The 60948-nt window shown below is 40.8% G+C and overlaps 2 protein-coding genes across 9 annotated transcripts; one reads left to right on the top strand and one right to left on the bottom strand.

Moving 5' to 3' along the window:
- The first annotated feature begins 944 nt into the window (after positions 1–944).
- Positions 945–15146, top strand: ZNF599 (zinc finger protein 599). Its single transcript, XM_042231965.2, has 4 exons — positions 945–1333; positions 3482–3608; positions 4990–5085; positions 11898–15146. Exons 1-4 carry the CDS (start codon positions 1316–1318, stop codon positions 13421–13423), a joined length of 1767 nt encoding a protein of 588 aa, XP_042087899.1. The 5' UTR covers positions 945–1315; the 3' UTR covers positions 13424–15146.
- A 15938-nt stretch (positions 15147–31084) lies between these two features.
- Positions 31085–41405, bottom strand: LOC101114378 (zinc finger protein 181). 8 transcript variants are annotated; one of them, XM_042231966.2, is made up of 7 exons: positions 41180–41405; positions 40183–40258; positions 35306–35329; positions 34667–34787; positions 34309–34407; positions 33252–33325; positions 31085–33032 (listed from the first exon to the last, which is right to left on the bottom strand). In XM_042231966.2, the coding sequence occupies exons 2-7, from the start codon at positions 40189–40191 to the stop codon at positions 31839–31841; spliced, it is 1521 nt and encodes a 506-aa protein (XP_042087900.1). In that variant the 5' UTR covers positions 40192–40258; positions 41180–41405; the 3' UTR covers positions 31085–31838. The 8 variants fall into 8 exon arrangements, with proteins under 8 accessions (XP_042087900.1, XP_060254472.1, XP_027834020.1 ...); XM_060398489.1 differs by having other exon boundaries at positions 34309–34404; XM_027978219.3 differs by having other exon boundaries at positions 31085–33325.
- Between the last annotated feature and the right edge of the window lie 19543 nt (positions 41406–60948).

The following is a 60948-nucleotide window of genomic DNA, read 5'->3' as shown; positions in this document are numbered from 1 at the left end:
AAGAGTCGGACATGACTGAGCGACTTCACTTCACTTAGAGCCCTTTAAGGGCGGGGCATTGCCTGAAGGGCCAAGGAAATCAATGTGCCTTGCCTTCAAGAGGAAGTGAGGCTGTGCCCTCCTTTGGAACCTTGTTCAGTGGCTCAGTCATGTCTGACTCTTTGTGACTCCACGGATTGCAGCATGCCAGGCTTCCCTGTCCTTCAACATCTCCCAGAGTTTGCTCAAACTCATGTCCATTGAGTTGGTGATGCCATCCCACCATTTTGTCCTCTGTCATCCCCTTCTCCTCCTGCTTTCAATCTTTCCTAGCATCAAGGTCTTTTCCAATGAGTTGGGTCTTCCCATCAGTGGCCAAAGTACTGAAGTTTCAGCTTCAGCATCTGTCCTTCCAATGAATATTCAGGGTTGATTTGATCTCCTTGCAGTCCAAAGGACTCTCAAGAGTCTTCTGCAACACCACAGTTTGAAAGCATCAATTTTTTGGTGCTCGCCCTTCTTTATGGTCCAACTCTCACATCCCATACATGACTGCTGGAAAAACCATAGCTTTGACTATAGGGGCCTTTGTTGGCAAAATGATATCTCTACTTTTTATATACACTGTCTAGGTTTGTCTTAATTTTTCTTTCAAGGAGCAAGTGTCTTTTAATTTCATGGCTGCAGTCACCATCTGCAGTGATTTTGCAGCGCAAGAAAATAAAGTCTGTCACTGTTTCCATTGTTTTCCCATCTATTTGCCATGAAGTGATGGATCAGATGCCATGGAACCTTAAGACACAGTTTCCAGAGAAAACCAGAAGTGAGCTCCTTGGTTCACCAGGATGAAGTCAGAAACTACATTACCCAGAAGGCAGTGTCTCCAATGACGGCCTTGGGCGCTGAGCCAGTGACGTAAAGCGGAGGCGGGCAGTGGTGGCAGCTTGGGCGGGGCTTCTTGGTCTAATATTGGGATGTCGTTTACAAGCGGTCTGTCTAGCTTTACGGGCTTCCTCTCCTGGAGCGTTGGACATTGACCGCTCCACGGAAAAAGGTCTTCTATACCGAGCAAAAAGCCGTGAGGAGACTAGAACCCACCGTCACACTTTTGTGTGAACAGTGACCCCGCTTGGAACGGGTTGTCAGCCGAGCATTCGAGCTCCCAGCCCTCCGTCCCCACAGCTCCCAGAGGCGGCTCCGCGGGCCTTATGCGCATTCCACACCGTGGACACTCAGGTCCCAGATACTTCCGTGCAGGGCTGGCCTCGGGTCGGCTAAGCCCGCTCTACCTGCTTTTGTCACCGCCTCCCGCCGTCCCGCTCTGCCCACGGGCCCCATGGCGGCGCCGGCGCTGGTGAGTGGAGGGCGCCCAAGTGCGCTGGGGTCGCGGTCCGCATAGTGCCACTCTGTGATATAGGGAATTCCGGGCCTCTCCACCTTTCAGTCTTAATACGCTTGGATCTGGAGGTTCGGTGAAAATGGGGTGTGGGGACGACAGTGCTCATCAGTTCCAACCCAGGGTTCTGAATCCAGGCCAAGCGTTGTAAAGAGAGGCACCCATAATTGGCTCTAAGCTTATGGATTCACGGCCCTTGGCCTCTATTCCCTCGGGTCTAAAATTGAAGTATTAACAACTTTTGTCTCTTGGTCGGAGGAACTGGAGAGGATATGCTTGTGGCGTGTGTCCTTGAGTGCTCAGCACAACCCAGAGAGCATCACTCTGGATGTTGTTTCTGGAGAAGGGCTCTCCTGGTCCTGCTGTTGTCTCAGGCTCACCCCAGGTGGAGTTTGACCCTCAGCCATCCCTGCCTCTGGCCTCAGTGCAGCTGAGAACTGGGAGACAGATGAGACAGCCTGGAGAGCAGAAGTGGGGTGGGAGCAGTGTTTCTGGAATTGGCTGCTCCTCTAACAGGAGTAGAAGTTCCCTGGACAGAGCAGAAGACAAGCCTGTCACTGGATTTCTCTTTGAGGGTACCATCTGGGTACAAGTCCATTGGCTTGCCACTGACGGTTTCCATTTCCCCAACACATTTACTTATATTTCAAAAGTGAATCCATTACAGTTTTCATTAATGACAGTGCATAGGAATGTTGTGTCTCAAGGGATGTAAACACATGGACAGGCCCTAAGTTATTCTTCAGCACACCACTTTGTTTGCTGTCAACATAGCTCTGATGACCTTCAGAACTTTGCTTGTTTATCCATTTTTCCTGGCTTGCTCCCTAATTCATTCCAGCCTTGTTCCACATCTGCTCAGAGAGGTCTTCCTGATTGACCCATCTAAAGTCTCCTGTAATCTCTGTAGTCATCTTATTTTTCTTTATTTCGGAGCCCGTAAGGCCATATGACTTTATTTTGCTTATTTATTTAGTTCCTTGTCAGGGATATGGGAGCTCCTGTCCCCAGCCTTAGAAAAATGCAGGACCTACCAAGTGTTCAGTAAGTGGTTGATGAATGAAAGATTCTACCTTCTGGAGCTGCCATGATACCTAGATCAAATCTAAATCCCCTGTTGTGGCTGGACCACAGGGACCTGGGTTCAAATCTTGTCCCTTCTCATTAGGCATGTTACTCTGGGCAGCTTGACTTTGAGCCCCCATTTGCTGATTGTGAAATGGAGACAGTGATGGTGTTAACCTTATGGGCTGTGAGAGAATTAAAGAAATTCACAAATACACATTGAGCACTGACAAGTGCTGGGCACTGCACTTGTTTGCTTTATGAATATTTTCACTTTAATCTCTGCAAGAACCTGGTGAAGTTGGAACTATTGTATTGATGTGGAAATTGAGGCTCAAAGAAATTAGCGTGTTTTGATTCAAAAGGTTGAATTTAAATCCCAAGAAGTTTAGGTGCAGACCTAGATACTTTCAATTGCTTTAACACAGCATCTGAATGGCACCCTACTCCAGTATTTTTGTCTGGAAAATCCCATGGATGGAGGAGCCTGGAAGGTTGCAGTCCATGTGGTCGCTGAGGGTTGGACACGACTGAGTGACTTCACTTTCACTTTTCACTTTCATGCATTGGAGAAGGAAATAGCAACTCACTCCAGTGTTCTTGCCTGGAGAATCCCGGGGCGGGGGAGCCTGGTAGGCTGCTGTCTATGGGGTCGCACAGAGTCGGACACGACTGAAGCAACTTAGCAGCAGCAGCAAAGCCCTGAGGTGCAGGCATAGAGGGCAGACCAGTGAGGCTCAGCTGCCACTGCTCTTATCCTTGCTTGAATTACAGTAACGGACTCACAGTCCACACAAGATTACTTTTGTTTTGCATCACTCTCCAGTGGATTCCCATATAGGTGGCTTTTCTCTCTCACACTATTTGTAGTCCATCTAAAGCACCATCTACCTCCTTCTTGAACTCAGCACAGAGCTGGGTTCTCAGGAGATACTCAGGGATTCAGGCCTTGGGTCTCTCTGAGTTTCTGTCACTAACCAAGCAGTAGGCTCTAATTTAATAGCCATACAGTCACCGCACCCTCTCTGTTTGACTTTGCAGGCATTGATATCATTTGAAGATGTGGCCATAACCTTCACTGGGGAGGAATGGAGACATCTAGACCTGGCCCAGAGGACCTTGTACCAGGAGGTGATGTTGGAGACTTGTGGCCTCCTGGTCTCACTGGGTAAGGCCTCACCTCACATGTGGTACCCAGAACCTCTTTTGTTCCACCCTCTCTCTGAGCACGGTCAGTTAAGAAGACCTGAGGAACCTGCCTTTGCTTCTCCCTCCAGCCTCAGCCTGTTCTGGTCTGACCGCTTCATGATTATTTTTATTTTATTATTTTAGTAGTAACCCTTTCACTTAGCCCCAGCGAACTAATATCTTTAAAGTGTGTAGAGTAGAACTGGGAACTTAGAAAGTGCCATATAGGTATTTGTTATGTATAATAAATTATACATAATAATACACAAAATTATACAAATTACATACAAATATAATCATATACAAATTGCACAATAAAATTGTACAAAATAATAAATCCCAAATGTTCTTCCATATAGTCTCCCCCAGGAGGTCAGTCTTCAGTGAAGTAACTATAGTGTTATGTGACAATTGTGAATAGTTATTGAAAGGAGGCATCTGGGGAATAGTATTCCAAGTGGAGGAACAAACACAAGCCAGTTCCCTGAATGGGCAGGGAGCTCAGGTCCAGCAGAGACAAAGGAAGATCTGGTTCACCTTTCCCCCTGCCTCCTTACTGACCTCGGTGCCAGATATAGAGCAGACCTCAGTGAACATTTGCTAAGTGACAGCTGGCTGCACTCTGGCTTGCAGTACAGGATTTTCTAATCAAGAGTTTCTGTGGTCCTGCTGCCTAAGTCATTGACTTCTCTTCAGAATCCTCCTATCTTTAAACCTTCACATTTGGCAAAATATATTTGGCTGCATGTGCCAGAAAACCACATCATACAAATTTTACCCTGAAGAAAGTTTATTACTTCACCTAATGAGAAGCCCTGTGGTGGTGCTGGTTCCTGGGTTGGTACCTCCCAACCTAGTTCTCTGTTTGTTTGCTTTCTCTCTTTGGTCCAGGTCATTGGGCCAGCATCCCTGAAGTGGCCACAGGATGGTGTAGCAACAAATAGGGTAGCAAGTCCCCACATTCAGCCCCATCTTCCCAAACTGGATTTTTCTTCAGAATGGGTAGCAGTTTTAGGTCATGGCCTTCCTCAGACAACTGATTATCAGTTGATTTAGTCTAGTGTTTTCAGCCATCCTTGGACACCAGAATCACCTGGTGAGGTTTGAAAACAACCAGTACTGTCTTTATGCCCAGAGATTTGGTTTAATTTGTTCTGTGTTTAGAACCAGATGTGTCTAAGTAGTTCTGAAGCATGGGATGGTTGAATCTTGCTAATTTAATTAGGGAAAGACTTCTGGAAGGAGGTGTCCCCTTTGGGGTTGCATAGTGGTATGTTCAAGGTGTTCACTCCTGTGTATGTGAGATTTTCCTTTTTGTCTTTACCTATATACCCATGCCCCATTTATTTCTCCATGTACAGGGCATCCTGTTCCTGAGGCAGAGCTGATTCAGCTACTGGAGTATGGGCCAGAACTGTGGACAGTAAAGAGAGGCCTCTCTGGAAACACCTGTATAGGTGAGTGGCATGGCAGCTGGCAGACTGCCAGTCAGCCCCATTGAGTGGGCAGTGCCCCTTTCCATGGGCAGTTTCTTTCTGTAGCTTTCTGGGGGTCTTGGGTGATCATGGAGTCCTTTTAACTGTGTTTCCTCTGTCTTCCCAATCCTATCACACTCTTTGCCTTTACTGGGGTTGAAATTTGCTATCCTGAGTAAGAGACAGACTCTATACTTGGCCATTCAGAAGCATCAGGACCCTGGGGAAGTTGTATGATCTTCCTGTGCCTTTGACATACAAGTTAAGCTAAGTGGATGCTGTCTGCTGTAAGAAATAAGCTCCAAAATCTTGGTGGCTCAGCAAGGCTTGTTTTTCTCATTTGTGCCACAGTATAACGTGGTCAGGATTCCCAAGTGGCGCAGTTGTAAAGAATCTGCGTGCCAATGCAGAAGACATGTGAGACGCTGGTTTGATCCCTGGGTTGGGAAGATCCCCTGGAGTAGGAAACGACAACCTGTTCCAGTATTCTTGCGTGGAAAATTCCATAGGTAGAAGAGCCTGGCGGACTATAGTTCATAGGGTTGCAAAGAGTCAGACATGATTGAGCAACTGAGCACATACACACATAATGTGGGTCTGCAGGCAAATTCTGTGCCACATATCTATTTAGGGACCAGGTATATTCTATTGTCAGCATGTGGCTGTAAGATTGCCCTGACATCATCCAACTGGCCAAAAGGAATAGGAGAGAAGGGGAGTAGTCATACCCACTTGCTCACATAGTCACTTCCATTCACCTTCCATTGCCTGACCCAAAGTAAGTGACTTAACAATATTCATGTATTATTACTCATAATGAATAGTGACTAATGGTATCTCAAACTACCTTCTGGATTCAGAAAAGAGTCATTTATTTTTCTGCAGATTACTGCCTCCAACTCTACTTTGCATCTCACTCTTTTCCACCTCTAGCCAATCATTTATCTGTACCGTACAGCCCTTCAGGCATCCATGCTTCCATTTGTAAATGAGATATTCAGAAGCAATCCCTAGCCTTGTCATTCTCTTGCTTTCCTGTCTTGTAAAATCTTAAGAGGATGTTTGCCTCTGTCAGCCCCGCATCAAATGTGTGGCTAGCATCAATGTAGATTTGTGATCGCTCCCCTCTTGGGTTCCCTCAGGTTGCTCAGCCAGCCAGTGAGTATCTCTGGCCAGCCCCTCCTCAGTCCACTGAGTCTGTCTCAAATCTTCACCGCTTTCTACAGTTCTACATCTTCACTTGGAGGTTTCAAAGGCACTTCATACCCATCATGCCTAAGAAGGATCTCAAGATCTTGCCCACTCCTCTCATCTCCCCATTTCAGTCAATGGTCTTGCTGTTCAAGAAGTTGAGAAAACCAAAAACAAACTTGAACAACACCTCCATTTTCATCATGCCCATGATGCAGCCATTCCTGAATCTTGATCATATTTCATCACGTTTCTCCTGAATCTGTCACCTCCACCAGTTCCATGAGTTCCATCATTATCACCCTAGCCTAGGCTGTAATCATCTTTTGCCTGCATGATGCTAACATCGTCCCCTCATCATCAGCTCTATGTCTCACATCCACTCCCCTGTCCACTTTTACCTTATTCCAAACATCACCGCCTCCCCAGTCATTGAGATCTCAACATATGACCCAGTTCATTCAGAAAATAAAGGCTGTTCCCTTGTTTTTCTTGCTTTTTAACCCTTACTGACTTATCCCTGCAGCTTCTTTCTCACCTCTACAGAAGAGTTCTCATCCCTGGCCATGGCTGATCCCCCTAGCAGAGTCTAGGTCATACCTTCACCTACCTTCTCAGATGTCTTAGTTATCTATTGCCAGATTGCAATGAGTGAATAAAAATCACTCATTTAATATTAAAATATCACTCATTTATTATCTCATCTGTGGATCAGAAATCTAGGCACAGCTTAGCTTGATCCCCTGCAAAGCTGTAGTTGTAGGCAGTTTACAACACATCAGCTTACTTCTTTAGATCAAGTAATGGTGTAAGAGATTCTAGCAAGAGAGGTTCCACACATATACTTTATCTGTTACATCTTACATTCTACTGCCTTTGTTATATTCTATTCTTTAGAAGTAAATTTTGCTAGGATTCAGCATGCGTGCATGCTAAGTCACTTCAGTTGTGTCCAGCTCTTTGTGACCCCATGGATTACAGCCCACCAGGCCCCTCTGTCCATGGGATTTTCCAGGCAAGAATATTGGAGCAGGTTGCCATTTCCTTCTCCATGGGATCTTCCTGACTCAGGATTGAATCCATGTTTCTTATGTCTCCTGCATTGGTAGGCAGGTTCATTACCACTAGTGCCACCTGGGAAGCCCAGGATTCAGGCAGAGGGTATCAAAACTGTGGGAACACCATGAGGAAGGGATTATGGGAAACCATACAGGAGTCTGTCCACTGCGTCAGAGAACATGCTTCTTCATTTATTTCCTCCCTCTTCTATATCTCCATCTTCTCTCTGCTCAACAGAAAAAACATGCTGAAGTTTCTTGCAATTGTGGGAAACATTAAAAAAAAAAAGTGCTCTTGGCTCTCCAACAACATCCAAAAGTTGTTGACTCTGTTTCAGCTGAACAACCAAGCTTTCTAGAGGACTTTTCTCATTCTCAGAAGAGACATCTACACAGACCTCTCCTTTACTAGTCAATATTTCCTTGAATTTTTGTACTGAGGTGTAATTTATACATAGTAAATGTATAAATCTTAAAGGTCCATCATTATGAAATTTTACATATATATAAACCAGCGTATCCACTGCAAGTGTCAAGACATGCAGTATTTCCAGCACCTCTGAGGCTTCTTGTGCTTCCCTCCTGTTAATATCCCCTTCTACAAAATTAACCAGTATTTAGACTCTGTCACTATAGATTTGGGGTGGTTTTTTTTTTTAATATTCATTTATTGATTTATTTGGCTGCATCAGGTCTTAGTTGCAGCACGTGGAATCTTTTAGTTATGGCATGCGAACTCTTAGTGGCAGCATACGGGGTCTAGTCCCCTGACCAGGTGTTGAACCCAGGCCTCCTGCATTGCAAGCTTGGAGTCAGCTACGGACCACCAAGGAAGTCCCATAGATTAGTTTTGAAGGTTTATAAATGGAACCCCACAGTGCACAATATGGCCCTGCTGGTCTTGTTTTGATAATCATTATGGCTCTGGAATTTTTCCATGTGGTTGCATTTATTTGGAGTTAGTTTCTCACTGTGCAATAGCTCAGTGAATTAATAGATCACACATACCTGTGTTCCTGTCAATGGACATTTGACTTTTCAGAATATTATGGAGAATGCTGCTATGAATATTCTTAACCATATTTTTTGTTGCCTATAAGCACACATTTCTGTTGGGAGTATACATATGAGTGGACTGGTTGGATCATGGTGTAGTTATATGATTAGCTTTAATAGGAACTACCAGTCAGTTTCAGAGTGACTGCACCATGTCACATTCCCACCAGCTATATGTAAGATCCCTCATTGCTTCACATACTTGTGAGCAGATGGTGTCTGCCCCTTTCACTCTTTGAGGCCCAGTAGTGGTATTTCTCAGCACTGCAGTACTAAAAAAATGTTCTCACAGGTTATTGCTGACATTCTGATTAACCAATGTAACAACTATAATAATGATAAGAGATAGTGGTCTACAATTTACAGAACATTTGCCATGTACTTTTTCTCATGTCACCTTGTTATGAACTGAACGCCTGTGTCCTCCCAAAATCTGTATGTTGAATCCCTAATGCCCCAGTGTGATGATTCTGGCCCTTTGGGTGGTGATTGGGTTGAGATGAGGTCATGAGAATGGAGCACCCATGATGGGATTAGTGTTCTTATACGAAGACAGGGACCACAGCCTTTCCTATGTGGTGTGTGGTGGTGGGGAAGAGAGGGAGAAGTCTTTGGTGTCTCTTATTATAAGGATGTGATCTCTCAGGTCTGCTTTTATGACCTCACTTAACCTTAATTATTTCTGTAAAGGCCAGGCCCTACCTCCAAATACATTGGCAGTTAGGGCTTCAGTACATGAATTTTGGGGAACACAAACATTCAGTCCATCACAGAATTTGTCTTTTGAATAAATAAAGGGCTATTCAGATAGTCTGTTTTTTCTTGTGTCAGTTTTGGTAATTTGAGTCTTTTAAGGAATTCATCTACTTTATCTAATTATTTTATCCATTACTTTTTAAGATTGTTTCATCTCAAAATGGTACATTGTATGTTATGTTTATTTTACCATAAGTAAAAATTGCTAAAAAATAAGTTTAAGATATCATTTTTATAATGTCATGAAAAACTGACATTCTCAAAAAAAATTGTTTCATTGTACTCCTGTGTATATTTTGCTTTTTTATTTGAACATTATAAAAAGTATCTGTTTATGTTGTCTTATAGGATTTGTACTTTTCATTCAATAGTATGTTACTGAGATTCATGATGCATATAACTATAATTCAGTTTCCCTGATGGCTCAGCAGTAAAGAACCCGCCTGCCAATGCAGGAGACATGGGTTCGGAAGATCCCTTGCCTGGGTCAGGAAGATCCCCTGGAGAAGGAAACGGCAACCCACTCCAGTATTCTTAGCTGGGAAATCCCATGGTCAGAGGAGCCGGGCAGGCTACGGTCCATGGGGTTGCAGAGAGGCAAGACACAGCTTAGTGACTGAACATGCACACAGCTATAGTTCACTCATTTTTTTTCTCCAGTAGTCGTTTATATAACACCATGTATTCATCCATTTTCATGGAAATTTTCTTGTTTCCAATTTTTTGTACCCATACACAGTGGAGCCATGAAAATTCACATGTGTGTATTCTCATAAAAAAGTGTAGGAATTTCTCTTAGAATATGCCTAGGACTGGAATTTGGGAATTATAAATTAAGCAAAAGGAGAACTTTACTAGATGATGCCCTGTTGTGTTCTAACATGATTATTTATACCCACTTACACTTCACTTCCCCTGTATGAACAATTCCATGGATCTCTAACACTTGAAAGGTGTTTTCAATCAGGTGAATATAAAATAGTCTCTCATTGTGGTCTTAATTTGCCCTTCCCTCATATTTAAGAAATTTGAGTACCTCTTCATATGTTGATTAGTCAGTACATATCTTCTGTGAAATGTCAGTTCATAGCATGGTTCCGTTTTCATTTTGGGTGTGAAGTGTTGAAGTCTCCAGCTGTAATTGTGATTTTGGGTATTTCTCCTTTCAGCTCAGTTTTTAGTTTGTATGTTTTGAGGCTCTGATATTTGGTACATACAGATTTAGGGTTATTATGTCTTCCTGGTGGCTTGATCTTTTTGTCATTATATAATGTCCCTTTTGGTCCCATTTTCTTTGCTCTGTCATCAGTGTTATCTGGTGTTAATGAAGGTCTGATGTTAACATGGCCATTTTTCTTGGATTGCCTTTTAAAACGTTAGTCATGTTGATTAGTCTTTTATAGTGAGTGTTTCTGTATCTTGTTTTTAAATTCTTCCTTTTCCCCAAGAACTAAAAGATAGTCATTTTCACTATTTATTAAAACTTTTTAATCTTTAGCTTCTGACAAGTCTTAATCAATCTGGAATTAATTTTTTGCTTTGTGCAAGGTAGAAATACAACTTCATTTTCCTTCATTGTGGCAAATGATTTTTCTACAGCCATTTATTAAATAGTCTTTTCTTATTCCCACTGGCCTCTCTGCTACTTCTGTCATATATCAAAATTGTGTGAATCCTCATGTGTTGAGCAAATTCCATATACACATTTCAGAGCTCCTAACTCTGTTTTTACCTTTGACACTTTGACAGCTTATATTATATCTAGGCTGCATCACACTACTCTGTTATATATGATTTCATCATCATCCTAATTCCTCAAAGAGCAAGTCCTTTTGCTTTATTCTTCTTCAGAGATATCCTGGTCTCTGTTCTTTTATATATTTTCCACAATCAGGTTGCCCTTAACTGTGAAAAACCCTATTGAGATTTACCCCAAGTTGTATTAAATTTATAATGAATTTGAGGGAAATTGGCAATTTTATATTATTAATCTCTTTTCAAATAAATCTTTATTAGTGTGATATGTTTTCTAGTTATCTAAATGTTATCTATTTCAGTCTGTTCACCGAGTCTTTACTCAGGTATAGTAGACTGAATATATCCACCCAGTTACTTATCTCTGACTCCCCACAACTTTCGCACAGTCCAGAATCCTAAGATTTTATTTCTCCTCTGTCTCTGCCTCCCTCTCCACCATCCTGTCATTCTTTTCTTTTTGCCTGGCATTCAGTATTCTTTTAAGACCCTGACCCTTTGAAGTTTCAGTTGTCTAATACAGTTTTTCTCCTAATTCCTCTGTCAGGGAATTCCTACGCACCTTTGGAGATAAGCTAATGTAGCACCTTGTCCTTGTAGCCTCCACTGACCTCTTTCTGTCTGCCATCTGGGCCAAGTTAGGTTCACCTTCTCTGTGCTGTCATAGTAGCATGAGATATTGGAACACAGTCATTATTACTCTGCCCACCCTTCCCCACTCTGGAGAGTGAGGTGGAGTCTCCACTACAGATTTTCTGTTCCCTGCTACAGCTTTTCTCCTTGGGTTACCTTTTAAAGATGTCAAGAACCCAAGGATTAGTAAAGAAAGATATTTTAAACCAGGGTTTAAGAGATGTAAAAATGCCGTAGATGGTAGAGGCTTTATTTTCATCTTCATTCTTCCACTAAAGTGGTCATTTATTTTGTTCTGTGTTGACATCACTAATAGGCTCTTTTGTTATATTGGATCTCCTTCAGGTGAAAAATCAAACCCCAAGACCACAGAGCTTACTGCTTCTCAGCTGGCCCTCACTGAGGAAGCCCCTTTTGAGGAACAGGTGACACATGGCACCTCAAGGGATTCCTGGCTGGGGCAAGCAAGGTATCAGGAAAAACTGTCAGAAGTGCAAGAAGGGAACTGGAGGCCAGGAGCAGACCCCCACAAGGAGACATGCCTGAGGAAGTTGAGCCATAAACATGATGACTTTGAGACAGATGATAGTCTTTGTTTAGGGATTTTACAGGAGCAAGTCACTACACAAGATGCTCCGCATGAATGTGATTCCCAAGAACCAGGAAAAGACCTGGTTGTTGATGCAAGGAATAACCTCTATCAGTGCAAGGAATGTGGCAAAGATTTCAGCAAGAATTGGGCCCTTATTCGGCATCAACAGATTCATGCTGGAGTGAAGCCTTATGAATGCAGTGAATGTGGGAAAGCCTCTCGTTATATGGCAGACTTCATTCGACATATGAGGTTTCATACTGGGGAAAAGCCATACAAGTGTATCGAGTGTGGGAAGGCCTTCAAACGCAGGTCTCACCTCACAGAGCACCAGCGTATTCACAGTGGAGATAAACCCTATGAGTGCAAAGAATGTGGTAAAGCTTTCACCCATCGCTCCTCTTTCATCCAGCATAATGTGACTCACACTAGAGAAAAGCCCTTTTTGTGCAAGGAATGTGGGAAAGCCTTTTACTACAGCTCCTCCTTTGCTCAACACATGAGGATTCACACTGGAAAGAAACTCTATGAGTGCAGCAAATGTGGAAAGGCCTTCACTCACCGGTCCACTTTTATCCAGCATAATATGACCTACACGGGAGAAAAACCCTTTTTGTGCAAAGAATGTGGAAAAGCTTTCTGCCTCAACTCATCCTTCACTCAACATATGAGGATTCACACTGGAGAGAAACCCTATGAGTGCAGTGAGTGTGGAAAAGCCTTTACTCATAGATCTACTTTCATCCGGCATAAGAGGGCACATACTGGAGAGAAGCCCTTTGAGTGCAAAGAATGTGGGAAAGCATTTTGTGACAGCTCTTCCTTAATTCAACACATGAGGATTCACACTGGTGAGAGACCCTATGAATGCAGTGAATGTGGAAAGGCCTTTACACACCATTCTGTTTTTATCAGACACAATAGGACTCATAGTGGGAAAAAACCTTTGGAGTGTAAAGAATGTGCAAAAGCCTTTTACTATAGCTCTTCCTTTACTCGACACATGAGGATTCACACTGGGGAAAAGCCTTATGTATGCAGAGAATGTGGAAAGGCCTTTACCCAACCTGCAAATTTTGTTCGGCATAATAGGATCCACACTGGAGAAAAGCCCTATGAGTGCAAAGAATGCGAGAAGGCCTTTTGTGACAATTTTGCCTTAACTCAACATGTGAGAACTCACACTGGAGAGAAACCCTTTGAATGTGGTGAATGTGGGAAGGCCTTCAGCCACAGTTCATCCTTCACTCACCATCAAAAGATTCACACCAGAGTTTAGAAGACGGAGGAAGGCCTTGTGCAAGTTTGCTCACTTTAGGCAATTTAGGTGAACTCATACAGGTAAAGTACCTTTCCTTTTGAATATAACTATTCAGGGAAGTCTTTTGGCCAGAGAAATATCTTACTCAGTGTCAGAAGAGAAACACTAATTATCATCTCTTTGAAAGCTTTCTGTGGCAGGTCATCTGAAGGGTCATACTAGAAATTGACACTGGCTACAGCTTTACACTACATCTGAGAATCCATAAGGGAAACTCAGTGGTTGTCATGCATTTGGGGAAAATGTCAGCAACAGTTCTTCCTATGTTTATTACAAATCCATCTCAAGAGCATTTAGAGAGATGTAGAAGAGAAAGGAAAGAGAAATACACTTGTGTCTTTTTCCCAATCTCCCTGCCAAGCTTATGACAATTTGTCATTTGTGTGCGGGCAGGGGAGGAGCTGAAAGGGGAGAGATCTAAGGCCTCATCCCCTTTATGTATTTTTTTATATCCATAGTCAGGAGAGTTGGACCATTGGGATGTTAGCTCTGCTAACATTTATTGAAAGTTATTTGTTACAAAACATTGACATATAACATGTCATTATCATGTCTACCATTGAACATAAGGCCTGAGTCTTAAAATACATATACATACATCATATGCAATCAGTTCTTGTTAATCATGGTAGTTATAGTCTACAGTTCAGTTCAGTTCAGTTCAGTTCAGTGGCTCAGTCGTGTCCGACTCTCTGCGACCCCATGAATCACAGCACACCAGGCCTCCCTGTCCATCATCAACTCCTGGAGTTCACTTAAATTCATGTCCATCGAGTCAGTGATACCATCCAGCCATCTCATCCTCTGTCGTCTCCTTTTCCTCCTGCCCCCAATCCCTCCCAGCATCAGAGTCTTTTCCAATGAGTCAACTCTTCGCATGAGGTGGCCAAAGTACTGGAGTTTCAGCTTCAGCATCATTCCCTCCAAAGAAATTCCAGGGCTGATCTCCTTCAGGATGGACTGGTTGGATCTCCTTGCAGTCCAAGGGACTCTCAAGAGTCTTCTCCAACACCACAGTTCAAACGCATCAATTCTTCAGCACTCAGCTTTCTTCACAGTCCAACTCTCCCATCCATACATGACCACTGGAAAACCAATAGCCTAGACTAGACGGACCTTTGTTGACAAAGTAATGTCTCTGCTTTTGAATATGCTATCTAGGTTGGTCATAACTTTTCTTCCAAGGAGTAAGCGTCTTATAATTTCATGGCTGCAATCACCATCTGCAGTGATTTTGGAGCCCCCCAAAATAAATTCTGACACTGTCTTCACTGTTTCCCCATCTATTTCCCACGAAGTGATGGGACCAGATGCCATGATCTTTGTTTTCTGAATGTTGAGCTTTAAGCCAACTTTTTCACTCTCCTCTTTCACTTTCATCAAGAGGCTTTTTAGTTCCTCTTCACTTTCTGCCATAAGGGTGGTGTCATCTGCATATCTGAGGTTATTGATATTTCTCCTCTATAAGTTCACCATAAACACTGAATTAGTGAATACTGAACCATTGCTTCTAGCGGCAATACAGATTTAGGTACCTGTGAGCATCTGTTCACATTTTCATCAACCAATCAATACGTAATCCTCTATGGAATTTTTTTGGTTTGTTTTAGAACACCTTATTTAATAAATGTTTCTGAGAAGTTACAGCCAATATTTCATTGTATTAAAAATACTTCAGTGACATCATTTTTGTATATTCTGTTGTTACTGTACTGCTTTTACTCTTTTCACTCCAACATACACAAACAATACATATATGCAGCACTGTTATACAGTAAACACATAAACAGTGTATAGTACACTATGTTGTACAGTAGATCGTGCGAAGAAAGTTCTAGAAAAAAGATTAAATATTAACTAACTAAGACTCTAATTTTGGTAGAACAGCAGGATGTGTGATAGGGGAGTGCACTGAAGTGGGTAAATCTCTTGACCTTGGCTTGACCCAGGAAAACCAAAGGAGAGGACGATGCTTTGTTTTGCCTTCTCTTCCAGGTCTTAGTTGGTGGTTTCTACTTACTTCTCTGCCTAAGTTTCTTCCACATCTTCCATCATATCATTTGAAGTCTTTTTTACTTATATGTTTTGTGATATGCATTATGTGTTTGACACTGTCCTTTATATTTTCTGTAACACCTTTAAGTCAGAAAATTTTCAGGCAGTCTAGCCAAGCATTTCCCCAACAGTTAATGATAGTAGTCTGCTTATTAATTATCTGCTTATTAATTATTAACTGTGCCAACACAGTTACAGTGCATATACTAACAGACACCCAGTAGTCCATCCTGGTGATTTCTTTGTTGGTGTTGAGACTTTTGCTAAAAAGCTCCCTTGTGTTGTACTTTTATTATGCTCTGATTGAGTGGTTGGATAACATAGAATTTAGGGGCATGAAAAGAACATCTAGGTTGGAGTGGGCATTTTCAACTTCTTCATGGCAATGGATTGGGGCATTATCCAAAATTAATTAAACCTTGGAGGCAAGGTTTTTGCACTGGAAATAGCATTTAGTTTCTTGGATGAGCAGTTGTGGAACAAGTCCCAGAATGTTTCTGCTATCACTCAAACTTTTTATTCCACCTACAGTGGACTGTCATATGGTTCAGATTTTTCTTTTCAAGTCTGGACATGGGCTCTTTACAACACTAGGGGTTTGTACTTAGTTGCCCTTGGCATTCACACAATAGCACAGTTGTGTGTAGTACTTGAATAATTCAAAGTCAGGCTTTGAAAGCCATTTGCATTATATAGGTTCATTTGCCAACAGCCTTGTAAGCAAGCCTGTCTCATTAGCATTTAAATCTGTTCTTCTATGTAGCATTTATTTTTTGTTGACATTTTAGTGATAGCCACTGTGACAGGTGTGAGGTGTTACCACATTGTGTTTTTTATTTGCATTTCTCTGTGGTGTTGGAGAAGACTCTTGAGAGTCCCTTGGACTGCAAGGAGATCCAACCAGTCCATCCTGAAGGAGATCAGCCCTGGGATTTCTTTGGAAGGCATGATGCTAAAGCTGAAACTCCAGTACTTTGGCCACCTCATGCAAAGAGTTGACTCATTGGAAAAGACTCTGATGCTGGGAGGGATTGGGGGCAGGAGGAGAAGGGGATGACCGAGGATGAGATGGCTGGATGGCATCACTGTCTCGATGCACATGAGTCTGAGTGAACTCCGGGAGTTGGTAATGGCCAGGGAGGCCTGGCGTGCTGTGATTCATGGGGTCACAAAGAGTTGGACACGACTGAGCGACTGAACTGAACTGAACTGAACTGAATAATTAGCAGTGAAGTGAAGTGAAAGTTGCTTAGTCGTGTCCGACTCTTTGCTACCCCATGGACTATACAGTCCATGGAATTCTCTAGGTCAGAATACTGGAGTGGGTAGCCTTTCCCTTTTCCAGTGGATCTTCCCAACCCAGGGATCAAACCCGGGTCTCCCACATTGCAGATGGATTCTTTACCAGCTGAGCCACAAGGGAAGCCCAATAATTAGCAGTGATGAGTATCTTTTTGTGTTTTGTGCCTGTTTTAAAAAAATTTTTTTATTGGGGTATAATTGCTTCATCTGTGCCTTGTTTTAAGTGATTGATTTTTCTTCTTATTTTAGGTTATATTTTCCTGCTTCTGTGTGTCACTGTTTATTTTTAACGGGATGTCAGACATTGTGATTTGGAAATATTTTTGTGTTTCTGTAAGTATTTTAGTAGGGACACTGACATTCTTACCGAAAAAGTTACGTAAATTGACAACTCTGGTAATGCCTATGAAAGGTGAAATCCTCAGAAGGGCCATCAAGATCTCTCTTATTTCTCTGCATTTTGGCGCCTGTGGGTCTGTCGTCGTACATGTCTCCTAGGTGCTCAAGTGATCACTCTGATCGGCTTTTATGTTTTAATAAAATGAAACTTTATCAAGGCTACCTTATCTGTACAATTACAAATAATAATCTCTATCCTTCCTTCTATTTGTGTTGGTCTGATATGTGGAAGTATAATTGGATTGCCTGTAGCACCAAGCCCTCAGTTCTGTCTTTAACCAGGTACTACCTGGGAGTTTACATCTGGCCTAGAGGTGTGGGTTAAAGCTCCCCAAAGGGTTTTTTATGTTTGTTTGTTTGTTTAAATATGAATCAGTTTCCACCATGGGAAATCTGTGCAGTTTTACACAGATTCTGAAATCTCTGGTTCTGGACTCCTGTGGAGAAACTGGAAGACCTTGCAGTACAAGCTGGATGCCTGCAACACTAACTCCTGGAGGTGGGATGCACTCTTCAGTGTACCATAGCCATGCCCAGCATTTGTTCCCTTTTTAATGACCCGTCTGTTCCTGGGGCATTGGGAGGGTGCCTGTTTGTTCTTAGGAAATCCAAACCCCTATTATATCCAGAAAGATATCTTAGGCTCTATTTCCTCCCCTCTCTGTTGTGAATGCTCTCCCAGCCATCCCAAACTAGCTCTACCCAACAGACCTTCTTTCCCTCCCTAGAGCCCGGTCTGTCCAGTTACCAGGACTTTGTTCAGATATTCCTCTCTGCCAGGTACAATCTCCTGAGAATTTTTTTTCTCATAGATTTCCAGGTGATGCTGAAGTTGCTGGTCAAGGGACCACATATTGTAAACTACTGATTCATTCATTTATTTAAAAATTCAGATATTTTTGAACATTTCTAGTGTGTATATCTTGAGTCTTATTTTATTGCCTCAATTCCCATAATATTTACAACCAGGAAATGGGTTGTAATTTTCCATATCAATTACAAAATTTAAACGATTACATAATATAACAAACTAAGGTCAACAAATGATTGTGGACTTGATTATTTTCTCATATAAATACCAATTACTGAGTAATCTCTGTATGAGACTATTATTCTTACAAAGACAACTTTAAAGGAGAAATAAAATTGTAAACAATGAAGCAATTCTTTACATATTGGAACCTGCCACCCTTCCAGAAAGTCAGATTTTTCTCAATGTAATCCGTGAGCACTTAGAAACTTTGTGTAATTTCCATTAACTTGTCTACTAGTGGGTCCTAATAGAGATAGGTTAGCTCAGTTCCAAAACTATCTCTTTTGGAGATAAAAGCTAGCAGGTATGGTTTGTGGCAGTCTGAAAATCACCCTGAAATATACATGATCTTACATGGGATTAGATAATTTGTTTAGGATTCTCCTTGTTGCCATACTTCTGTTAGAATCAAAGACGTAGCATCTAATTTCACAAGAATAAGGAAGGCTAAGTGGAAAAGGTCAGTTTTCATTCCAATTCCAAAGAAAGGCAATGCAAAAGAATGCTCAAACTACCGCACAATTGCACTCATTTCACACGTTAGTAAAGTAATGCTCAAAATTCTCCAAGCTAGGCTTCAGCAATACGTGAACCATGAACTCCCTGATGTTCAAGCTGGTTTTAGAAAAGGCAGAGGAACCAGAGATCAAATTGCCAACATCTGCTGGATCATGGAAAAAGCAAGAGAGTTCCAGAAAAACTCTGTTTCTGCTTTATTGACTATGCCAAAGCCTTTGACTGTGTGGATCACAATAAACTGTGGAAAATTCTGAAAGAGATGGGAATACCAGACCACCTGACCTGCCTCTTGAGAAATCTGTATGCAGGTCAGGAAGCAACAGTTAGAACTGGACATGGAACAAGAGACTGGTTCCAAATAGGAAAAGGAGTCCGACAAGGCTGTATATTGTCACTCTGCTTATTTAACTTCTATGCAGAGTACATCATGAGAAACGCTGGGCTGGAAGAAGCACAAGCTGGAATCAAGATTGCCGGGAGAAATATCAGTAACCTCAGATATGCAGATGACACCACCTTTATGGGAGAAAGTGAAGAGGAACTAAAAAGCCTCTTGATGAAAATGAAAGAGGAGAGCGAAAAAGTTGGCTTAAAGCTCAACATTCAAAAAATGAAGGTCATGGCATCTGGTCCCATCACTTCATGGGAAATAGATGGGGAAACAGTGGAAACAGTGTCAGACTGTTTGGGCTCCAAAATCACTGCAGATGGTGATTGCAGCCATGAAATTAAAAGACACTTACTCCTTGGAAGAAAAGTTATGACCAACCTAGAGAGCATATTGAAAAGCAGAGACATTACTTTGCCAACAAAGGTCAGTCTAGTCAAGGCTATGGTTTTTTCAGTGGTCATGTATGGGTGTGAGAGTTGGACTGTGAAGAAAGCTGAGTGCTGAAGAATTGATGCGTTTGAACTGTGGTGTTGGAGAAGACTCTTGAGAGTCCCTTGGACTGCAAGGAGATCCAACCAGTCCATCCTGAAGGAGATCAGCCCTGGGATTTCTTTGGAAGGCATGATGCTAAAGCTGAAACTCCAGTACTTTGGCCACCTCATGCGAAGAGTTGATTCATTGGAAAAGACTCTGATGCTGGGAGGGATTGGGGGCAGGAGGAGAAGGGGATGACCGAGGATGAGATGGCTGGATGGCATCACTGTCTTGATGCACATGAGTCTGAGTGAACTCCGGGAGTTGGTAATGGCCAGGGAGGCCTGGCGTGCTGAGATTCATGGGGTTGCAAAGAGTCGGACATGACTGAGTGACTGAACTGAACTGAACTGAACTGAACTGAACTGATTAATGAAAATTTGGGTTGTTTTCTGCCTTTATGGCTATTGCGAATAATACTGGTAGAAACATCTGTGAACAATTATCTGAATCCTAAGCAATTGTGTCCCTGCTTTCAAGTATTTTGAATATATATTTGGAATTGACAGAAAATATTCTATATATAACTTTTTGAGGAACCACCATACTTTTTCCCACAATGGTTATACCATTTTACATTCCCATAAGCAATGCAATGGCTTTCAATTTCTCTACAACCTCACCAACACTTGTTTGCCTCCCACGCCCTTTTTTTCTGCTATAGCCATCTTGGTAGTGGCTTTGCATTCAATCTTAGCCAAAAAGCCAAGAAGCAATTCATTATGGGTTTGATTTGCACTTCCTTAATGACTAATTCAGAGAAGGCAATGGCAACTCACTCCAGTGCTCTTGCCTGGCAGATCCCATGGATGGAGGAGCCTGGTAGGCTGCAGTCCATGGGGTTGCTAGGAGTAAAAGGACATGACTGAGCGACTTCACTTGGACTTTTCACTTTCATGCCCTGGAGAAGGAAATGGCAACCCACTCCAGTGTTCTTGCCTGGAGAATCCCAGGGACAGGGGAGCCTGGTGAGCCGCTGTCTATGGGGTTGCACAGTGTCGGACACAACTGAAGCGACTTAGCAGCAGCAGCAGCAGCAGCAGCAGCAGCAGCAGCAATGACTAATTATGCCAACCATTTTTCCATGGTTAGTCATTTATATATATATTTTGGAGAAGTGTCTTTCGCTAGTATTCTCAGTATGTCTGCATCCATATTCACAAGGGATATTGGTCTATAGTATTTTGTTTCTGTTTTTTTCCTTGTAGTGTCTTTGTCTGATTTTGGTGTCAGTGCAATTCTGGCATCATAGAATGAGGTAGTATTTCCTCTTCTGCAGTTTATTCAAAGATTGTCTTTCCCCCTTGAATGGTCTTATCATCCATGTTGAAAATTGACTGTATATATGAGGGTTTATTTCCGGGCTGTCTCTTCTATTTCTTTAATCTGTATGTCTGTCCTTATGTTAGTGCCATAGTGTTATGTTTTTTTCATGTGTACTGAGTTATCACTTCTTTTTATTTATTTATTTTTGGTTGCTCTGGGTCTTCACTGCTGTGCATGGGCTTTCTCTAGTTGTGGTGAGTGGGGGCTACCCTTCATTGCTCTGCACAGGCTTCTCATTGTGGTGATTTCTCTTGTTGTGAAGCACAGGCTCTAGGGCACGCAGGCCTCCATAGTTGTGGTGCACATGAGTTCAGTAGTTGCAACTTGTGGCCTCTGGATTGTGGGCTCAGTAGTTGTGGTTGCAGGGGCTTAGTTTCTCTGTGTCATGTGGAATCTTCCCAGACTAGGGATCCAAGCAGTGTCCCCTGCATTGACAGGCGGATTTCCTATCCACTGTACCACCAGGGAATTCTGTTAAGTTTTGAAGTTTTAATTTTTTAATATAAATTTATTTATTTTAATTGGAGGCTAATTACTTTACATTATTGTATTGGTTTTGCTGTACATCAACATGAATTTGCCATGGTATACATGTTTTTAAAGGGTTATTTTTAGTTATTTGGGGCCCTTTGAAATTCCATATGAATTTGGGAATTCTTTCCCATTTCTGCAAAAATGGGCTTTTGATAAAAATTGCATTAAATCTGTGTTATCTCTTGGGTAATATTGATATCTTAACAATGTTAAGACTTCCTATTTTACTTTGAACATGAGACATCTTTCCATTTATTTAGGTCTTTATTTTCATTCAACTTTTTTTTTTTTTTTCCAGCATTCAGATCTTTCACCTTCTTGGTTAGATTTATTACTAAGTATCTTATTCTTGTAGGTATGGTTGTAAAATACAAGGAGCTTCCTAATTTTCTTTTGGGGTTGTTCATTGCTCTTCTATAGGTACAGTAATGATTCTGGGGTGTTAGTTTTCCCTGCAACTTTGCTGAATTCATTTATTAGCTTTATTAGTCATTGTGAATTCTTTGGGATTTTTAATGTATAGGATTCATGTCATCTGCAAAAATAATAATAATAATAAAGAGAGAGAGAGAGATCATTTTACAACTTCCTTTCCACTTTAGATGACCTTTTTTTCCCCCTTGTCTTATAGCTCTGGGTAGAACTTCAAGTACAATGCTTAATAGCAACTGTGAAAGCAGGTCTCCTCCCTTGTGTTTTTCTGGTCTTAGGGGGAAAACTTTCAGTCTTTCACCTTTGAGTATGACTTTAGCTGTAGGTTTTTCACAAATAACTTTATCATGTTGAAGAAATTTTCCTCTATTTTGAGTTTTCTGAGCATTTTCATCATGAAAGGTTATTGGATTTTCCAGATGTCTTCTCTACATAAATCATGATGAGTAAGTGGGGTTTTTTCCATTCATTTTATTAATGGGAAGGATTACATTGATTAATTTTCTTATGTTGAACCACCCTTGCATTGCTGAGGTAAATTCCATTTGCTCATGGTGAGTAAACCTTTTAATATGCTGTTGGATTTAATTTGCTAATATTTTGTTGAGGATTTTTGCATCTGTATTCATAAAGGATATTCATCTGTAATTATCTTTCCCTGTGAAGTCTTTATCTGTCTTTGGTATCAGAACAATACTGGCCTCATAGAACAAGTTAAGGAGTGTTTTCCCTCTTCAGGTGTTTTTGTTTCTTTTTTTTTAAGTTTGAGAAAGATTGGTGTTAATTCTTCATTAAAAGCTTGGTAGAATTCTGGTTCAAAGCTTTCTTTGTCAGGATGTTTTTGATTATGATTCAATCTCTTCTTATAGGTCTGTGGAAATCTTGAGTCAGTTTAATTTATTTTTCAAGGAATTTTTCTATTTTTTCTTATTTATCTAATATGTTGGTATATAATTGTTCATATTTTGTCCTATAGTTCTTTTTATCTCTGTAAGGTTGGTGGTAATATCTCCATTTTCATTTCAGATTTTAGTTATTTGTATTTTCTCTTTGTCAGTTTGGGTAAAGGTTTATTAATTTCATTGAACTTTTCAAAGAGCCAACGTTTGGTTTTGTTGATTTTCTCTATTGTCTTTCTACTATCTATTTGGTTTGTCTCCACCCTATTTTTTGTTATTTTCTTCCTTCTGTAGCCTTTGGTTTCAGTTCAGTTCAGTTCAGTCGCTCAGTCGTGTCCGACTCTTTGTGACCCCATGAATTGCAGCGCGCCAGGCCTCCCTGTCCATCGCCAACTCCCAGAGTTCACTCAAACTCACATCCATTGAGTTGGTGATGCCATCTAGCCATCTCATCCTCTGTTGTCCCCTTCTCCTCCTGCCCCCAATCCCTCCCAGCATCAGTCTTTTCCAATGAGTCAACTCTTTGCATGAGGTGGCCAAAGTTTGTCTTTTTTATAGTCTCTGAAGGCAGAAGTTAGGCTATTGATTTTTGATTGCTTTTTTATGTAGGCGATTACTGCTACAAATTTCCCTCCTAGCACTGTTTTTGCTCTGTACCTTAAATGTTGGTATGTTGTGTTTTCATTTTCATTAGTCTTTAAGTATTTTCTGATTTAATTTCTGTTTTCTTCTTTGACCCATGGATTGTTGTCTTAGTCCATTTAAACTGCTGTACAAAATACAAAAGATTGGATAGCTTATAAGCAAATTTATTTTTCACAGTTCTTGGGCTGAAAGCCTGAGATCAGGGTGCCAGGACTGTCAGCCTCTCCTTCTGGTTGCAGACTTCTTAATGTGTCCTTTAATAGCAAAACAGGGCTAGAGAGTTGTTGTTCAGTCACTGCATTGTTGCAGCACGCCAGGCTTCCCTATCCTTCACTAACACCCAGAGTTTGCTCAGATTCATGTCCATTGAGTTGATGATGCCATCCCATCATCTCATCTTCTGCTGCCCCCTTCTCCTCCTGGCCTGGTCTTTTCCAGTAAGTCAGCTCTATGCATCAGCTGGCCAAAGAATTGGAACTTCAGCTTCAGCATCAGTCCTTCCAATGAATATTCAAGGTTGATTTCCTTTAGAATGACTGATTTGACATCCTTGCTGTCCAAGGGACTCTCAAGAGTCTTTTCCAGCACCTCAGTTTGAAAGTATCAATTCTTTAGTGCTCAGCCTTCTTTATGGTCCAACTCTCACATCCATACATGACTACTGGAAAAACCACAGCTTTGATTTTACAGACCTTTGTTGCCAAAGTAACATCTTTGCTTTTTAATACACTATGTTTGTCATAGTTTTCTTCCAAGGAGCAAGCATTTTTTAATTTCATGGCTGCAGTCACCATCCGCAGTGATTTTGGAGTCTAAGAAAATAAAGTCTGTCACTGTTTCCATTGTTTCCCCATCTATTTGCCATGGAGTGATGGCACCGGATGCCATGATCTTAGTTTTTTGAATGTTGAGTTTTAAGCCAGCTTTTTCTCTCTTCTCTTTCATTTTCATCAGGCTTCACTGGTAGCTCAGACAGTAGAGAATTTGTCTGTAATGCAGGAGGCCCAGGTTCGATCCCTAGGTTGGGAAGATCCCCTGGAGAAGGAAATGGCAACCCACTCCAGTATTCTTGCCTGGAAAATTCCAAGGACAGAGGATTCTGGTGGAGTACAGTCCATGGGGTTGCAAAGAGTTGGACACAACTGGGCGACTAACACACTTCAGTTTCATCAAGAGGCTCTTTAGTTCCTCTTCACTTTCTGCCATTGGGGTGGTATCATCTGCATATCTGAGGTTATTGATATTTCTCCCAGGAATCTTGATTCTAGCTTGTGCTTCATCCAGCCCAGCATTTCGCGTGATGTACTCTGTAGATAAGTTAAATAAGTAGAGTGACAATATGCAGCCTTGACATACACCTTTCCCAATTTTGAATGAGTTTATTGTTCCATGTCTGCTTCTAATTGTTGCTTTTTGGCCTGCACACAGATTTCTCAGGAAGCAGGTAAGGTGGTCTGGTATTCCTCTTAAAGAATTTTCTTCAATCTGTTGTGATCTACACAGTCACAACAAACTGAATGAAGCAGAAGTAGATGTTTTTCTGGAATTCTCTTGCTTTTTCTATGATGCAACAGATGTTGGCAATTTGATCTCTGGTTCCTCTGCCTTTTCTAAATCCAGCTTGTACATCTGGAAGTTCTTGGTTCACATACCGTTGAAGCGTAGCTTGAAGGATTTTGAGCATTGCCTTGCTAACATGTGAAATGAGTGCAATTGTGTGGTAAGTTTGAACATTCTTTGGCATTGCTCTTCTTTGGATTGGAATGAAAAAATCTTTTCCAGTCCTGTGGCCACTGATGATTTTTCCAAATTTGCTGGCATATTGAGTGCAGCACTTTCACAGCATCATCTTTTAGGATTTGAAATAGCTCAGCTGGAATTCCATCACCTCCACTAGCTTTGTTCTTAGTGATGCTTCCTAAGGTGGCCCACTTGACGTCACACTCCAGGATGTCTGGCTGTAGGTGAGTGATCACACCATCATGGTTATCTGGGTCATTAAGACATTTTTTTGTACAGTTCGTCTGTGTATTCTTGCCACTTCTTCTTAATATCTTCTGTGAGATCTCATTTATAAGAGAACTAATCTGATTCATGAGGGTTCCACCCTTCTGACCTAAGCACCTCCCCAAAGCCCCACCTCCTAATACCATCCAATTGGCTAGTAGGATTTCATCGTATGAATTTTTAGGACATTGCAGCTGTTTAAGAGTGTGTACTTTAATTTCCATGTATTTGTGATTTTTCCAGTTTTCCTTATTCATTTATAATTTCATCCTGTTGCAGTCACTTAAGTTACTTTGTGTGATGATATCAATAATTTAGGGAGAATGTTTCATGTTCACTTGAGAAGAATATATATTTTGCAGTTTTCAGGTAGGTTGTTATTTCTCTGTTAGATTTTTTTTTAAGGCTTTTATAAGTGTGTTTTTATTTTTTAAATAACAGAAAGAGTAATAAACTATCATCATTATAGCAAGCTGATCTGAATTGTGTTAAATATTAAATTTGGACTAATGTTCATAGTCAAAAATAATTATTTTAAAATTTATGAAACACATTTTTTATTTTTGTAGGAAATATAGTCAGGTCCTACCTAGCATAAAACCCTTGGCAACTGTCTTGGCAAAAAGTCTTGGCAACTGTCATAATGCAAAAATACTCAATTTGAGATATTGGAGGAAAAAGATTTCATAAAACTTTACACTTATTCCTAAATACAACTGTAACGGGTAAAGACACGGCAACTCAAAGAAACATCACTTAAATTTCAATGTGCAAATATGAAACAAGTTCATTAAATTTATTGTTCTCCATTACGTATATTAATTCAATTGTGCCTTCAGTTTGAATAATTTCTATATGACTATGTTTGTCAACTGTATTTCACCTGTGTTTATAACAAATACACATGTATAAGCATTCCACCTTTGTTTTAAGTTGTGTTTCTATTTCCTTGTTTGGTTAAAGAGAATTAAATATAGGGTCTCCCTATTTTAGGGGGAAATTCTTGGTGTTCACGTTGTTCTAAAATGAGAGTAATGTAAAATACTAAACAAAAACAACAACAAATAGGTTTTAATTGACTTGTTCAAGTCTTCTCTTTCTTTACTTATCTTCTGTGTGGTTGATCTATCCATTACTGAAAGTAGGGTATTGGAATCTCCCACTGTCTGTCTTTTGACTGGTGAGTTTAATCCATTTACATTTAACTACTGGAAAGGAGGAACTTCTGCCAATTTACTCATCATTTTCCAAATGCCTTATAACTTCTTTACCCCTCATTTTCTTCATTATTGTCTGAGGAATTGTTGTCAGACACTAAAGTGAACTTTGTAAGGTAGACATTAGTCTCTCTGGCTGGAATATATTGGAGACATTCTAGGCTAACTGAATCAAAGAGAATACTTGGTTAAGGGAATATTTTTTGTTCAAGGAGGCATGAGAAGATCTGTGTGATTGCCAAAAGAATTTTGATCTTCTGAGACACAATACTGCCAAGGAGGCAACTGCATGCCTTTCACTAGATCTTCAAATTCAGCCTATGTTCCTGAGATGTATGACTCTGGGATATTTGCTAGTACTGCCTGAGTCTCAGGTTGCTGACTGTGTCATAAAAATGATTATAACATTTACATAATAGTCTGTGGGAGGATTAATAAAAGTAAGAAAAACACACTGAATGACTTACATGTGCCAGGTACTCCATTGTTTGCTTTATGTGTAAATTCTCAAAACCATCTGATAAAATGGAAACTATTTCTGTTTTGGTGCAGAAGTCAAAACTTGAGAAGTAAATTTCCTTAGATTAATGGAAAGCAAGTGCCAGTATCAATAGGCTGATCCAAACCTGGAAATTTGGGTCCAGAACTGGGAGATTTAATTGTTTGAATGCTGCAAAGTCCTTAGCATCCAGTGCAGCTATACAGTGTGCTATACATAGCCATGAAACTAACTGCTGCTAATAACAATGTTGTTTGTTTCCATTATATTTTTTCCCGGTTAATCTCTAATGCCAGAGCTTACTTTCTGTGTATCTCAAGCCACACAACTTTGTCATTGTCTTTTTATCAGTGAAATCATAGACATTTCTTTTCTCTAACATAATTGCATCCTGTTTAAAAGACAGTGTGTGACTCTCCTTTGGTGTCAAACACAAAGCTAGCCTCCCACAAAGTGCTGTGATGTGTGCCTTAGTTCTTTCAGGATCTTTATGAATGACTGCACAAGCATCTCTAGCAACATCTGACAAGCCCAAGGTTATTGAAGCTACTCTCACTTTCCAGGCATCAATGATCTTCAATAACATGGAAGGTCCATCTAGTCAAAGCTATGGTTTTTCCAGTAGTCGTGTATGAATGCAACAGGTGGACCATAAAGCTGAGCACCAAAGAATTGATGCTTTTGAACTGTGGTGTTGGAGAAGACTCTTGAGAGTCCCTTGGACTACAAGGTCAAACCTGTCCATCCTAAAGGAAATCAGTCCAAAATATCCATTGGAAGGACTGATGCTGAAGCTGAAGCTCCAATACTTTGGCCACCTGATGCAAAGAATTGACTCATTGGAAAAGACCCTGGTGCTGGGAAAGACTGAAGGCAGGAGAAGGGGACGACAGAGAATGAGATGGTTGGATGGCATCACTGACTCGATGGACATGAGTTTGAGCAAGCTCTGGGAGTTGGTGATGGACAAGAAAGCCTAGTGTGCTACAGTCCATGGGGTCACAGTCAGACATGACTGAGCTGAACTGAACTGAACCTCCATTCAGGAACAGTGAGGGCAGTTGCACTCAACCCAGAGGACCCTGTATTGAGAGGTTATGCTCAAGTCTTTTAGGGTTCTGATACTGGGTAAAGCCTTACTCTCCTCCATACAGGGATCTGAAGCCTCTTTCATTCTGCTCTTTCTCCAAAAGACATGTGTAGTATACTCTCCCACCTACCAGTAGCCATGCTGTGTTCTTGTCTCCTCAGAGTATTTTGGATAGTAAATATATTTTCCTGCAAGACCGTTCAGTTACCAAAGGAGGATTTGTTGGAAGGAAATGGGAGTGTCTTGTAAAAGCCACCAAAAGGTGAATCAATAAGTAAGTTAAGTGACAACTGATTATGAAAACTCACTAGAAGATGTGACATTTGAGACCAGAATGATGCAGTCATGTGAAGAAAATGATGAACTCAATAGCTAATATTTATTTAAATGCTTTTGAGGTACCAAGCATTTTATACCAATTAACCTACTTAATCTTCATCATAATCGAGAGATATCATTTTACAGAGAAAATAATTTTACAGATGGTAAAGCAAGGTAAATTGTCCAAGGTTGTACAAAGTCAGTATACACACAATTTGGATTTATACCCAGGTAACATGACTCCAGAGCCTATGCTCTTCATACACACACACTTTTGAGCTCTTAAATTGTATGGAACACATCTTATTTACCTTGACTGCAGTAGATGCTCAACCAATTCAGGATGGGGGACATGTGTATACCTGTGGCAGATTCATGTTGATGTATGGCAAAACCAATACAATATTGTAAAGTAATTAACCTTCAATTAAAATAAATAAATTTATATCTTAAAAAAAGAAATGGTTGAGTAAGACTGAGCATGATTCTCCACTAGTGATATTATAACAACAGTACAATCTCAGCTCAATCTTATTGTAAGAAGGTATATACTCATTGCTTTCTTTATTTAAGTCTCTGGCTTTCTTTTCGTTGTTCAGTATCACTGTGAAGGCACTTTAAGAATTGCAAAACATTATGATATGTATGCTCATGCTTTTTAAGTGAAAAAGTATGAGTATCTGGATGAATCTTATAACAAAGTAACAAGATGGCATGAACCTGTTATGTAGTAAAAGCAAATAAAATCTGGGCGATTAAAGGACTGGTTCATCTCTTTGGCATCAGTGCTTGGGAGAGTAGAAGGCAGAGCATGGGAGAAACAAAAAGCTACCACCACTATCTCACAACTAAATATACATGTAGGGGCCAATCCATCCATAATTATAAATGTTCTTATCCTTGTTTGATACCATCCTGTGCTCCTTTAATTATAAACCTCTCAAAGATTCTTCAACATTCCATAGAATGTCAAATAAAAATAAATCTTATTAACTAAATCAGAGGAAATATAATTCTCTTCTTAATATTAAAAATCCCATTCCAAACCCAGTCTATCTGCTGAGAATTGATATGGAATGTGCCTTCACCTATTGGCTTTCCATTAAAGTAGCACATACCAGAGTAGGAGAGTATTTTATTTAACGTTGGAAACCCTATCATTCATCCCACACCAGACTTGTATCAATGATATAATATCCTTTCTTAAAATAATTTGTTACTTACAACTATCAAATGCCATAGAGTAAAACCTGAAACATAAACTGCATTTAACTGCCTTTTACTTGCAATATTGTCCGTAAAATCCCAGTCACTGATCTGTATAACCTCTCCAGTCACACGATAAGAAATTGTGGAGCCAGTAAGGCTATTCCGTTTAGAATATTTGAAGCCATCCCGCTTATAGAAACTATATTTATCTGTCAAGCTTCAGTGTAAAAAACAAAAGTGTTCTTAAATATCTCAAGCTGATACAGGATACTAGTGCTATCAAAATTGGTGAGCAGGCTGCAGAAGTTGTGGGAATGGCTCTGGATTATTCAATTCCAACCCTCCATAACAATGATCAAGGGATGGGGAAATGACTGATGCCAACAGTAATAATACCTAAGCCACAAAACTAGAAACTAGATACTACATAATGGATTTCAGCTGCATCAAACATGATAAAACTTGCTGGTCTGCTTTGCCTAGAATAATCCTTGAGAACACATGTGCCTTACCTACAGTTGTCCTTTATCTGCAAGGGACTGGCTCCAGGACCAACATACTGCCTCACCTCCACAGATACCAAAACCTGCAGGTGCTCCAGGTCCCTTAAATAAAATGGCATAGTTGCTATAACCTAGGCATATCCTCCTGTATACTTTAAAATCATCACCTAATATGATGTATTCCCTGAGCCACTACAAAAGCCAGTACAATGTAAATAGTTGTAAACACAATGTAAATGATATGTAAATAATTGCCTACAGCTGGTAAGTCTAAGTTTTCTTTTTAGAACTTTTTGGATGAAAACTTTTCAAAAAACACTTCCAACTGTGAGTGGCTGAATCTACAGACGCAGAATCTACAGTTATGGATGGTCACTGTAATTAGGACTCATCCCTTAGGATTTGGGCTAAAAAGCACATCCACTCTGCTCTAATCCCTCACTGTATGTAATTTCTTGGTTGGATTCTCACAGCACTTATAAAAATTAAAATGCATCATTTAAGTCAACAGGAAATGGACTGTATATTAACCTCACCAAAATAGTCACATTCTTAGTACAGAGATCAGGCCACTTTTTTCTAGGTTTGCTGGTCTTCCACTGAAGGCTATACAGGAAAGCTGATCCTCATTCGTCAAGAGGAAGATAGTGGAAAACTCTAAGAAATATCAGTGTGTCAAAGGAGTTCAACATATACAAAACCACTTTATTAGAAATGAAAAATTTTATTCATACCACTTTTTACTTCTATTGCAATGTTCATTTATTACATTTACTGGATTCACTGAGTGACTATATATCTTCACATGCCCATTAGCTAATTTTTATGTAGGACCTGGAGTAAAATGCATGCTTCTACTTTATGATATGCATGTTGATTTATGCTTGTTTGCTCTCCTGTAGAACTGTTTACAAATTAGCATCAATGCAAAGAAAGACTTACACATATTTCCTACATCCTTCAGGTGGTTCTAGCATTAATCTTCTGATGCCTGTAAGCTTAGTAAACGAACACTTTGCTACATTCCTTACATAAACTTTCTCTTCAGTGTGAGTTCTCTGATGTAGAGAATGAAGGATGTATTTTAACTGAAGGACTTCCCACAATCTCTATATTCGTATTGCTTCTCTCCTGTATGTGTGTTATGTTTCTTAAGAGATTCATGTTTGCCTAATGTCTTTCCCAACTTGTTACATATAAAGGATTTTTCTCCAGTGTGGATTTACTTATGTCAACTAAGGGATTAATGCTGGCTAAAGTCTTTCCCACACTTATTGCCATCATAATCTCTCTACAGTGTGAATTGTGATAAACAATAAGGCTTATATCATTGCTAGACTTTCCCATATTCATTACATTCTTAAGAATTTTCTCCTGAAATAGAAAATCAGAAATAGATTTTCTGATTTTGAATCTGGGAAGATCTACAGCTACAGTATAGCATGATGAACACTGCCTTTATGCAGTTTCTCTATTATATGATCTTTCATACACACAGTGACTCATATGGCCTAAAGACTTTCCCACACTTATTGTACTACTGGGTTTCTCTCCATTATGTACTCGCTGATGGGCAGTAAGATTTGAGCCTTTGCTAAATGCCTTCCCACATTCATTACATTTATATGGCTTTTCTCCAGTATGAATTCTCTGATGTACAGTAAGGTTTGAGCTACAGCTGAAGGTCTTCCCACATTTAATGCATTCATAGGGTTTCTCTCCAGTATGAATTCTGTGATGTTGAAACAGAGATGACCTGTGACTGAAGGCTTTCCCACATATACTGCATTCATAAGGTTTCAATCTAGTGTGGTTTCTCAAATGCATATTCAGTGATTCAGGTTGGTTGAAAGATTTCCCACATTTTTGACATTCAAAGGGCTTTTCTTCAGTATGAATACTCTGATGCTGAATAAGAAATGAGAGGCTGCTAAAGACTTTCAGACATTTGTTACATTCAAATTGTTTCTCAATAGCATGAATTCTTTGATGTCGAGTAAGGTGTGAGCTACAGCAAAAGGCTTTTCCACATTCTCTACATTCATAAGGTTTCTCTCCAGTATGAATTTTCTGATGGTGAATGAGAGATGACCTGTGAATGAATGCCTTCCCGCATATTCGACATTCATAGAGTTTTTCTTGAGTATGAATTCTCAGATGTTCAATGAGATGTGAAACACGACTAAACGCCTTTCCACAGTTCATACATTCGTATGGTTTCTCTCCAGTGTGAGTGCTTTGATGATTAGTAAGTGATGAGACATGGCTAAAGGCTTTTCCACATTCAATACATTTGTAAGGTTTCTCTCCACTGTGGCTTATTTGATGTCGAGTAAGGGATGAGCCATGGCTAAAAGTCTTCCCACATTCATGACATTCATAGGGTTTCTCTCCTGTATGAATTCTCCAATGCCGATTAAGGATTGATTGTTTGCCAAAGGCTTTCCCACATTCACTGCAGGTATAGATTTTCTCTCTATTCAAAGTCTGGTGAAGGGTAAGAGATTTGCTTTGGCTGAAGGCTGCTACACTTTCATTAGAATTCAGAAGTTTCTTTCCATCATTGATATTCTCATTTTTTATAACTGAATTTGTTGGTAAGCTCTTCTTAAGTATATCACATTTATGTGACTTCCCTTCAGCAGAAATTCTCTGTGGTTCAGAAAAAATAGACTTTAAATGGAAGATGCTTTTAAACACATTACATTTGTAAACACTTTCCCCAATGGGACTTTCTCTAAAGGTGAGGGTCACTGGTCTGAAATGCTCTACTTGATTTTCATACTTCCCCTCCAACTTTTTGATATAATACAAGTCCTTGTTAAAATTTGAAAATTTATTATTTTGTTGTGTAGTTTTTTCCTTTATTACCATTTGGGGTAAATCTTCATCATAAATATCCTCCTTCACTGATAATTCTTTGTTTTCCCATCTTGATTTACAATCTGTAATATATAAGATAAAGAGCAAAACACTGCTTTATCTGAACTTCTTGAAAGGAAACTTCTATGTCAGAAACAGGAGAATTGGATAAAAAATAAAGTCATTCCCCCCAGTGCCAAGAAAACACATAGCTCTGACAACTCTCATATATTCAATGATTTCTGAACAAAGTTAAAATGGAGCACAGAGAATACAAACAGCTCACAGAGGCAGGAACAGAGTGTAATAAGGGAAATGAATTAATACATAGACAGTCTATGGGGAAAAAAATGAAACTATCAGAAAGAAAATGCAAAAGGCATTCTGGATCCCAAGCCAACATTTTGTGTCTATACTTATATGAACGACTACATTTTATCTCAGCCTTGGTTCTCCAAACTTTGATTAATCTCAATTTGCTGTCAGATTATTATGCTTAATATGGAGAATGTACAGCACTGCACTAAATAGCTACAATGACAACAAAATAATGTAAATACTCTTTATGGCTCAGAAAGATTTAAGCTCTGTGAGTTTAGGTAGGATCTATGTGAACTCATAATATTTACTGACAGAAAATACTGTTGTTAGAGACCTTCTTATATATCCCTTACTTCCTTTAACATTTATGTTCACTCTTGATCTTTGAAGTTCTGCCTCAGGGGTAAAGTGGTTTTCCATTTAGTTGACAGCTTTTTTAGCCTAAAACCATTTGTATATTTTTCCTTACATGGACATATAACAGAAAAATTTGCCTTATTTCAATTCAAATAAATGACAATTTGGATTATAATGATGGCAAAACCCTTCACTTTTGGTCAGATGAGTAATACAGAAAGATAATAATTTAGGATAGAGGAACTGTCATTTAGAAATCTAAGCATCCCTCAATTTTGTTACTTCTGTAATCTCTGATAACAGTATCTCTAAAATATACTAAAATGCCTCTCTACTTTACACAAGCATCTTTAAACGAAGATCTGTTTCCTGATTCACCATGACTTACCTGAAAACATATCTTTTGACAGCTTTTCCTCCACCATCCAAGGTTCTTTGCCATCCTCCAATAAAGCAATCACATATGGCTTAGGTATAGAAAGACCTGCTTGCAGGAAAAATATTAGAAAAAAACACTGTTTAAGTTGTGGTCTTCATGGAGAGACCATCACCATAAAAGGGACCAAAGAAAGATCTGAAGGATGTTCACTGAAATGGGACGATAAGCTTCAGGCAGGACAAAACAAAACTATACATGTCCTTAGGACTGTGAAACAAAAATTCAGCCATTTACTAAAGAGGATCTCTAGCAATTCACAGTGGCAGATGTAAGATCTCCATTGAGGGGAAGGAAGAGATATACTTACCTAGGGATACCAGGTTCTCATAATTCTGGACCATCACATCCTTGTATAAATCCCTCTGAGTAGAACTGAGCCATCTCCACTCTTCATGAGAGAAGTCTATGGCCACATCACTAAATGTCACCTGAAACAGCAAACACGTTTAGGCTCAATCATAGCCCAGGCCTCTTCTGTCACTGATTAAAGGATAAAATTACCCTGGTGTGGAAGAAAGGGAAAAAGATTCCAGCAGTTGTCACAATGATCAAGAATCTGATCTAAGTAATAATTGGATATGTGCTTGGCGCTGTTATACAATAAGGGTAAGAGACAAATACAAGAACTCTGCTTCAGGAGAGTAGGGAACAGAATCATAAAATTTTTAAAATTCAGCATTCAACATTTGACAGCATTTAGTCAAGTGCTTAGTTTTGTTTTTCATAGCTTATGTGCCAAGTAATAAAACATGAATTAAGTTTAAAAAAAAGAATCCAATAGGCTCAAAAAAAGACATCTTTATATTAAAGATAAACACATAATCATATATATAACCACTTTATAAACAAAAAGCAAAAACATTTATGGTACATAATTAACCCTTATAATCTATAATTAAAATAATTTGAGACTCCTGGGCAAAAGGACTGAAGGATGGTTTCATACCTTTTGGTAGTCTTTAAATAGAACCTTAAAGGAAGAGCAAAGAAAAAATAAGACACATCCTAAGGAAAATATCCTAAGAAAACAGATTTCTTCCCAACAGTATTCATTCATGGTATTATTTAAAGTGGAAAAATTTTAGAAAAAGTTTAAATGTTCAATCATAACTTATTGGCTAGTCAAATTAAAATATGTGAAAAAAACATGTATACATTTGTTGTTGTTTAGCTCCTAAGTGTGTCCAACCCTTTTGTGACTCCCATGGACTGCAGACCCCCAGGTTCCTCTGTCCAAGGGCTTTCCTTTTTTTTCCTGTCCAAGGCAAGAATATGGAGCTGGTTGAATTTCCTTCAGTGCATTTAAAATGTCATTATTACTATGTTTCATTGGTGAAACAGACATTGTTTGGCTACTGTAAATTTTTCATTCCAACTATAGATTCAATACTATATTACTTCATTTGGGTGTTTTACACGTGTCTTCACCAGTGATACTGGTCTTTGGTTTTAAAGAGAGAATTTACCTTTGTCTGGTGTTGGGGAAATTAAAAATCAATCAAATCTACCAAGCAGAAAATCCTTTCTATAATGTAAAAAGAGAACAGTTTTATTACTGAGAAAGCATTAAACCAGACTGTAATGCACTTCATAATAATAATAGCTAATAATTAATGAGACTGCAAGGACAGAAAGAACTCTCACCCTTTTATAAAGTCAGTCAGATACAACCCATTACAGGGTCACACAGTCGGACATGAGTAAAGCAACTTAGCATGCATGCACAAGGGCCTTGGAGACATCACTTTGCAATTACAGGTGAATTTAGGATGAACTATTGCAACACATAGTTCATCCTAAATTCACCTGGTTATTGGGGTAGTCCTCTGTGTTAGGTGCCTTTACTCCAAAGAAAAAATTCAAAACTCATTATCTTTATGACAAGCAGGTAGTTAGCAGCCCCCCAGGCTCCTCTGTCCAAGGGCTTTCCTTTTTTTTTCCTGTCCAAGGCAAGAATATGGAGCTGGTTGAATTTCCTTCAGTGCATTTAAAATGTCATTATTACTATGTTTCATTGGTGAAACAGACATGGTTTGGTTACTGTAAAATTTTCAGCTTATTTAGACCTGAAGCCAGAAGTCTAGGCTAAACTCCCATACAGATAGGGAGACAGAGGTGCATCTTCCTTCATGTTTTCATTTCAAAGGGATGTCTCCAGGGCCCTTGCACAGGCATACTAAGTCGCTTCAGTCGTGTCCAACTCTGTGCAACCCTACGGACCATAGCCTGCCAGGCTCCTCTGTCCATGGGATTCTCCAGGCAAGAATACTGGAGTGGGTTGCCATGCCCTCCTCCCAGGAAATTTTCCCAACTCAGGAATCGAACCAACATCTCTTATGTCTCCTGCATTGGCAGGCAGGTTGTTTACCACTAGTGCCATCAATGCCCTTAAGAAAGACTTTAATGCTCTGTAAAACTGGCAGAGGCTTATTTAGCTTTGAAAAGATTTATAAACATCTCAAAGGGACAGGGGAAAGGATATAGTTACATATTTTTCTCAAGGAAACACTCTTAAGAAAAGGAAAGGGGAGAAGGTCTCCCTTTGGCACCAGGGAAAAGTATTTTTCCCATCTGTATTTGCTCTTAGCTAGATATGGGGGTTATACTAGCCTTATCACATGAACTGAGAAAATGTCCATCTTTTCCTGTTTTCCACAGTGATCTTTAAAATGCTCAGCTTTTACAAATCTCACCTGATAAGCCCAACTGAAAAGTCAACACTATATTAAATGAATAAAACACCATGTTTTTTTCTACCAATGCAAAGATATTTCATATTTTAAGTTTTGATATTAATCAATATCATAATATTAATAGTCCAGAGAAGAAACCCCACATACTCTAACATATTCTTTGATCTTTATTTAAATCAAAGTTTCTCAGTCTTGGCACTACTGACATTTTAAGCTGAACAACTCTTTGCTGTGGGGGCTGTCCTGAGAATTTTAGGATGTTTAACAGCATCCCTAGCCTCGACCCTTCAGATACTAGTAGCAACTCCCCTTAACTATTCCCTACCCCCGTTTTAACAGCTGAAAATGTCTCTGCTGCTGCTGCTAAGTCGCTTCAGTCATGTCCGACTCTGTGCAACCCCATAGACGGCAGCCCACCAGGCTCCCCTGTCCCTGGGATTTTCCAGGCAAGAGTACTGGAGGGGGGTGCCATTGCCTTCTCCAGAAAATGTCTCTAGACATTATCAAATGTCTCTTATGAATGGGATTAAGGGGAACAAAGTCAACCCTGTTTGAAAACCACTGCTGCACAAAATTTTTGCATTTCCTTGAAAGACTCTCTTAGGCCTCTCTACCTATACTCAAGGTGTTCTCTCAGTTTGGTATAACTTCACTTTCACCTCTGCCTCCCTGGTATTATGGGCCACCTAGACAACTCCAGGAAGGGATGCTTCAACTCTCTCTTCCCCTTCAGTGTCCCAGCAGCCTGGGATGCTATTTCACCTCTGCCCCTAGAACTTAGATATTAAATAAATACCTTAATTTTTTTTTAGTTTTTAAATTTATTTATTTAAAAAATTTTTTTAATTTTTTTTACTTTACAATATTGTATTGGTTCTGCCACATGTCAACATGAATCCGCCATGGGCGTACTCGTGTTCCCCATCCTGAACCCCCCTCCCACCTCCCTCCCCGTACCATCCCTCCAAGTCATCCCAGTGCACCAGCTCCAAGCATCCTGTATCGAACCTGGACTGGTGATTCGTTTCTTATATGATATTATACATGTTTCAGTGCCATTCCCCCAAATTGTCCTCCCCTTTCCCTCTCCCATAGAGCCCAAAAGACTGTTCTATACATCTATGTCTCTTTTGCTGTCTCACATACAAGGTTATCGGTACCATCTTTCTAAATTCCATATATATGTGTTAGTATACCATATTGGTGTTTTTCTTTCTGGCTTACTTCACTCTGTATAATAGTCTCCAGTTTCATCCATACCAGTCCTGTATTGTTTAATACAGTAGCCACTGTATTTGGCTATAAAATTTAATTAAAATTAAATTTAAATAAAATAAAAAAGTCAGTTCCTTAGTCACTCCAGTTATAATTCAACTGCTTAACAGTCATAAGGGGCTGGTGGCTACCACAATGGACAGGACACAAGTAGGATACTTCCACCACTACAGAAAGTTCTCTTTGACAGTACTGCATGAGATCATGAAATCTTGTGTACCAATGACAGAAACCTATGTAAGAATCTCCTAACAGTTATTTGTTAAGTGTTTAGAAAATAAGTCAATGACTGATTTTGGCAGTTAGTTCACTTTAGCTTTTACCTAAAAAAAAAAAAAAAAAAAGACTTATTTAAATTCTAATTTTCTAACATTCCCAAGAAACAGACTGCCCAACATGCATATATGCCACTCACACCTTCTCCTATACAGGTTTCATTTCCACTCCATGATTCTTTCCCATCATTTTCTCATCACTCCTTCATTCAACAACTCTTTACCAAGTATCTGGCTATACCAGATACCACTCTGGCCACTAAAGATAAAACAGTCAAAAAAAAAAAATATCCTTTCCAATAGGAGGAGATAAACAATGAGCAGATGCATATAGCAAACACATGCAGTGTAGTGTAGCAGCTAGTGAGTGATGTGTGTGCATGCATGCTCAGTCGTGTCTGATTCTTTGAGACCCTGTAGACTACAGCCCACCAGGTTCCTCTGTCCATGGGATTTCCCAGGCAAGAACACTGGAGGGGGTTGCCATTTCTTCCTCCAGGGAATCTTCCCGACTCAGGGGTCAAACTGTGACTCCTGTGTCTCCTGCATTGGCAGGCGTGTTCTTTACCGCTGAGCCATCAGGACAGGAGAGTGCTTTGAAAAACAACACAATGATGGAGGAGTAGAAGTGATAGTCAAGAGAAGGTGACTACGATTTTACATAGGTGTTCAGGGAAATTTTACTGAGAAAGTAACTACAGAGCAAAGACACAAAGGAGGTCAGAATGCAAGCTTGTATATATCTAGGTAAAGAATATTCCCTGCAGATAGTACAGCAACTTCCAAGGCCTGGAGGCAGGTAGCCAGTGTGGCTGTTGCTCCCAGAGAACAAAGAAACAGATGGAAGATGAAATCAGGAAAGTAATAAGACAACCTAACTGTGCAAAGTTTTTTGTCACTACACAATTCTGATTTCTGAGTTAGGGCCACCAAAGAGTTTTAAGCTGAGGAATGACAGGATTTTATATAACAAGAGGATCACTGTGACAGCTGTATTGTGAAGACTGAAGAGGGTCAAGGGCAGAAGCAGGAAATCCAGCAAGGTGACTACTGCAATAACCTAAGTGGCTTGGACCAGGGAGGCAGTGGCAGTGGCAGTGATGCGGTAACCAATGCTCAGGTTGTGTAGATATACTATGTATATTTTAGATCTAACTACAGTGTCTCAATGTGAATTATAAGAGAAAGGGAGGTCTCAAGGATGACTCCAAACATCTCTTGACTTGAATAACTGAAAAGACTGACATATACCATTAATAGAGACCACATGATACAGCTTAAACAACCATAAAGCAAATACCTAAAATTCCAAACTTGAATTCTGAATCATAATTTTAAAAAAGTTTTGCTCAAGACTCTTCTCTTTTCTGCTTCTAGCAGAAAACTGATAGAAAAGAAGAGCACTGAGAGAAAATACTTTGGAGTTTTGCAGGCTCCATGCTTTATTTTAATGAAAGGAATCAAAGATCCAATCCCTAAGTGAACTTTGTGAGGTGGGAACTGGGAGGAGAGGCAAAGCAAACACTCAAGAGTCCTGATAAGTGGGTGTTTTAGGAAGATTTGGGGACAAATCAACTTACCTGAAACATGACTCTGCAATTTCCAATAGTCGACACAGTCCTCTTTCCAGGTTGTCTTCTTATAGAAGGGCAGTGCCTGAAAAGGCAGATCAAAACAGGAAAAAGCAGTCATGACAAATCAGGCGTATCTCACAATCTTGCAGCTCAGGACACACCTGCATGGAGGATCCCACTGGGAATCATTTTCTAGGGGTCCAACCTTTCCCTGAATTAACAATGTGTTCCTTGGCAAGAGGTAACCAGGTGGCATCTACATGTACATCAACTATCAAATATACATGAGTGTCTGAGTGTGTGTGTGTGTGTGTGTGTGTGTGTGTGTGTGTGTGCGCGCGCGCGCTCAGTCGTGTCCAACTCTGGGACCCCATAGACTGTAGCCCGCCAGGCTCCTCTATGTAAAATTTCAGGCAAGAATATTGGAGCAGGTTGCCGTTTCCTTCTCTAGGGGATCTTCCCTATCCAGGGATCGAAGGGGGTCTCCTGCGTCTCCTGCACTGGCAGGTGGATTCTTTACCGCTGAGCCACCTGGGCAGCCCATATATAAGTGACCGACTCATAAAACAACAGTAATAATAATGTTAAATAAGAGCTCTTTCGATCTTCACCACTATGCATGGTGGGCATTCACATTATTCCAGATTTCTTTTTTAACTAAACGATGAGAAAAACTGAAACTCGGCAACACTGAAGCAATTTAGGGTTTACACAATTTTTTTTTTTTTTTCAGTGCGTATAACGCACACTCGCTCTCCCATTTCCTTTTTTACAACAGCTCTTAGAGGTAAGCGCCATCCTTACTCCCCTTTTACAAAGCAGGACAGAGGCCCAGAGGAGCCAGGGGCCTGCCTGGGCTCACACCGCGGGGTGGACGCTGGGACCTGAGAGGTCATGGCGGCCGTGCCCAGCGCCGGCCACCCTCCGCGCACCCACACTTGCCTGACCGCTCAGCAGACCCCCACCAACACGGAAGCCGTCCACGGCGGGCACCTCCGCGTACCTGACGCGCCGTGTAGCTGTAGTGAACAAAGGCCGCTTGCCTCGCCGGAACGGCGCTGCCCAGAGTCCTGCGCGATTTCAGGACCAAGAATACTGCTGCTGGGTCGGAGACAAACGCCGGGCAGCCCCAGGCGGAGCCCCGGTCCGGTCGGCACTTCTCAGACTCCTCCGCTTCACGGAGAAAAGTTGCCAGTGACTCGCACGGTTGCCTTCCAGAAAACCACACTTCCCAGGAGGCTCAGCGGCCGCGCGATCTCGGAGCACCGCGAGACCACGGGTTGAGCTTTGTGAGAAATTACACCGCTTGGAGACTCTACTAGGGTCGATCCCCTCGGAAGAATGCAGGGGACAACAGTCGTCTCTGGCGAGCTTCGCTTCCCGAAACCAACGGCAGCGTCTACAAGCGCTGTGAAGATAATGAGAGCCCAAACCGGGAACCTATGTTTCCCTGAAGATTATGAGGCCGTGAAACGTCTTTTGGGTCGTTTCTGTGCTCGTGCAGACGTTTTCCTCCTTGAACAAGGGCAGACTTGCTGGTGCGGGACAAGAAGTGGCCTCTGCCAGCCGAAGATCCGTCATTCAAAACTTTGCTGCCACTCTGCTCGGCTTGTACTGCTCTTGAGTATTTAGCTTCCACTTGTCCAGGACTGTATTTCCCCAAATACCCTGTATCCGCGCTGTCACAACGTTAGCTGAACGGGGACCAACTGCACTTCCCGGAAGTTCGTGGGGTCCGCCGTCGCTTGGACACTGACTACCACGGTGACGTGCATTACATGTCCTCGAAGGACTCAGGATTATCGGACTCAAGTGAGGGTTTTGAGGATAAAGACCCTCAGTCGTGGGAAAAACCACTCCTCTGACCCTCCTCTGTCCTTGGGACTTTGCCCAGCCCACCTACACAGGCGCTGGACAGATGTATCAAGGCCAGAGCATTCTACTCTTGGTATTAATTTGGGTTGTCGCCTTTATTTTCTTTTTAAATTAAATTCATTTTACCTGTTTTTTTAAAAAATTGTAAATGGCATGAGAGAATTTTCTCATGCTTTTTATGAAATTCTTTGCCTTTTGTCCTGCTTGGGATTGTTGAGCAGATTGAATCTGTTAAGTGGCATCTTCCCGTCCTCAGAAAAATTTCCTTCTCCATATATTGGGCTCTTCTCCATTTTTTCTCCTCTTCTTGTGAATTCCAGTTAGTTGTTAGGTAGATTTTTCCACTCTAATTTCCATCTTTCTGTCTCTGTATTGCAGTCTGAATGATTTATTATTTATCTAATATAATTCCCTATCCAGTGGATTTTTTTGTGTTCAGTTTTTCAAAAATTTGTGTAACATGGGAGGCACAGTTGATTCATAATATGATAATATCAATATTGAAGATATGTGTGCTAAGTTGCTTCAGTCGTGTCTGACTCTTTGCAACACCATGGACTGTAGCTCACCAGGCTCCTCTGTCCATGGGATTCTCCAGGCAAGAATACTGGAGTGCGTTGCCATGCCTTCCTCCAGGGGATCTTCCTGACCCAGGGATCAAACCTGCATCTCTATGTCTCCTGGCAGGTGCATTCTTTACCACTAGCACCACCTAGGAAATCTGAAGATCTTATGAATCTTTGTAAATTTTTAAATTTCTGTACTCAGTTCGTGCTGTTTCCTTTTTTGGTTGGTTACCTTTGTGTGCTGCTCAGTCCCTGAAAAGAGATTTTACTGGTCTCCCCAATATCCTTAGATGAAAGTACCTCTCTTTCCTACAGATTATATAGTTTGATTTTCAGACAAAATCTGGGATTGCTACCACTCTGGAAACACTTTAAAACATAAAGTCTCTACTCAGTCCTTTCAGAAAATCTTACATAGAAATTCTTCATTGTTGCTGCTTTTCCTTAGGAGTTTTTTGGAAGAATTGTGAAGACTTCTCATTATGGGTCCTCAGATATTTGAGACATGAATTAAGTTCATGGGGAAGCAGGGTTAACATTAAAGGACTAGATGTGGTTAGGGAGCAGAGGTGAGAAGAACTTTATATGTAGGGCTAGTCCTGTTTCAAAAGCAATTTATGACCCGTACTTAAAAGAACAAATTACTTCAAAGCTAAATTGCTAAAGTGTGAATGCTACATGATTTGAATTCTTGACAGAAAGGATAGAGGCACTCTGATGAGTAGAGACTAAGGAGGAGAAATTAAGGGCAGATGGAGTGGGGACTTAGGCATAGGTAAACCAGTTTAAAACAAATATGCCAGTCACTTGAGAAAGAAAATGGGGCTGAGAGAGATCAATAAGGAAACAGGAAAACACTTCACATGCCATACTGAATCCATTCCCTTCTACTAACCCTAAGTTGCCTTCATTCCCTTTTATATTAGGCAATATTTACAATAAATTATTTTGCTGTTAGAATTTGTCTATTTAAGGGCACATTTTAGAATATGAACTAGGAGAAGAAAAAGTTCTGCTCCCTTCCATTTTTCTTGCTCACAGAGATACACATGTTAATTCAGTGCTCACATTTATGCCCCCTTGAGAGTCCCTTGGACTGCAAGGAGATCTAACCAGTCCATTCTGAAGGAGATCAGCCCTGGGATTTCTTTGGAAGGAATGATGCTAAAGATGAAACTCTAGTACTTTGGCCACCTCATGCGAAGAGTTGACTCATTGGAAAAGACTCTGATGCTGGGAGGGATTGGGGGCAGGAGGAGAAGGGGACGACAGAGGATGAGATGGCTGGATGGCATCACTGTCTCAATGGACGTGAGTCTGAGTGAACTCTGGAAGTTGGTGATGGACAGGGAGGCCTGGTGTGCTGCGATTCATGAGGTCGCAAAGAGTCGGACACGACTGAGCGACTGAACTGAACTGAACTGAAGCCTTTAAACGGTGGCTCAGCTGGTAAAGAATCCGCCTGCAGTATGAAGACTTGGGTTCCATCCCTGGGTTGGGAAGATCCTTTGGAAAAGGGAACGGCTACCCACTCCAGTACTCTTGCCTGGAAAATCCCATGGATGGAGGAGCCTAGTGGGCTACAGTGCATGGGGTCGTTGAGAGTTGGACATGACTCAGTGACTTCACTTTCACTTTTCACTTTCATGCATTGGAGAAGGAAATGGCAACCCACTCTAGTGTTCTTGCCTGGAGAATCCCAGGGACGGCGGAGCCTGATGGGCTGCTGTCTGTGGGGTCGCACAGAGTTGGACACAACTGAAGCAACTTAGCAGGAGCAGCAGCAGCAAGCCTTTAAACGGTGGCTCAGCTGGTAAAGAATCCACCTGCAGTGTGAAGACGTGGGTTCCATCCCTGGGTTGGGAAGATCCGGTGGAAAAGGGAACAGCTACCCACTCCAGTATTCAGGCCTGGAGAATTCCATGGAGTGTGTATCCATGCAGTCACAAAGAGATGAACATGACTGAGCAACTTTCACTTTCAAGCCATTAAACAGGCTTCCCAGATGGCACTCCATGGTTAAAGAACCCTCCTGCCAATGCAGGAGACACAAGAGTTGTGGTTTCGATTACTGAGTCAGGAAGATCCCCAGGAGGACAGCATGGCAATGCACTCCAATGCTCTTGCCTGCCTGGAGAATCCCATGGACAGAGGAGTTTGGAGGGCTACAGTCCATGGAGTCAACAAAGAGTTGGACACAACTGAAACGACTTAGCACATGCATACCAGCCTTTAAATAAAGACTTTTGCCTAGAGGTTCCTCCTCATGACCTCACTGCTGTTCTATCTTGTCTTCTAGATTCTTGCTCTATTTTCACCTTCTCAAATGGGTCATTCCTCCCAGTCTTTCTACAGTTGCCATCTATCCCTCTATATACCATCCTGTTTTAATTATTCACCCAACACTCACCAGTTTTTGTTACTCGTGGTAATTCACCAATTTGTTTATTATTTGACAGCAAGCACTTGACTGAAACAAAGTATAGGTCTCTTCTCAACACTGCATTTCCAACATGAAGATCCATGCTGGAGTACTGAAGGTACTTTATAAGGAAGCAAGGAAGGGAAACAAAGAAAGAAAAAGATAGGAAAACATCTTATATGCTTTATCACTTTCCACTCTACCCAGTCTTCCCATCCTCCCTACTCTAAACTGCTTTTATGCTTCTGGGAACTTCATATAACTGCAATCATTTATTTTCCATTTGTTCCCATACGTTGATCCCTTTTACCAGTTTTATCCTCCCTCCCCACTGTGCCTTCTCCTCTGGTAACTACTACTATGTTCTCTAAGTATCTATGTATTTGTTTTTGGTTTTTATTAGTTTTTTTAAAAATTCCACATACGAGTGAAGCCATAGAATATTTATCTTTTCTCTGTCTGACACTTTTCACTTAGCATAATACCCCCAGGGTCCATCCATGTTGTTCCAAATGAGAAGATTTCATCTTTATTATGGCTGAGTAGTATTAGTATACCATTATGTTTGTGCATGTATCTTACATCTTCTTTATCCATTCATCCTTTTATAGGTACTTAGACTGTTTCCATGTCTTGGCTATTGTAAGTAATGCTGCAATGAATATAGGGGTTCATATATTTCTCTGAATAGTGTTCTCACATTCTTTGGATAAATATCCATAAGTGAGATAGGTGAATCATACAGTAGTACTCTAGTTAACAAAAGAGTTTAAAATGCAGTACTTGTGTGCAATCTCAAAAATGACAACATGCTCTCAGTTCGTTTCCAAGGCAAATCATTCAACATCACGTAATCCAAGTCTATGCCCCAACCACTCATGCCAAAGAAGCTGAAGTTGAACAGTTCTATGAAAACCTACAAGACCTTCTAGAACTAACACCAAAAAAAAAAAAAAAAAAAAAAAAAAAGGATGTCCTTTTCATCACAGGGGACTGGAATGCAAAAGTTGGAAGAAATAGAGTAACAGGCAAGTTTGGCCTTGGAGTTCAAAATGAAGCAGGGTAAAGGCTAACATAGTTTTGCCAAGAGAATGCACTGGTCGCAGAAAATGCCCACTTCCAACAACACAAGAGATGACTCTACACATGGACATCACCGGATGGTCAATACTGAAATCAGATTGATTATATTCTTTGCAGCAGAAGATGGAGAAGCTCTATACAATCAGCAAAAACAAGACAGGGGCTGAGTGTGACTCCGATCATGAACTCTTTATTACTAAGTTCAGACTTAAACTGAAGAAAGTAGAGAAAACCACTAGGCCATTCATGTATGACCTAAATCAAATCCCTTACAATTATGCAGTGGAAGTGACAAATAGATTCAAGGGTAAACAGAGTGCCTGAAGAGCTATGGAAAGAGGTTTGTAACACTGTATGAAGGTAGGGATCAAAACCATCCCCAATAAAAAGAAATGCAAAAAGGTAAGATGGTTGAAGAGGCCTTACAAATAGCTGAGAAAAGAAGAGAAGCAAAAGGCAAAGGAGAAAACGGAAGAAATTAACATTCATTGTTCTTCAGTAACTCCCAGAGCTTGCTCAAACTCATGTCCATTGAGTCAGTGATGATATACAGAAAGAGTCTGGGTTGCGAACGCTACATAATTTTGTGTTACCAATTGATCTCCATGTTTTATCAAAAGTATAAAAGGCCTTCTGAACAATAAAGGATTGGACCAGTTTCTCGGACTAGTCTCTCGGCCTGGTTTCTTGGGACTCTGGCTCCCCGTGTCTTTCTCTCCTTTTCCCTCCCTCTGCTCTTTACTTTATTATTATTATTTTTTGAATTGGTAACTTTGGTTTTTTTTTTTTTAATTTTTTTAAATTATTTGTTTTTATTTTTGGCTGTGCTGGGTCTTTGTTGACCCACACAGGAACTTTCGGACTGATTAAAAGTTTCATTTGTTGAGCTTAAGCTTCTCTTGTCATGGAGCACTAGTTCTAGGGCATGTGGGCTTCCGTAGCTTCAGCGCATGGGCTCAGTAGCTGTGGTTCCCAGGCTCTAGAGCACAGACTCAATAGTTACGGCACACGGGCTTAGTTGCCCCATGGCATGTGGGATCCTCCCAGACCAGGGATCGAACTGGTGTCTCCTGCACCAGGAGGTAGATTCTTTACCACTGAGCTATGTCTCTCTCTCTCTTCTTCTCTCCCTTTCCTTCCCTCTGCTCTTTAACTTCAGGCTGAATTTCCATCTGGGGGGCGGAGGCTCGCCAGGTCTGCTTACTTGCCCTGGCTGTTAAGACCCGCGCGGAAGGGAGCCAAAGGCAAGGCACCCTTAGATATTCAAGCGGGCGCCGGTGGCCCTACGTAGATGGTGCAAATTCCTTGTCTGGAATTTTATTGGTCTTCCACGTAATCCAAGCTATTCAGCCCTCTTCCTCCACTTAATTCTCCTACTACACTATTTCTTCCTAATCTGATCTTATATTTCTTATATCAATCAGTAAATAAGTTTTTCTCATGCCAATGCCGTCCACCCTTCGAATTCCCTGGATCCACTGGGGCTGGACCCCAGCACCAAAGCTTTGACTATGTGGACCTTTGTCAGCAAAGTAATGTCTCTGCATTTTAATATGCCATCTAGGTTGGTCATAGCTTTTCTTCCAAGGAGTAAGCATCTTTTAATTTCATAGCTGCTGCAGTCACCATCTGCAGTGATTTTGGAGCCCAAGAAAATAAAGTCTGTCACTGTTTCCATTACCCCATCTATTTGCTATAAAGTGATTTCTTTGGAAGGAATGATGCTAAAGCTGAAACTCCAGTACTTTGGCCACCTCATGCGAAGAGTTGACTCATTGGAAAATACTTTGATGCTGGGAGGGATTGGGGGTAGGAGGAGAAGGGGATGACAGAGGATGAGATGGCTGGATGGCATCACTGACTCGATGGACATGAGTCTGAGTGAACTCCAGGAGTTGGTGATGGACAGGGAGGCCTGGCGTGCTGCGATTCATGGGGTTGCAAAGAGTCAGACACGACTGAGTGACTGAACTGAGCTGAACTGATGGGACCAGATGCCATGATCTTAGTTTTTTGAATGTTGAGTTTTAAACCAGTTTTTTTTACTCTCCTCTTTCACTGTCATCAAGAGGTTCTTTAGTTCCTCTTCACTTTCTGCCATAAGTGTGGTATCATCTGCATATCTGAGGTTATTGATATTACTCCCAGCAACCTTGATTCCAGCTTGTGCTTCATCCAGCCCAGCATTTTGCATAATGTACTCTGCATATTAGTTAAATAAACAGGGTCACAATGTACAGCCTTGATGTTCTCCTTAACCAATTTTGAACCAAACCATTGTTCCATGTCCAGTTCTACTGTTTCTTCTTGACCTGCATATAGTTTTCTCAGGAGGCAGGTAAGGAGGTCTGGTATTCCCATTTCTTTAAGAATTTTCCACAGTTTGTTGTGATCCACACAGTCAAAGGCTTTAGCATAATCAATGAAGCAGAAATGTCTAACTCTTTGTGACTCCATGAACTGTAGTCCACCAGGCTCTTCAGTCCATGGAATTCTCCATACAAGGATGTTAAACTGGGTGGCCATTTCCTTCTCCAGGGGATCTTCCTAGCCCAGGGATCAAATCCAGGCCTCCTGCATTGCAGGCAGATCCTTTACCATCTTAGTCATCAGAGGAGCCCACCCATCTGAATGCAGAATTCCAAAGAATAGTAAGGAGAGATAAGAAAGGCTTCCTAAGTGAACAATGCAAAGAAATAGAGGAAAACAATAGAATGGGAAAAGCTAGAGATCTCTTCAAGAAAATTAGAGATACCAAGGGAACATTTCATGCAAAGATGGGCACAATAAAGGACAGAAAGAGCATGGACATACCAGAAGCAGAAGATATTAAGAAGAGGTGGCAAGAATTCACAGAAGAACTGTACAAAAAAGATCTTCATGACCTGGATAACCGCAATGGTGTGATCACTCACCTAGAGGCAGACATCCTGGAGTGTGAAGTCAAGTGGGCCTTAGGAAGCATCACTATAAACAAAGCTAGTGGAAATGATGGAATTCCAGGTGAGCTATTTCAAATCCTAAAAGATGATGCTGTTAAAGTGCTGCACTCAGTGTGCTTAGTCCCTCAGTTGTGTCTGACTCTTTGCGACCCCATGGACTGTAGCCCACCAGGCTCCTCTGTCCATGGTGATTCTCCAGGCAAAATACTTGAGTGGGTTGCCATGACTTCGTCCAGGGGATTTTCCCAGCCCAGGGATCAAACCCAGGTATCTCACATTGCAGGCGAATTTTTTACTGGCTAAGCCACCAGGGAAGCCCAAGAGTACTGGAGTGGGTAGCTTATCCCTTCTCCAGGAGATCTTCCTGACCCAAGAATCGAACTGGTATCTCTTGCACTGCAGGTGGGTTCTTTACAGGCTGAGATACCAGGAAAGCCCCTGATCATGCATAATTCATTCATTTCAGTAGTTTTTCATTTTTCATATCTTCTTTTTTTTCAATATGCCAGCAAAGTTGGAAAAGTCAGCAGTGGTTACTGCTTCCCAGGTGGCTTTCTAGGAGACGCTAGTAGTAAAGAACCCGCCTGCCAATGCAGGAGATGTAAGAGTCACAGGTTTGATCCCCCAGTCAGAAAGATACCCTTGAGAAGGAAATAGCAACCCACTCCAGTGTTCTTCACTGGAGAATCCAATTAACAGAGGTGCCTGGTGGGCTACAGTCCATGGGGTTGCAATAGTTGGACACGACTGAAGTGACTTAACACTCACCCATGCAGTGGTCACAGGACTGAAAAAGGTCAGTTTTCATTCCAATCCCAAAGAAGGGCAATGCCAAAGAATGTTCAAAGTATGGTTCAGTTGTACTCATTTCACATGCGAGCAAGGTAATGGGCAAAATCCTTCAAGCTAGGCTTCAACAGTATGTTAACCGAGAACTTCCAGATCTACAAGCTGGATTTAGATAGAAAAGGCAGAGTAACCAGAGATCAAATTGCCAACATCCATTGCATCATAGAAAAGCAAGGGGATTTCATAAAAACATCTACTTCTGCTTCATTGCCTACACTAAAGCCTTTGAGTGTGTACATCACAGCAAACTATGGAAAATTCTAAAAAATTTCTTAAAACCAGACCACTTTACTTTGCTCCTGAGAAACCTGTATGCAGGTCAAGAGGCAACAGTTAGAACCAGACATGGGACAATGGACGGGTTCAAAATTGGGAAAGGAGAACGTCAAGGCTGCATATTGTCACCCTGCTTATTTAATTTATATGCAGAGTACATCATGCGAAATACCGGGCTGGATGAAGCACAAGTGGGAATTGAGATTGCCAGGAGAAGTATCAATTACCCCAGATATGCAGATGACATCACGTTAATGGCAGAAAGTGAAAAGGAACTAAAGAGCCTCTTGATGAAAGTGAAAGAGGAGAGTGAAAAAGCTGGCCTTAAAACTCAGCATTCAAAAAATTAAGATCATGGCATCTGGTCCCACCACTTCAGATGCAAATAGATGGGGAAATGTAAACAGTGACAGACTTTATTTTCTTGGGCTTCAAAACCACTGTGGACTGTGACTGTAGCCATGAAATTTGGAAGAAAAGCTATGACAAACCTAGACAGTGTGTTAAAAAGCAGGACATAACTTTGCCTACAAAGGTGCATATAGTCAAGGCTATGTTTGTTTTTTTTTCTGGAAGTCATCTATAGATGTGAGAGTTGGACCATAAAGAAAGCTGAACACGAAAGTGTTGATGATTTCAACCTGCAGTGTTGGGGACGACTCTTGAGAGTCCCTTGGACTGCAAAGAAATCAAACAGGTTAATCCTAAAGGAAATCAACACTGAATATTCATTGGAAGGACTGATGCTGAAGCTGAAGTTCCTATACTTTGGCCACCTGATGCGAATAACTGACTCATTGGAAAAGACCCTGATACTGGGAAAGATTGAGATCAAGGAGAAAGGCATGACAGAGGATGAGATGGTTGGATGGCATCACTGATTCAATGGACATGAGTTTGAATAAACTCTGGGAGATGGTGAAGGACAGGGAAGACTGGCATGCTGCAGTCCATGGGGTTGCAAAGACTCAAGACAGGACTGAGTGACTGAACAACAGCAGCAATTAATTTATTCTGAGGAATGTCTGTGCTGTTTTCTATAGTTATTGGAGCAATTTAAATTCCTACAAAATGTGCTAAAGTGTGCCCTGTTTTCCACATCCTCACCAATACTTGTCATTTCTTGTGTTTCTGGTAATAGTCATTCTGACAGGTATGAGGTAATATCTCATTGTGGTTTTGACTTGCATTTCCCTAGTGATTAGTGATGCTGAACATCTTTTTATGTGCCTGTTGGCCATCTGTATGTCTTCTTTGGAAAAAGGTCTAATCAATTCCTCTGCCCAATTTTTGAGCTGTCTTGGGGGTTTTATTGTTTTTGATTTATATGAGTTATTTATATATTTTGGATATTAGCCTCTTTTTGGATATATCATTTGCAAATATCTTCTACCATTTGGTAGATTGTCTTATAGTTTTATTTATGGTTTCTTTTCTGTGAGAAAGCTTTTTAGTTTGACATAGCCCCAGTTGTTTACCATTTTGCTTTTATTTTCCTTGCCTGAGGAAACAGAAAAAATATCACTAAGACCAACTGCAAAAAAAGCATACTGCCTATGTTTTGTTTTAGAAGTTTTATGGTTTCAACGTTTAATCCATTTTGAATTAATTTTTCATATGTTGTGAGAAAGTAGACCAGTTTGATTCTTTCGCATGGCAGCTGTCCAGTTTTCCTAACACCACTTGTTGAAGAGTCTATCTTTTCCCTATTGTATATTCTTGCTTCTGTCATTCATTAATTGCCCTTATAAGTGTGGGTTCATTTCCAGGCTCTCTATCATGTTTCACTGATCTCTGTGTCTGTTTTTGTGCCAGGATCATACTGTTTAGATTACGGCAGTTTTGTAGTACAGTTGGATATCAGGAAGTTTGATACCTTCAGCTTCTGTCTTCTTAAGATTGTTTTGGCTATTTGAGTTCTTTTGTGTTTCCATACAAATTTTAGAATATTTTCTAGTTCTGTGAAAAACACCATTGGTATTTTGATAGGGTTGCATTATATCTGTATATTGCCTTGGGTAGTATGGAAATTTTAACAATTTCATATCTTCCAATCCATTAGCACAATGTATATTTCCATCCGCATTTCTGAATTTCATCAGTGTCTTATTGTTTTCTGAGTACATGTATTTTACCTCCTTAGCTATATTTATTCCCAGGTAGTTTATTCTTTTTTATGTGATTGTGAATGGCATTGTTTTTTAAATTTCTCTTTTTGATAGTCTATTATTAGTATATACAAGCACAGCATTTATATATATTAATTTTATATCCTACAAGTTTACCAAATTAATTGAGAAGTCCTAATAGTATTTTGGTGGAATATTTAAGATTTTCTATGTATAGTATTGTGTCTACAGTTACAATTTTACTTCTTTGTTTTCAATTTGGATGCCTTTTATCTATTTTTCTTGTCTGATTGTTATGGCTAGAACTTCAAATACTGTGTTGAATAAAAGTAGTGAGAGTGAGTATCCTTGTCTTGTTCCAGGTTTTAGAGGAAGTACTTTCAGATTTTCACCATTGAATATGATGTTAGCTGTGGATTTTTCATAGGTGGCCTTTGTTATGTTGAGGTATGTTTACTCCAGTGTTCTTGCCTGGAGAATCCCAGGGATAGGGGAACCTGGTAGGCTGCCCTCTATGGGGTCGCACAGAGTCAGACACGACTGAAGCGACTTAGCAGCCGCAGCAGCATGTTTACTCTATATCCACTTTGTTGAGAGCTTTTATCAGAAATTTATGTTGAATTTTGTCAAAAAATTTTTCTGCATCTATTGAAATGATCATGTGGCTTTTATTCTTCAGTTTGCTAATATGTTGTATCATATTGACTGATCTGTGAATATTGAATCTTCCTTGCTTCCCTAGGATAAATCCCAGTGATCATGGTGTATGATCCTTTAATATATTATTGAATTCTATTTGCTAATATTTTGTTGAGGATTTTGCTTGTGTGTTCATCAGTGATACTTGCTTGTGATTTTCTCCCTTTTTTTGGTGATATCTTCATCTAGTTTTGGTATCAGGATGATGCTGGTGTAACAGAATGAATTTGGGGGTATTCCTCCCTCTGAATTTTTTTTGGAATAGTTTAAGAAAGAGAGGTGTTAACTATCTTCCAAATGTTTGGTAGAATTCAGCTGTGGCCTAACCTTCTGTTTGTTGAGAGGTGTTTTATTACTGATTCAGTCTCATTACTGGTAATTGGTTTCTTCCTGATTCAATCTTGGGAAATTGTAGATTTGTAAGAATCTGTCCATTTCTTCTGGGTTGCCCACTTTATTGGCATATAATTTAAATTTTAGTATCTAAATATTGAAATGTATATACATGTAGTAAACTCTTATGACCCTTTGTATTTCTGTGGTATCATTTGTAATTTCTCATTTTCACTTCTGATTTTATTTAATTGTGCCCTCTGTTATTTTTTTTTTTTATGAGACTGGCTAACAGTTTACCATTTTTTGCTACCTTTTCAAAGAATCAACTCTTAGTTACAATGATCTGTTCTATTGTGGGTTTTTAAAGTCTCTATTTCATTTATTTCTGCTCTGAGATGTATGATTTCTTTCCTTCTTTAACTCTGTGTTTTGTTTGTTTTTCTTTTTCTAATTCCACCAGATGTAAGGTTAGGCTGTTTATTTAAGATCTTCTTGTTTCCTGATATAAGTTTGTATCATTATAAACTTCCCTCTTGGAACTCCATTTGTTGTGTTTCAAAGATTTTGGATTATTGTGTTTTCATTTCCCTTGTTTCCAGTATTATTTTAATTTCCTCTTTGATTCTTCAGTGACCCATTGGTTATTTAGTAGCATACTTTTTAGTGTTCGTTTGTGTTTTTTTGCAGTTTTTTTTTTTTTAATCATCAGTTACAGTTGATTTCTTTGGGCTGATCCTGTTTGGACCCTCTGCGCTACCTGGACCTGGATGTCTGTTTTCTTTCCCATGGTAGGGAAGTTTTTGGCTATGATATCTTCACATATGTGCTCTGCCACTTTCTCTCTTTCTTTTCCTTCTGAGACTCCTCTAATGAGAAAGTTAGTATGTTTGATGTTGTTCAAGAGGTCTCTTAAACTGTCCTCATTTCTTTTTATTCTTGTTTCATTTTCTCGTCAGCATCCCTGATTTCCACTATTCTGTCTTCCTGCTCATTGATCTATTCCTCTCTATATTTAATATACTGTTTACTCCTTCTAGTGTATTTTTAAAATATTTAATTTGTCATGCTAGGTCTTAGTTGTGGCATGTAGAATCTAGTCCCCTGACCAGGGATTGAACTTGGACCCGCTTCACTGGGACCACAGAGGCTTAGCCTTGGACCACCTGGGAAGTTCCAATTCCTTCTAGTGTATTCTTAATATTAGTTGTATTTTTCATCTTTGCTTGGTTCTTCTTAATGTTTAACTTTGTTGGTGATTTAGTCGCTAAGTTGTGTCTAATTCTTGTGTCCCCATGGGCTGTAGCCTCCCAGGTTCCTCTGTCCATGGGATTCCCCAGGCAAGAATACTGGAGTGAGTTGCCATTTCCTTCTCAAGGGGATCTTCCTGACCCAGGGATCAAACCCAGGTCTCCTGTATTGCAGGCAGACTCTTTACCAACTGATTTACGAGGGAAGCCCTTAACTTTGTTAAAGCCTCCTAACTTCTCACTCTGTTCATCCAACTTTCCCCCTAGTTCTTTAAATATGTTTACCACCATTACTTTGAACTCTCTATCGAGTAGATTATCTAGATCTACTTCAGTAATTTCTTCTAGGGTTTTATCTTCTACCTTTTGTCATTTTGCTGTTTGTTTTCCACATAACTTAAAGAAAACAAAGATGCAATTATCCCTAATTTCCTGCATTACTGTATTGCTTTGTATTTTGTCAATTTTTTTTTTTATAGTGAAACATCTACATTCTTGGACTTCCCTGGTGGCTGTTTTGTTGTGGTCATTTGTTGTGGGGCTTCCCTGGTGGTTCAGAGGGTAAAGCGCCTGCATGCAATGCAGGAGACCCGGGTTAGATCCCTGGGTCGGGAAGTTCCCTGGAGAAGGAAATGGCAACCCACTCCAGTATCCTTGCCTGGAGAATCCCATGGATGGAAGAGCCTGGTGGGCTACAGTCCATGGGATCGCAAAGAGTTGGACACGACTGAGCGAGCTCACTTCACTTCACTTCACTTCACTATGGGATTACATTTAACATACTAAAGTCATTACATTCTAATTTGAATTTATCCAGCTTAACCAATAACATACAAGTCTCTTCTCCTTTAAAACTTTATCCCACGTCTGGTATTTGGTATCACAAGATTACATCTTTATACATTGTGTGACTAAAAATATAAACTAATAACTCTTTAAAGTACACTAGTATCTTAAGATATGTAGAATATAAAATGCAGAGTTACAAACCAAATTTACAATAGTATTAGTTTTAGACAAAAAATTTAAAAAGTGATGTAGAAAACAAAAAGTGGAGTTAGAAACTGCTATTACAGTAATACTAGACTTTATAATTTCCCATGTATTTACCTTTATTGTGATCTTTATTTTTTCAAGTGGCTGCAAGTTACTGTCTAATTTCCCTTTATTTCACATGCAGGATTGCCTTAAGGCAATTTTTCACAGGACAGGTCTAGTAACAGGCTCCCACAGTTTTGACTTATGTAGGAAGATCTTATTTCCTTGCTCACTTTCGAAGGAACATTTTGCTGAATAGAGGATTCTTGGCTGATGGTGTGGGAGTATTGAGAGTTTGTTTTGTTTTGGTACTTCAGTGCATTGGTCCACTGTCTTCTGGCCCTCAAAATTTCCAAAGAGAAATAGGCTGAGGATACTATTGTTGATGCCTTGCCTGTGATAAGTTAAAATTCCCTCTTTTGTCTTTGACTTTCGCAAGTTTCCTTATATACTGTATCTTGTAATGGGTCTCCTTCCTTCATCTTACTTGGAGTTTATTGAACTCCTGGGATATTTATATTTATGTCTTTCATCAAATAAGGGAATATTTCAGCCACAGTTTCTTCAGATATTCTCTGTACCCCCTTCTCTCTCTTTTTCAGGGAGTCCCACAGTGTGTGTGTCTTCTTAGTGGTATCTGACAGTTCTCTTTGACTCTTTTTTTTTTTTTTCTCATAGTTTTGTTGTTGTTGTTGAACTCTGGACATTTAAAATCTCATAATCTGGTAATGCTGGAATCATACTCTCCCTTTTTGCCAGGGCTTGTTGTTTTTGCTTATTTTATTTTGATTCTTTAGGCTATCTCTGTGGATAGGATCACCTGAGGTTTCAAACTCTGAGTCTCCTCAGATCTTTACTGGACCTGCACCTTTCCCTCATCACATACAATCACTTACTAATTTTTCCCAAACATGAAAGCTGGTTTTCACTGTCCTAATCCTTGATTTCCAGCTCCCAAAATGAGAAAGTAAGAAACATAAGGAGAATGAGACTGGGAGCTGACTGAGGCTCAGATCACGAACTCCTCATTGCCAAATTCAGACTTAAATTGAAAAAAAGTAGGGAAAACCACTAGACTATTCAGGTATGACCTAAATCAACTCCCTTATTATTATACAGTGGTAGGGAGAAATAGACTTAAGGGACTAGATCTGGTAGATGGAATGCCTGATGAACTATGGATGGAGATTCATGACATTGTACAGGAGGCAGGGATCAAGACCATCCCCAAGAAAAAGAAAGGCAAAACAGCTGTCTGAGGAGGGCTTACAAATAGCTGTGAAAAGAAGAGAAGTGAAAAGCAAAGGAAAGATATACGCATTTGAATGCAGAGTTCCAAAGAATGGCAAGGAGAGATAAGAAAGCCTTCTTCAGTGATCAGTGCAAAGAAATAGAGGAAAACAATAAAATGGGAAAGACTACAGATCTTTAGAAAATTAGAAATACCAAGGGAACATTTCATACAAAGATGGGCTCAATAAAGGACAGAAATGGTATGGACCTAACAGAAGCAGAAGACATTAAGAAGAGGTGGCAAAAATACACAGAAGAACTGTACAAAAAATATCTTCACAACCCAGATAATCACGATGGTGTGATCACTCATCTAGAGCCAGACATCCTGGACTGTGAAGTCAAATGGGCCTCAAGAAGCATCCCTACGAACAAAGCTAGTGGAGGTTGTGGAATTCCAGTTGAGCTATTTCAAATCCTGAAAGATGATGCTGTTCAAGTGCTGCACTCAATATGCCAGCAAATTTGGAAAACTCAGCAGTGGCCACAGGACTGGAAAAGGTCAGTTTTCATTCCAGTCCCAAAGAAAGGCAATGCCAAAGAATGCTCAAACTACTGCACAATTGCACTCATCTCACATGCTAGTAAAGTATGGCTCAAAATTCCCCAAGCCAGGCTTCAGCAATATGTGAACCATGAACTTCCAGATGTTCAAGTTGGTTTTAGAAAAGGCAGAGGAATCAGAAATCAAATTGCCAACATCTGCTGGATCATGGAAAAAGCAAGAGAGTTAAACATCTATTTCTGCTTTATTGACTATGCCAAAGCCTTTGACTGTGTGGATCACAATAAACTGTGGAAAATTCTGAAAGAGATGGGAATACCAGACCACCTGACCTGTCTCTTGAGAAATCTGTATGCAGGTCAGGAAGCAACAGTTAGAACTGGACATGGAACCACAGACTGATTTCAAATAGGAAAAGGGGTAGGTCAAGGCTGTATATTATCACCCTGCTTATTTAACTTCTATGCAGAGTACATCATGAGAAACGCTGGGCTGGAAGAAACACAAGCTGGAATCAAGATTTCCAGGAGAAATATCAATAACCTCAGATATGCAGATGACACCACCTTTATGGCAGAAAGTGAAGAGGAACTAAAAAGCCTCTTGACGAAAGTGAAGGAGGAGAGTGGAAAAAGTTGGCTTAAAGCTCAACATTCAGAAAACGAAGATCATGGCATCCGGTCCCATCACTTCATGGGAAATAGATGGGGAAACAATGTCAGACTTTATTTTTTCGGGCTCCAGAATCACTGCAGATGGTGACTGCAGCCATGAAATTAAAAGACGCTTACTCCTTGGAAGAAAAGTTATGATCAACCTAGATAGCATATTCAAAAGCAGAGACATTACTTTGCTGACTAATATCCATCTAGTCAAGGCTATGGTTTTTCCTGTGGTCATGTATGGATGTGAGAGTTGGACTGTGAAGAAGGCTGAGTGCCAAAGAATTGATGCTTTTGAACTGTGGTGTTGGAGAAGACTCTTGAGTGTCCCATGGACTGCACGGAGATCCAACCAGTCCATTCTGAAGGAGATCAGCCCTGGGATTTCTTTGGAGGGAATGATGCTAAAGCTGAAACTCCAGTACTTTGGCCACCTCATGCAAAGAGTTGACTCATTTGAAAAGACTTTGATGCTGGGAGGGATTGGGGGCAGGAGGAGAAGGGGACGACAGAGGATGAGATGGCTGGATGGCATCACGGACTCGATGGACGTGAGTCTGGATGAACTCCGGGAGATGGTGATGGACAGGGAAGCCTGGCATGCTGTGATTCATGGGGTCACAAAGAATCGGACTCGACTGTGTGACTGAACTGAACTGAACTGAAACTATGGTGGAGGTAATGAAGATAATGGTGACCTCATTCAAAAGGGCCCATGGAGGCACTGCTATGCTTAATGCCCCCAACCCTGCCTCAGGCCAGCACTGACCCATGCCTCCTCTGGAGACTCCTGGACACTCATGGGCAAGTCTGGTCAGTCTTTTGTGGGGTCACTGCTCTTTTCTCCTGGGTCCTGGTGCACACAAAGTTCTGTTTGTGCCCTCCAAGAGTCGATTTCCCCAGTTCTGTGTAAGTTATGGTGGGGTTAGTGGCGACCTCCTCCAAGAGGGCTTATGCCATACCCAAGTCTGCTGCACCCAGCCCTACCCAAGTCTGCTGCACCCAGAGCCCCTGCCTCTGCAGTAGTCTGCTGCTGACCTGTATCTGCACAGGAGACACTCAAACACTATTCTGTTTCCATCTCTGTGGGGTCTTTGGGTCCTGGTGCACACAAAGTTTACTTGAGAAGGTGCTGGAGAAGGCCTAAGCTGGAGAGAAGGTCCCTCCCCACCACCCCCACACATAAAGGGATTCTCTGACATCTGGACTCTGCAGTTCTTAGCAACAAAAGCCAGACCTCAATCCTTCCGAGGTATTTCTCTTCACTGTGCTGGTGAATGCTTACACTGAACCTGATTTGTTTCCCACATGCTTCACACATATGCAGTTTCTTTGTAGCGTATATTCCTTGGTGCTCAGTCAGGTACAAAATGTCTCAAGACTGAGCCACACATCCCACAAGGTTGGACCTGCCTTGGGAACCCTGAGTTAGGACATGCCTTGAGAATGTGCCTTCTTATCCTTCTTTCAAAACCACCAACCTGAAAGCACAGATATGTTGGGGAAGCACACATAGACTCTGTGGGAGGAGGCAGTCCTATCACAAATGTATTTCTTCAGTTCAGTTCAGTTCAGTTGCTCAGTCGTGTCCGACTCTTTGCGACCCCATGAATCGCAGCACACCAGGCCCTCCCTGTCCATCACCAACTCCCAGAGTTCACTCAGACTCATGTCCATCGAGTCAGTGATGCCATCCAGCCATCTCATCCTCTGTCGTCCCCTTCTCCTCCTGCCCCCAATCCCTCCCAGCATCAGAGTCTTTTCCAATGAGTCAACTCTTCGCATGAGGTGGCCAAAGTACTTGAGTTTCAGCTTTAGCATCATTCCTTCCAAAGAAATCCCAGGGCTGATCTCCTTTAGGATGGACTGGTTGGATCTCCGTGCAGTCCAAGGGACTCTCAAGAGTCTTCTCCAACACCTTACAAACCCAGAAATGAGCACATAGGACTGTAAGGAGGACAGAGGGCCGAAGTGAGGATGAGAAAGGGTCTGCTGTGCCGTTCTGAGCCTGGTAAGATCATAAAATGGGGAGGTCTACTGTGAGAAAGGGCACAGAGGTGGGATACAGTACAGGAAGGAAAGGCAGGGTCTCCAAATCACTTTTCTGTGAATGGCTTTTAGCAGGGGCTTGTCTCCTGGTGACAAGAGCACTGAAGAACAGAGGAAATTGACAGCAAGCAAGCAGCTGGTGTTCATGGACTACTCAGACTATGTCTATAACTCACATTATGTGTAGCTCAGTGTTGAAGAGCACTTCAAAGGGAACAGTGAAGAGGAACAGGGCAGACATGAAGGTCAGACAGGTGTGAAGTAGCCTTGGCCAGAAATCAGAATAGAAATGATAAACAGGCAAAATGTCAAAACCAGATTACAGGTAGAAGTTAAGCTATGGTCCCTGACATTGGTATGAAAACAATAGGTGTTGGAGAGGTTCTTGGTATGATCTGAAGACAGCCCTGGCATGGAGCTATCCCACTTCCCAAGGCCAGTTCCCCTCTAGGGCCCTCTTGCCATGACTGGAGTCATACCTGCCCTGTTAGGTACCTGCATCATCTCCATGCAACTCCAGTTGGGTAACTACATAAAACCTGGAAGATGCAGATCTTAAGGGAAAGACAATGTGGGTGAGTATACAGCACTGGTGCAGAGCAACACACTCCATAACCATAAGGCAAAACGAAACAACAACAAACCCAAACAAACAAACAAAACAAACCCAATGTTACAAAAAGAACCTTGGAGGAGTGTCTTACAGGAATAGCCCAGTGGTCCCTCCAGGTAGTGACTATAATGGTGCCTCCAATTCCTGGAACAGTCAGGCATGAGGAAATGCCAGCTGGAGGAAAGGGG

Source organism: Ovis aries, chromosome 14, assembly GCF_016772045.2.
Source record: "Ovis aries strain OAR_USU_Benz2616 breed Rambouillet chromosome 14, ARS-UI_Ramb_v3.0, whole genome shotgun sequence".
Classification (NCBI taxonomy): Eukaryota; Metazoa; Chordata; class Mammalia; order Artiodactyla; family Bovidae; genus Ovis; species Ovis aries.
This window is presented reverse-complemented; position numbering and strand designations above follow the sequence as displayed.

Coding starts and splice junctions, on each gene's coding strand:
- ZNF599 (XM_042231965.2), top strand. Junction 3,609..4,989: donor TGGCCTCCTGGTCTCACTGG/GTAAGGCCTCAC, acceptor CTCCATGTACAG/GGCATCCTGTTCCTGAGGCA. Junction 5,086..11,897: donor CTCTGGAAACACCTGTATAG/GTGAGTGGCATG, acceptor GATCTCCTTCAG/GTGAAAAATCAAACCCCAAG.
- LOC101114378 (XM_027978219.3), bottom strand. Junction 34,408..34,666: donor TGAGAACCTGGTATCCCTAG/GTAAGTATATCT, acceptor TTTTCCTGCAAG/CAGGTCTTTCTATACCTAAG. Junction 33,326..34,308: donor GTCAAAAGATATGTTTTCAG/GTAAGTCATGGT, acceptor TATATATTACAG/ATTGTAAATCAAGATGGGAA.